The 66,640-nt window shown below is 40.5% G+C and overlaps 6 protein-coding genes across 6 annotated transcripts in view; all 6 read left to right on the forward strand.

The window, feature by feature from the left end:
• The first annotated feature begins 5,097 nt into the window (after nucleotides 1–5,097).
• LOC132887575 (extracellular calcium-sensing receptor-like) lies at nucleotides 5,098–8,417 on the forward strand. The gene is made up of 6 exons (XM_060923040.1): nucleotides 5,098–5,312; nucleotides 5,446–5,737; nucleotides 5,890–6,681; nucleotides 6,822–7,049; nucleotides 7,159–7,282; nucleotides 7,510–8,417. Exons 1-6 carry the CDS (start codon nucleotides 5,098–5,100, stop codon nucleotides 8,415–8,417), a joined length of 2,559 nt encoding a protein of 852 aa, XP_060779023.1.
• A 6,690-nt stretch (nucleotides 8,418–15,107) lies between these two features.
• On the forward strand, nucleotides 15,108–17,870 carry LOC132887576 (extracellular calcium-sensing receptor-like). Its single transcript, XM_060923041.1, has 5 exons — nucleotides 15,108–15,392; nucleotides 15,487–16,299; nucleotides 16,382–16,609; nucleotides 16,700–16,823; nucleotides 16,963–17,870. Exons 1-5 carry the CDS (start codon nucleotides 15,135–15,137, stop codon nucleotides 17,868–17,870), a joined length of 2,331 nt encoding a protein of 776 aa, XP_060779024.1. The 5' UTR covers nucleotides 15,108–15,134.
• Nucleotides 17,871–25,675: 7,805 nt separating this feature from the next.
• LOC132887577 (extracellular calcium-sensing receptor-like) lies at nucleotides 25,676–28,486 on the forward strand. The gene is made up of 5 exons (XM_060923042.1): nucleotides 25,676–25,960; nucleotides 26,089–26,901; nucleotides 26,978–27,205; nucleotides 27,288–27,411; nucleotides 27,582–28,486. Exons 1-5 carry the CDS (start codon nucleotides 25,703–25,705, stop codon nucleotides 28,484–28,486), a joined length of 2,328 nt encoding a protein of 775 aa, XP_060779025.1. The 5' UTR covers nucleotides 25,676–25,702.
• Nucleotides 28,487–41,232: 12,746 nt separating this feature from the next.
• Nucleotides 41,233–44,372, forward strand: LOC132887578 (extracellular calcium-sensing receptor-like). Its single transcript, XM_060923043.1, has 6 exons — nucleotides 41,233–41,372; nucleotides 41,574–41,865; nucleotides 42,005–42,821; nucleotides 42,899–43,122; nucleotides 43,214–43,337; nucleotides 43,465–44,372. The coding sequence occupies exons 2-6, from the start codon at nucleotides 41,608–41,610 to the stop codon at nucleotides 44,370–44,372; spliced, it is 2,331 nt and encodes a 776-aa protein (XP_060779026.1). The 5' UTR covers nucleotides 41,233–41,372; nucleotides 41,574–41,607.
• A 14,911-nt stretch (nucleotides 44,373–59,283) lies between these two features.
• Nucleotides 59,284–61,570, forward strand: LOC132888402 (extracellular calcium-sensing receptor-like). The gene is made up of 5 exons (XM_060924453.1): nucleotides 59,284–59,541; nucleotides 59,671–60,483; nucleotides 60,560–60,787; nucleotides 60,870–60,993; nucleotides 61,125–61,570. The coding sequence occupies exons 1-5, from the start codon at nucleotides 59,284–59,286 to the stop codon at nucleotides 61,568–61,570; spliced, it is 1,869 nt and encodes a 622-aa protein (XP_060780436.1).
• A 3,129-nt stretch (nucleotides 61,571–64,699) lies between these two features.
• Nucleotides 64,700–66,640, forward strand: part of LOC132888403 (extracellular calcium-sensing receptor-like) — a 2,606-nt gene continuing 665 nt past the window's right edge. Inside the window, exons 1-6 of the mRNA XM_060924454.1 lie at nucleotides 64,700–64,804; nucleotides 64,944–65,164; nucleotides 65,198–65,750; nucleotides 65,828–66,055; nucleotides 66,147–66,270; nucleotides 66,398–66,640. The exon at nucleotides 66,398–66,640 is cut by the window's right edge and continues 665 nt beyond it. Of these exons, the coding sequence (XP_060780437.1) occupies nucleotides 64,700–64,804; nucleotides 64,944–65,164; nucleotides 65,198–65,750; nucleotides 65,828–66,055; nucleotides 66,147–66,270; nucleotides 66,398–66,640 (1,474 nt within the window). The remainder of the gene's footprint in view (nucleotides 64,805–64,943; nucleotides 65,165–65,197; nucleotides 65,751–65,827; nucleotides 66,056–66,146; nucleotides 66,271–66,397) is intronic.

A 66,640-nucleotide genomic window follows, 5' to 3' on the forward strand; every position in this document is an offset into this window, starting at 1 on the left:
GACCTTCTTGCTGTGAGACGTCAGCGCTAACCACTACACTATCGTGCCGCCTCTTGTTGTAAGATATAGCCTAATAAATACTGATGTGCTGCCCCTTTAACCTTGCTCTGGTGTTAGCTTTCTGTTACTATCTCTTATGTTAACGGGTCGGTTTTGACCCGTGTCTTAAATCAGCCAGAAAATACCCTTAAAACAATTATTTATCATCCAATTTGTTTCTTACCTCTTGGTTACCTTGTTAGGCTCCCTTATCCATGAAAAGATTGGTTTTAATATTTTTGTTGTGGCCCCCTGGGCCTTTCTTTTAACAGCATACCCCTCGTTTTCAATATAAAAAAGTGGTCAAATGAACCTCAAGAGAATAATGTAAACAAATAAAAGGTTGTTCTGTTACCTGACTATTACTGAGGGGTATTAGATCACATCTCTTAAATGTTCAAAAAAAAAAGATTTTAATTTTAATATTATCAACTATAGTAACATCTATGGTGTTTCGGGTCAATTTCGACCCATATATATTTACTTCAAGAAAAGGGCAAAAAACAAGTCTTTTTTTTTTCAAAAAAAATTCCTGCCTGTTGATGCGTCCCAGAGACAATCAGTAGCCTCATTGCTGGATCTGTACACTCCAGCAAGGAGAAGAACACCAGTGTAGGCATCCAGGCATTCCTCATCAATGTCATTCCACATGTTGCCATGGAATTTTTTTCCTTCAAGGTTTGTCATAGCAATTATGACTTTTTTTTTGTGGCAATGGCATAAACAGATCAAAACATGACTTGATGTCACTTACTCTTGTCACAGCAAACCTTGTGATCCCAGGGGTCATTTTGATGACATTTGCAGTAGCTGTCATCAAATCAAATCAAATCAAGTTTATTTGTATAGCGCTTTTAACAATAAACATTGTCGCAAAGCAGCTTTACAGAATTTCTCATTCTCTCTCATTATCTCTAGCCGCTTTATCCTGTTCTACAGGGTCGCAGGCAAGCTGGAGCCTATCCCAGCTGACTACGGGCGAAAGGCGGGGTACACCCTGGACAAGTCGCCAGGCCATCACAGGGCTGACACATAGACACAGACAACCATTCACACTCACATTCACACCTACGGTCAATTTAGAGTCACCAGTTAACCTAACCTGCATGTCTTTGGACTGTGGGGGAAACCGGAGTACCCGGAGGAAACCCACGCGGACATGGGGAGAACATGCAAACTCCGCACAGAAAGGCCCTCGCCGGCCACGGGGCTCGAACCCGGACCTTCTTGCTGTGAGGTGACAGCGCTAACCACTACACCACCGTGCCGCCGCTTTACAGAATTTGAATGACTTAAAACATGAGCTAATTTTATCCCTAATCTATCCCCAATGAGCAAGCCTGTGGCGACGGTGGCAAGGAAAAACTCCCTCAGACAACATGAGGAAGAAACCTCGAGAGGAACCAGACTCAAAAGGGAACCCATCCTCATTTGGGCAACAACTGTCCTGCCATGTACATCAGGAGGTACTGAGCTCCAACAGATGTTGCCACTTTTGGATCTGAATGTTTCAGCAGGAGCAGCTTCAGCACCGGTGACCTCCTCATCAGACTGATCAGATGTGTCTGTGTCTTCCGGTTGATACGCCACATCATCTTCCTCCTCAGAGACCTGCTCATCTCCATCGCTATACTGCTCTGTGTCCTCTGCCTCATTATCAGCAAAGATATGATCCAGAGCTTGGCTTACATTCAGTCCTCTTCTCATTGTTGCATGCTGTAAATTGGAGATGTGTACTCTGCAAGTCACCAACTCTAAACTCAATTGGCCTTACATGCCTGGACATGTCTGTCTTTGTTTGTTCTGTCAAACAGGCAAAGAGAAAAGCCCCTGACTGAAGCTCAAGTGGTTGGAGGAAGAGCTGGCTGTAGGCTGTTGGCTGATTGTGTGTTTATGATTTCAGTTTTGGCATTTATTATTGCTTTATAATCTTATATTTTAACTGGGTCGAAATTGACCCTAACAACACAAAGGTCATGATTTTCACCAGAGCATTTTATAATTTAGTAAAATTATTTTTTTGGATTTTATTTTGTTTAAATAGAAGTTCCTGACAAAGTCAAAAAGTCTTGATGCAATAAACAAATTTATGTAGTACTTTTATGCATGCTAAACCTAAAAATGGGTCGGTGCCAACCCTAACACTAGAGGAAGGTGATTGTGGACTCTGCCGTGCTGTGTGTCTCTTTAGACTCGCTAATTAGTTCCTTTTCATGGACAGGGGGCTTGGAGTGAAGCTGTTGTTGTTGGTTTTTTACTCATTCATTTTCTCAGCTGAACCCTAGAATGCATATGTCTTTTCACTATTCTGCCCTTGTTAGCTATCTGCCAAGTTCACAACTAGTCTGGCTAATGCGACTTCAAAGTTCTACGAGCTATTGGTCTGGCCAAGATATTCAGCCCAACCGTTTCCCAGAGCCCGTGGTTGACCCGCCTCCCTGAAATGCCTCAGTTTGCTACTGGTCGAAGCCAGAAAAGGCTGTGACGAAGCTTAAACCAATCACATCACTCTTTCCTCTGACGTATGTGACGCGACGATAGGATTCTCGCTGAGCCCCATTGATTTGGCTACTAGCGGGGCTAACTGGTAGATTAAACTCTTACCGAAGCCAGTCGGGAGCAAGGTGAAAACGTCCTTCCTTTCAATAAATACCTCCAGGGCTGCTCTTTGCTCCGTTTTCAATGAGAACTTCCCATTGAATGCTTTCAATACAGCATGATTCTGTAAACAATCTATGGCTTCCGGTCGCAGTTCTACTACGTCACTGCCTTGAACATGCCTCTACCCAGGGCCGTTGGAGATGCTCAAAGTTGATTGGCTCCCGATTTTTCCAGAGCTTGGAAGAGCTGGAGATAGCTTGCCTGGCCAGACTAAGCTCGCAACAGGCCCTCGTGTTGCGTCACGCTTAGGATGGGCGGGCCCAGGCTAGTTCACAACAACTAACAAGGGTAGAATAACTGAAAATCAACTCTCATTTGTAGCTGTTTATTAGCCTACTGCTAAAGAAAATTTACCTTGCTAGATAATGAGAGAAGTTTTTAACATTAATGAGTCTGGTGTAGTGACGGTTGTATTCAAAAGTTACTTTTGTTGAAGCGGTAAGTCCTTGATTTTCTTGTTTTTAATACTGGTAAGTGATTAGAGGTAGAGAGAGGAAAGAAAGACTGAAAACACACCAAAAATAGCAGGTCTGATGGAGGTTAGTGGTTAAAAAAAAGGAAATTGTTTCTAGCTTTCAGTTGAGACTCTTTTGTCATTAATTAATATTCCATGACCCATTTAATGCAGCTTACAGATTTGTGCTAGCAAATGTTTTATTGAAAATGTTCTGTTACTATTATAAGCTGATGGATAGCATTTATATCAGTAGACCCATACTTAATAGAAATAACAATGAGATCTGCTATAGGCTCTGTGCTTTACTCAAAAAGTAATGGCAAAGAGACATTATGAGGTTAATTTTTATCCATAAGGAGAAGTATGCCCTTTGCACTCAGTCCCCGCATCCCCAATTCCCCAATGGCTCATCCCCCTAATCATAAATGTCCCTGCTTGGACTATTGAAGAGGCACTTACTAGTTCATATGGCATCACAAGTTATTCAAACTGATCAGATGCAGTGAAGAAATCTTCCAGTCATTCTCTCTCAGATCCTGGTAAGATTATAAACACTCTGTAATATAATAACAGTATTCTCTAAACCACAAAACATAACATATGTTTTGACTGGACATTGGAACTTAACTGATTTCCTCCATCCCTTTGTTAATTATATTGCATATTGGATTAAAAAAAATCTCTGAGTTTATACTGAACTGGCCTAAGTTTCCCAAAAGCATCGTAGCACAAAGATCATCATTAAATGGTAGAGTGAGCAGCAGAATGAACACACTCTCTCCCCTAGTTAAGATGCTCTTCGCATTAAGAGGCTTTTGGGAAACCTACCCCTGTTTTGTTGGCATGTTTGTTAGTGGAGCTTTTATTTATTTATTTTTTTTATTTTAATGACGTTTTTTATTAATATAGTGTTGTATGAGTAAAGGAGTTTTATTTTTCCTGCTTTAGCAAACACTATAAAAGAAAAAAAAACAACAACTTTTTCTGTGAACATTTGCCTTTCATGAAGTCAAATTAAAATATTTTCTTTGAAAGACTATGACAGTGTTGTGGTAAAAGCTTATACTCATCTTCAGAATAGACTGTAAAGTGGGATTTTTTTTTCCCTGACATACCATCATTAAAGATTATTCGAACAAAACTTCTGCAAAATTAAATATTGTGGTACAGGTCTTTGAGCAGGGCGGCACGGTGGTGTAGTGGTTAGCGCTGTCGCCTCACAGCAAGAAGGTCCTGGGTTCGAGCCCGGGGCCGGCGAGGGCCTTTCTGTGTGGAGTTTGCATGTTCTCCCCGTGTCCGCGTGGGTTTCCTCCGGGTGCTCCGGTTTCCCCCACAGTCCAAAGACATGCAGGTTAGGTTAACTGGTGACTCTAAATTGACCGTAGGTGTGAATGTGAGTGTGAATGGTTGTCTGTGTCTATGTGTCAGCCCTGTGATGACCTGGCGACTTGTCCAGGGTGTACCCCGCCTTTCGCCCGTAGTCAGCTGGGATAGGCTCCAGCTTGCCTGCGACCCTGTAGAAGGATAAAGCGGCTAGAGATAATGAGATGAGATGAATGAGGTCTTTGAGCAGTATTTTCATATCTTTGTTTTCAATATCACCCACCACTATGAAATGCTCACTGTTACAACAATAATCACACAAAAAGAAACTTGAAACCACCCCCCCCCCCCAAAAAAAAAAAGACCAGCCATTTGTCTCCAAAGGCAAAACAGGCTAAATCAGACACAAAGGCCTACTTCTTTCAGATTAAAGTAGCTCAGATTTAAAAGTCACGCCTTTTTTGAGCCGCCCATAAGTGGAGTTTTACTGGAGAGATTTTTTTTTTTTTTTTGCATATGTATAAATACCAGGAATCTTTACTCATCACCCAGTCAAAACATCAAGCCAGGCATATTTTCACTTAACCCTTATCACTATTCTTTATCCAAATAGGTTGATGGAGTCTGTCTTTACTCTCCTGCATGTAGTAATGGCCATAATTAATTTTTCCAGAGCAAATGGGACTGCTTGTAGCCTACAAGGAGAGCCTGCATACCCACAGATATGGAAGAATGGTGATATAATTGTTGGAGGGGCTTTCCCCTTCCATAGTAGTTGGGAGAACATTGACTTATCCTATGTGGTCCTACCACCTCCAATCAAGTGCAAGAGGTAAGCAGCATAGGAAAGAGACCTTTTAACTAAATAGTACACATTTAAATTGAATCATACTAAATAGTAATATATGTAACCACATACGGTAGCAGTCTAGTCTTTACATTGTTTATCTTACTTCCCTATCCAGCCTTGATTTGCGAGCACTACAGCTTTCCCAGACATTGATCTTTGCAGTAGAGGAGATAAACAACAGTTCTTCTTTACTGCCAGGTGTCTCTCTGGGATACAAGATCTATGATACATGTAGTTTTGCAGCACAAGGGATTAGAATGGCCATGGCACTTGTGAATGGAAATGAGAACTCAATTTCAAATGATCCCTGTACAAAGCCAGCCCAGGTCCAAGCCATAATAGGTGAAACATACTCATCAGTGTCTATGGCTATAGCAAACAGTATTGGGCCATTCAGTGTTCCTATAGTAAGTATTTGTGTAAGTGGTTATCAATGCAAATAATTGAAAAGTACAAAAGAAATATGCATCTTTCATTTTGACTAATTTTGTGTTAAGCTAGATGATGGTACACAATTTTTATTTTATTTTATTATTATTATTATTATTATTATTTTTAGATCAGTCACTATGCCACCTGTGAATGTCTCAGTGACAAAAAGAAATATCCATCATTTCTGCGAACTATTCCCAGTGATTATTACCAGAGCAGAGCACTGGCAGAGATGGTCAAGCACTTTGGCTGGACCTGGGTGGGAGCAATAAGAAGAGATGATGACTATGGTAACAATGGAATGATTGCATTCACTGAAATCGCAGGGCAGTTGGGCATCTGCTTGGAATATTCACTTCCATATTTTAGAACATACTCAAAAGAAAGAGTGTTGAGAATCATTGACCAGATCAAAATCTCTACTTCTCGTGTGATAGTTGGATTTCTTGACACCTGGGATTTGGAAGATCTGTTGCATGTATTTTTTGAATACAACATCACTGGATATCAATGGGTGGGAACAGAGGCCTGGATCTTTGACCCAGCGCTAGCCAATTTGGACAAGTACAATATATTGCAAGGGGCTATAGGACTAGCTATCCCCAAAGCCAAGGTGACAGGTCTGCAGGATTTCATTCTTGATGTAAAACCATTGAAATCTGTAGGCAGTGCCATTTTTCCTGAATTCTGGGAGGCACTTTTTGACTGTGGATATACAATGCAGAATGATTCAGAGGGCTTGCCAGTGTGCACAGGAGAAGAGAAGCTGTCTGAAGTGGAAAACACATTCACTGACATGTCCCTGATGCCCATTTTTAGTAATGTGTATAAAGGAGTTTATGCCATTGCCCATACTCTACACAACCTTCTTGGCTGCCAAACAACATGCTCTACAAAGGAACAGCCTGATCCTCTCACAGTGAGTCAATAAACATTATTTCTTACACTTTAAAGAGCATGACACATGACACGCTAATTCAAATATCTGTAGAAAGAAACATGTCTAAATAAAAAATAAATAAATAAACAAAAATAAGTAATACAGGTAAATTTTATCAGTTTCTAGAACACCTCAAAAAGATATATTTCAAAACCAAAGAAGGGGAAGAGGTTTATTTTGATAAAAATGGTGACCCTCCAGCAAAATATGAGATAATAAACTGGCAAACAAATAAAGAGAATCAATATGAATTTATCACTGTAGGACTGTATGACTCTACTTTACCTAATCATGATCAATTAGCAATAAACATGGCCTCTATAGTATGGGCACAAAATACCAGTCAGGTAAGTAAAAGGAAGAAAAATGTTTCCTTAACTATTTGTAGAGAGTCTTTATATGTCATTTGCACTTTCATTTTTTTTTCAGGAAAATTAATAATTTTCTAAATTGTAGGTACCTGTATCTGTATGCAGTGAGAACTGCCCTCCAGGTACAAGGAAGGCTGTACAGAAAGGAAAGCCTATCTGTTGCTTTGACTGCATACCATGTGCTGAAGGAGAGATCAGCAATATGACAGGTATAAAAATATCCAGAAAGGAAGCAACTGCAAAAAATATTGGAATTATTCATGTCATTAGAGATATGTATAATTCTCCAACTGGTATCTAAGAAGGTTCAATATACTTTTGCATTTTCACTCAATCCTGCTGATTGTTTTGACTGTACATCTAATCTGTGTGTGTGTGTGTGTGTGTGTGTGTTTCCTTTCTTTTCTTTTTTAATGTCTATTTCAATCTATGACAGATTCTATTGAATGTGAACAATGCGCTCAAGATTACTGGTCAAATTCACAGAGAGATGAATGTGTAAAGAAGGAAATTGAATATCTATCCTATGAAGAAACTATGGGGATTTTGTTAATGGCTGTTTCTATTATTGGTGCATTTCTAACAATGGTAATATCAGTAATATTCTTTAGACATAAACATACCCCAGTAGTCAAAGCCAACAACTCTGAGCTGAGCTTCCTGCTGCTCCTTTCTCTGACTCTGTGTTTCCTTTGTTCACTTACTTTCATTGGTCAGCCTTCTGAGTGGTCCTGTATGTTGCGCCACACAGCGTTTGGGATCACCTTCGTCCTCTGCATCTCCTGTGTACTGGGAAAAACCATAGTGGTGTTAATGGCCTTCAGGGCTACACTTCCAGGTAGTAATATAATGAAATGGTTTGGGCCTCCACAGCAAAGACTCAGTGTCCTTGTCTTCACTCTAATACAGGTCCTCATTTGTGTGCTTTGGTTAACCATATCCCCTCCTTTCCCTTTCAAAAATCTAAAGAGCTACAAAGAAAAAATTATTCTAGAATGTAATCTGGGTTCTACCATAGGTTTCTGGGCTGTGCTAGGTTATATAGGTTTTTTGGCTTTTTTATGTTTTATTTTGGCTTTTCTGGCTCGTAAGTTGCCTGATAACTTCAATGAAGCCAAATTCATCACATTCAGCATGCTCATCTTCTGTGCAGTATGGATCACTTTTATTCCTGCTTATGTCAGCTCTCCTGGAAAATTCACTGTAGCTGTTGAGATATTTGCCATTTTGGCCTCAAGCTTTGGCTTACTGTTTTGTATATTTATTCCAAAGTGTTACATAATCATACTGAAACCAGAAAAGAACACTAAAAAGCAACTTATGGGGAAAGCACCAGTGAAGTGAGCTAATAGCCTATGTATTAAATTATAATATTTAAATCATATGATCAGTGAAATATTAAACATTGCATGTTTGCAAAACTAGCAGTTTTGGCCATACACATTCATTTGCTCTTGGTAACTCTTTTCCAACATATTATAAAATTCTATTGATATGAAAGGAAAAATTGTAGAATGCAAATGACAGGCAATATGCTATCAAATCCTAATACAAATGTCAGGTTCTGCATATAAGCATAGGGAAGGACCTATCATTATAGTTAAAGGGCATCACTTGCTCAAAACACTTATTTAAATGTGCAATTAGCCATAAGGGCATCAAGTAATTATGCTTATTAAAAGTGATTAATTAATTCAATGTAAATGGGCATTACCTTAGCCATTTTTAAACTTCTTACACTATGCTCACAAGAACAGGAACTGTCATTCAATGATCTCTCATGACTGGCTGTCTTGCATTCTCACACTTAAACAATATCAACTTTAATTCCACCACAACATTCATAGCTTAGTTAAAAAAAAAAAAAGCTAAAATAATGGTTTCTGTTAGCTTCCTTGTAATTATAGTTTAGTGAAAAAAAAAGACCTTTAGATTGCTGCTGTTATAGTTGGATACTTATTTTGATATCATAGGAGGTGAAATCAAAAATTCCAAGACTGTTCCTGTTGTGAATGAAGGGAGCGTGGGATGGTCATGTGCATGCAGCAGGAGGGAGCAGTAACAGCAGTGGCTTTTCCACTACCAACGCGGCTGAGTTGGGCTGAGCCGTGCGCTGCTGAGTTGGGCTGAGTCAAGCTGAGTGGGGCTGTTGGGGTTGCATGAGTCAGTATGCCAAGTGACATCATGAATATCAGTGTCAAAATGGGGACCTGTATCCCATGCATTTTTGTGACAATGTGCACGTGTGCATTTGTGATTTTACGATGTACCAGAAAGCAAACATTAAATTCGGTGTCAAAATCAGGATATCAACAATGAAGACCCTGGAAATGACTCTGATATCTTCGTCAAGAGGGGCAGAACGTCATCCTCCAGTGACACCCTGCCCCTCTTGAAGCATAAATGGCACTCAAAACACCTGTCTTCATTGCCATAGGATTGCTGAAGCATTTCAAGGGTCTCCATTGCACATGTACATGCTTTCACAAAAACACATGTAACACAGGGCCCAGTGTTGACAGTGCAATGTCACAGCATACTGACTCACAAGAGTTACTGCTTGCTCCTCTTGCATATATATGGCCCATGACCTCACCATGCTCTGTTCATTTGCAACAGGAACAGTCCTAAAAACTTTTTATCTAATATATATATAAATATATATATATATATATATATATATATATATATATATATATATATATATATATATATATAAGCACATATGAGAGAGAGAGAGAGAGAGAGAGAGAGAGAGAAAGAGAGGAGAGAATATTCCATGGTAGTGCGAAGACATAAAATTTATCTTCGAGTGGGAAAACACTGGAAGTGATGTCATCAGAGTGAAAGATCGGGCAATACGTCACTCAGATCTGTGGTGCATTTCTGATGAAAAATATGAGTTTTTCAACACGAGAAGATAAACTTCATTTAGGTTAATTGGTGGCTCTAAATTGGCCGTAGGTGTGAATGTGAATTGTTGTTTGTCTTAATCCTGCTGTTAAATTGTGGTTTTAATCCTGTTGAAAGAGCCATCTCGGGCCAAGTTCAGTTCAAGTTCATACTTTTCTACCTCATTCAGTGTGCCACCAATTTTCACAACAGCCCCTGTACCACTAGCTACCACACACAAAGCTTCAATAATCCACCACTATATTTCACAGTACCTTATGAGGGGCTTTTCCTTGTATGTATGTATTCACACAAATGAATGAGAACTCCTTACACTAGCTAGAGATGTATATTGTTTAAATGTCTCAACTCTGTCCTTGATAAAGGATGTATGTTGTAATTGCTGTAATCCATTCTTAAAGCTCAATTCAATTAATGTCACAATTCAGGACTTTCCATAATTACCTGGTCCTGACGGGCATGGTGCATTCTGATATGTGCGTATATGTATAATATATACATATTATGATTTGTCTAAAAGGGTATTTTTCCTCTAGTAAGCATCTCATCTCATCTCATTATCTCTAGCTGCTTTATCCTGTTCTACAGGGTCGCAGGCAAGCTGGAGCCTATCCCAGCTGACTACAGGCGAAAGGCAGGGTACACCCTGGACAAGTCACCAGGTCATCACAGGGCTGACACATAGACACAGACAACCATTCACACTCACATTTCTAGTAAGCATATTATTATTATTATTATTATTATTATTATTATTATTATTATTACAACTACTACATTACATTACATGACATTTAGCAGACACTCTTATCCAGAGCGACATACAACAAGTGCAAAAGTCAGGTCCTAGAAGTGCTGAATTTCTAGACAAGAAAGTTCTAGTGCTAAGTGAACAAGTAACAGAATAACACCTTGTTGAATATTCTGCTGAAGTAACAACAATTAGCAAACAGCCAAGTAAGCCAAGCCAACCATACAAATGAGCTGACAAATTACAACTAAATAGAGCAAAATAAAACCCCAGTGGCCAACACTATGTCATCATGACCTGACTAGACTGTACACAGCCTGAGTTGGTCAAGACAGCTAAGACAGCTACATGATTACACAGTGGGCAGGGAAGGAGGGGAGAGGTGCAGCCTGAAAAGGTGGGTCTTCAGTCTACGCTTGAAGGTGATCAGGGACTTGGCAATTCTGACCTCAATGGGAAGGCCATTCATTCCACCAATGGGGAACCAGGACAGACAGCAATCTTGAGTAAGCTGGGTAGGAGCAGAGAGGAGGAGGGGCAAGGCAACCAACAGCAGCAAAGCATAGGGATCTGGCTGGCATGTAGGGTCGGATCAGTCCCTGGAGGTATGCTGGACCTGACCCCTTGAGTGCCTAGCAAGCTAGCACCAATGTCTATGAAATGGGAAAAAAATGTTCTTTAAATGTTATTATTATTATTATTATTATTATTAGTAGTAGTAGTAGTAAACATACATTACCAATAGTAAAGCATAGCACATCATAGGCCACTATTTCATATTGCCATAAAGGAGTTCATACTATTGCAATCAGATATACACTGGCCAGATAGATAGGGCCTACCCAACGGGTTTTGCTATATTACATGCTATATATTTGCATCATGATGAAAACACTGAATATACAGGTACTTTCTCACAATGTGTGTTGATCTACTGTTTCTGCACCAAATAAACTGTTTTATTACTGAGGAAATGTTTATTGCACAGATATAAAAACATTAAAAACAGATCCATTAGTAAGTTGGGAAACACTCCTTGTCTTTAGAGGCTGGTGATTACACATGGGCTAAACTGACAAAAGAGGCACTTTTTAAGTTTATTACAGGATATAAAGGGCCTTTGTGGTAAAGCTGTCCCTGGAGCTGCCATGCTTCTCTGTCAGGTAACCTGACTAAGCATTCTTCCTCATGCCAAAAGCCTGTCATCATGAGGAGCAAGCTGAAAATGAACATGAAATCATCTTTTGAGATATTCATGCTCAGCTTGCTCCTCATGACAGGCTTTTGGCATGAATAAGATGGTTAGTAAGGTTAACTCAAAGCTTGTCATGAGAAGCAAGCTGAACATGAATGTATCATCTTTTGAGATATTGCATCATAGTTTGAGGACAAGCGACAAAATATACCAAAGCATTTCAGTTATTAGCATTAACAGTTATTTTATGTGTTTATATTAGCATTATATAATGAATCACGGGCGGCACGGTGGTGTAGTGGTTAGCGCTGTCGCCTCACAGCAAGAAGGTCCTGGGTTCGAGCCCCGGGGCCGGCGAGGGCCTTTCTGTGTGGAGTTTGCATGTTCTCCCCGTGTCCGCGTGGGTTTCCTCCGGGTGCTCCGGTTTCCCCCACAGTCCAAAGACATGCAGGTTAGGTTAACTGGTGACTCTAAATTGACCGTAGGTGTGAATGTGAGTGTGAATGGTTGTCTGTGTCTATGTGTCAGCCCTGTGATGACCTGGCGACTTGTCCAGGGTGTACCCCGCCTTTCGCCCGTAGTCAGCTGGGATAGGCTCCAGCTTGCCTGCGACCCTGTAGAAGGATAAAGCGGCTAGAGATAATGAGATGAGATAATGAATCACAAGGGTGCTACAGGGCTATTTACTGTACTTTTATTATTTTCTATTTGATGGTCTAAAACACATTAAGAAGGCAAGGAATTCTACTTATTAACTTTTGAAAAGGTACATCTGTTAATTTAAAAGCATGCCAGGTGACTACCTCATGAAGCTAGTTAAGATAATGCAAATAGTCTGCAAAGTATCATCAAGGTAAACGATGGTGACTTTGAAGAATCTAAAATATTAAGTACATATTTAGCACTTTCTTGTTTCCCATATAATTCCATATATGTTTTCTATGTTAATTCATAGATTTGATGTCTACAGTACTTTTCTACAATGTAGAAAAATAGTTAAAATACAGAAAAATCTATGAATGAGTAGGGGTGTCTAAGCTTTTGAATGGTACTCTCTCTCATATATATATATACACACACACACACACACACACACACACACACACACACACACACACAGTGGTGCTTGAAAGTTTGTGAACCCTTTAGAATTTTCTATATTTCTGTATAAATGTGACCTAAAACATCATCAGATTTTCACACAAGTCCTAAAAGTAGATAAAGAGAACCCAGTTAAACAATTGAGACAAAAATATTATATGTAATATTGGATCATTTTCCTCAATAAATAAATGACCAAGTATAATGTTTTTGTCTCATTTGTTTAACTGGGCTCTCTTTATCTACTTTTAGGACTTGTGTGAAAATCTGTTGATGTGTTACCGGTAGGTCATATTTATACAGAAATATAGAAAATTCTAAAGGGTTCACAAACTTTCAAGCACCACTGTGTGTGTGTATATATATATATATATATATATATATATATATATATATATATATATATATATGCAACAAATAATCTAATCTAATCTAATCTAATCTAATCTAATCTAATCTAATCTAATCTAATCCAGAAACAACACCACAACATTTATTATGGTGTGACTCTGCTGGGTGCCTGATGGACAGCAGTGAACCAGCACTTTCACTTTATATCATTACTGTATAGTTACCCTCAAATCTCAAATTTGATATGTCAAACAGTTGTCTAGTTACATCTTTCACATCCACACACTTATAGAGCTTGGAGCATACAGCCGCAGGTTCCTGCACTTACATCCATCTACCACCCTTACATGACAGAAATTGTCAATTGTCCAGCAAGCTAGTGGACTAAAAAAAACTGTTTTAACTAGTTAACCCCGCCGACAGTAGTCGGAGGGGTTATTATTTTCACCTGCGTCAGTCTGTGTGTGTGTGTGTATCTGTCTGTCTGTCTGTCTGTCTGTCTGTCTGTGTGTCTGCAAGATATCTCAAGAACCAATGGATCGATTTGGACCAGATTTTGTACATGTGTTGCCAATCACCCAGGAAGGAAACCATTAAATTTTGGAGGTCAAAGGTCAAGATCATGGCAGAACTTCGAAATTTTCGCCCAATGTATTTTAATAGGGAAAAGGCGGGGTTTGCACTCGTTAGAGTGTCCCTGTCTAGTTTTATATGAAATTGTCATTAATATTTTCCATAAAATGTGTTAGAAAATAAACAATTTTTAAAAAGCAAATTAAAAATAACCACTGGATAAGAACCCATCAATCTGATGTAAATAAAGATACAAATTTCATTGTCTGGTGGTCAAGTCTTGAGATATGTTGCCTTGCACTTATAGTCGGGTTTTCTGTGGTGGTACATATTCATCGTTCAAACATATGTACAGATGTCATACAGTCAACGCCATCAAAAATCATGTCAGTGCATTTATCTTAAGTATGGGGCTCTGCTATAACACAATCATAGGCAATAGGAATATAAAAATTTTTGTGTACATAATATACTTTATTTGGAGGATTGCAATAGCAAGGCCCAATTGATATGAAAATGTACATGAGATAGTGCTTTGTTAAAGGGAAGTTATTTTCAGAATAATCATTTGTATGTACATTTGCACAATACTGTAATACAATGAAAATGTGGCCTTCTTAATAACACTGCAAATTAATGAGGCAATGCACTTGTAAAGCCTACACCCAAGGGTCTAATCAATTTGTGAGTGAAAGAGTTCTATTAAAGCCCAAACCCTGGCCATGGTGTTGAGAGAGGGATGAGAATGAGGTTCCTGCATACATGGCTTTTATTCACCCAGGTGAGAGCAGCTGATCCTCCTTGCAGATTACTAGGGCTGCACAATCCTCCTCAACTCAGTAAAGATGGGGATGTAATGATTGGTGGTATCTTTTCCTTTCACATAAAATGGGATGAGACAACACATGTCTTTACATCTGGGCCCCAGCAACCACAATGCATAAGGTGAGGGGTCAATAGGGGAATTTTAATTTGTTGAATTTGATAAGCAGTATTATAATGTGGTTCAAGATTTATTCAGATTAACAGAATCAGAACATTGCCATTCATTATTTTCATGACAACAGATGCAAACCTGCTACTGTATTACAGTTTATGGTGCTCACAAAAATTGTGTGTGGTTTTGGTTTCATGGTCCTGTAGTTTAAGCCTCCGTGAATTTCAAAATGCTCAAACAATGGTATTTGCCATTGAGGAAATCAACAATAGAACTGATATTCTTCCTGGAGTCAAATTGGGTTATAAAATCTATGATGCCTGTGGATCAAGAGAAATGACTACAAGAGCCTCATTGTCCTTGGTTAATGGCAATAGTAAAAAGACATCTGAAATGTCTTGCTCCAAACCTGATACAGTTCAAGCAATCATAGGACAAACGTCATCAAGCCCCTCAATTGCCCTTTCTACAACTGTGGGACCTTTGCGCATACCTGTGGTAAGACCTCTTCTTTTTTCATGTGTAAAAGCAATTAAAACAATGCTCTTAAGTACAAAGTAAATGACATGTTATTGAAATGTTTGTATTTCAGGTTAGTCACTTTGCAACATGTTCCTGCCTAAGTAACAAAAAGAAATACCCATCTTTCTTCAGAACTGTTTCTAGTGATTACTACCAGAGTAAAGCTTTGGCAAAATTGGTCAGACATTTTGGCTGGACATGGGTAGGGGCTGTCTGCAGTGATAATGACTATGGGAACAATGGCATAAATGAATTCATCATTGCAGCTAAAGAAGAAGGAATCTGTGTTGAGTATTCCAAGCCATTCTTTAGGACAGACCCCAGAGAAAAAATTCTAAAAATAGTTGATTTAATAAAGGCTTCGACCTCCAAAGTTATTATAGCATTTGTATCATATTCTGACATCGGGGTGCTTTTAAAGGAAATGGCCTCACAGAACTTGACTGGGTTTCAGTGGATTGGAAGTGAGTCCTGGATTTCTGATATGAACACAGCCAATGCTGAATGGCAGCATCTTCTGAAAGGATCCATGGGTTTTACTATCCCAAAAGCTCAAATAAATGGCCTACGGGAATTTTTGACCAATTTAAATCCAGCTTCTGGTGTAGATGCTTATACAGAGTTGTGGGAGACAATATTTGATTGCAAATTTCCCACACAAGGCAATGTTGAGATTAAAAAACTATGCAAGGGCAATGAAAGTCTCAGTGAGGTTCAAAACCATTATACAGATGTTTCAGAATTAAGACTGGCACATAATGTTTACAAGGCTGTATATGCTGTGGCTTATGCCCTGCATAACAGATATGACTGTTCAAGGATGGACAGTGGACAAGGGAGTCAAAGAAAATGTGCAAACATAACAGATAATAAACCCTGGGAGGTAAGAGTAACAATATAGCCTTGTGAAAACAAACAAACAAACAAGCAACATTTCACTGAAGAGTTTCCAATGCTTTATTTAGGTAATGAATGAGCTGAAGAAACTGCACTTCACCTCGTCAACTGGGGAGGATGTATATTTTGATGAAAATGGAGACCCAGCAGCCAGGTATGAACTACTGAATTGGCAACAAGGAAAAGATGGTAATATAGTGTTTGTTAAAGTGGGCTTCTATGATGCCTCTCTGCAAACAGACCTTCAGCTGTCATTTAATAACAACAGTATAGCCTGGGCCCACAACAAAGCACAGGTAAATGAAAATGTCTGAAAAACAGACATAATGTACAATAAATATATATTTTTAAAAAGAATAAATATGCAGAATAAAAATGTTTTTCAGGTGCCAGTCTCTGTGTGTAGTCTGAGTTGTCCCCCAGGCACCAGGAAGGCTGTGCAGAAAGGAAGGCCAATCTGCTGCTTTGACTGTATACCATGTGCAGAGGGAGAAATCAGTAATATAACAGGTATAATGACTACCAGTTTGCTTTAATAATGCACACCAATACCAGAAAGATTTAAAAGTTTTATTACTGAGGTTACGAAAGACAATATAATTGCAATTACATAAATGGCTAAATTGATTGCACATTTTTCTTTCCTTAGATTCTGTAACTTGCATTAAGTGCCCACCAGAACTGTGGTCAAATAAAAGGAAAGACACCTGTGTCTTAAAGCTGGTTGAATTCCTGTCATTTGAGGAAATAATGGGGATCATTCTTGTATCATTTTCTTTGTTAGGAGTAATTTTCACCATTTGCATTGCTGTAATTTTTTTTAAACACAAGGACACACCAATTGTTAGAGCAAATAATTCTGAACTGAGCTTCTTGCTGCTCTTCTCACTGACTCTTTGTTTCCTCTGTTCACTTACATTCATTGGTCAGCCCTCTGAATGGTCCTGTATGTTGCGCCACACAGCATTTGGGATCACCTTTGTTCTCTGCATCTCCTGTGTCCTGGGGAAAACAGTAGTGGTGTTAATGGCCTTCAGGGCAACACTTCCAGGAAGTAATGTCATGAAATGGTTTGGGCCTCCACAGCAGAGACTCAGTGTACTTGCCTTCACACTTGTACAGGTCATTATTTGTGTACTATGGTTAACAATATCCCCTCCTTTTCCTTACAAAAATATGAAATACTACAAGGAAAAGATCATATTAGAATGTCATGTCGGCTCAGCAATAGGTTTCTGGGCTGTGCTGGGTTATATAGGACTCCTGGCTCTTTTGTGTTTTATTTTGGCTTTTCTGGCCCGGAAGCTGCCTGACAATTTCAATGAAGCCAAATTTATCACATTCAGCATCCTCATATTCTGTGCAGTTTGGATCACCTTTATTCCTGCTTACGTCAGCTCTCCTGGAAAATTCACTGTCGCTGTAGAAATATTTGCTATTTTGGCCTCAAGCTTTGGTTTACTATTCTGCATATTTGTTCCAAAGTGTTATATAATCATATTGAAACCAGAAAAAAACACTAAAAAGCAAATGATGGGGAAAGCACCTACTCAGTGATGTACCTCTTTAGATATTATCCTGTTGTTTAAGCTAGAACACATTCTTTAATTTTTGTGAACAATTAGATATATTGTGGGTGGGAAAAGCTGTCTTAAAAGATATGACAGAACACAACAACAATAACAACAAATTGACCAAACAAAACACACACACACACACACACACACACACACACACACACACACACACACATGTCCACATGAGAGTGCACTTAGAAATTACAATTTTGGAACAATTTTATTTATTTGTTTGTAAACAGTTAGTAATTTGAGAATTTTGTGAGAAAACCTGTCTTAAAAGTGAAAGGACAACACATAACACATAATAACAACAATAACAACACACACACACACACACACACACACACACACACATGTCCACATTGTGTGTGTGTGTGTGTGTGTGTGTGTGTGTGTTGTTATTGTTGTTATTATGTGTTATGTGTTGCCCTTTCACTTTTAAGACAGGTTTTCTCACAAAATTCTCAAATTACTAACTGTTTACAAACAAATAAATAAAATTGTTCCAAAATTGTAATTTCTAAGTGCACTCTCATTGATTTATCATCAATAAAATTAGCTGTGCACATGCAGGTTAAGGGACTGGTTTTATGTCCTTTAACATTACTGTATGGAAAACTGGCTGAAGCAATGTTGTGTCTGTGACAAATTCAGCAACTGGGCCCTGTATAATTCCCTGTAATATAGTGCATTACACATGTATATACCCTATGAATTCATTATATTGTTTCACACATTTAGACCTTATTTCAGCTGTAGCCTGTAATATATGAGAGCAAAAGAAAATAAATAAATAAACAAATAAATTACTAAAGATTCAAGTTAATTCCAAGTTATTTTCTGTCTGCTATTTCACACAAAAGTGTCTTAAAAACATCAATAGGAACAATAAGCAGCAAACATTATGAACAAATTAACAGCATAGCCACAATGATTATAGCAGTCCCTGAGGAAGGGTATTGGAAGTGGATAATATCAAGCATTCCACTACAAAGGTGACAATGTCTTTTGTATTTCACAAAGAAATTGGAGAGAGAACAGAGGAGTATAGAAACATCAGCATATTCCTCAGACAAATTCAGGGAAAGAATTTAAATGCATATGGGAGGATATGTAATAGATTTGAGCAATGCAAGTAAGTAATTAATAGATAGATAGATAGATAGATAGATAGATAGATGGATAGATGGATAGATGGATAGATGGATGGGCAGGGCAGTGGTGTAGTGGTTAGCACTGTTACCTCACAGCAAGAAGGTTCTGGGTTCGAGCCCAGTGGCCGACAGGGGTCTTTCTGTGAGGAGTTTGCATGTTCTCCTCGTGTCTGTGTGGGTTTCCTCCGGGTGCTCCGGTTTCCCCTGCAGTCCAAAGACATGCAGGTTAGGCTAATTGGTAGCTCTAAATTGACCGTAGGTGTGAATGTGATTGTGAATTGGCGTTTGTCTCAATGTTTCAGCCTTGCGATGATTTGACAACTTGTCCAGGGTGTACCCCGCCTCTCGTCCATAGTCAGCTGGGAAAGGCTTCAGCTTGCCCACAACCCTGCACAAGATAAGTGGTTATGGATAATGGAGGGAAGACTCTTTTTGTGGGGAATCATTTTCTGTATATTCTCCTTGCATATAACACCCCTTCTTGCATGTAAAAAATAATTGTGGCAAACCCTCTACATGCAAGCATGTAACATTTCTACCTTCATTACATCTATTATGTTAAGGTCTGAAAATATAAAGATAATTGCTACATAATAGCAATTGACAATTTTTGTTAACAATGGTGATTCTCCAGCAAGAAACAAACTACTAAATTTGTGAAGAGCCATAAAAAGTGGTTATCATCTGCTACTAAAATGAAATATGCCCAAAAGACCAGAGGCATATTAAAAGGTCATGTAGGCAAAAGGATGACTACCCTTTTTTATTTTTATTTATTTATTTCGCAGAACTTAACTGAATTCCCAAGTGGATATTTTAAAACACTGGTGACTTATCATTTCACAAACCAGCACCACTAAAATGTGAAAACATGTCACATTACAGTTTATTATTGTTATTGCAGCAATAGTTTTCCCTCATGTGTGGCAGGTGCTAGTGTCTGTGTGCTCTGAGAGCCATCCCTCAGGTACCAGGAAGGCTGTTGTGAAAAGGAAACTGTCTGTTATTATGACTGCACACCAGGCCCACCAGGAGCAATTGCCAACAAAACAATAAATTTTCCTCCTGGCTGTTGTGGTATTTGGTACAACCAACTGGTAAATTATATCATGCAAATAAAATACATCAATATGTATTGATGTATATAATCGTTCCATTGAGAATTATTTAAATATGTTTTGAACTTTGACCCAATTCAGACTTCCATCTCAGGTGATCCAATCAAAAGTGGACTGCTGGATAGATAACTTTCCACACTAGGCACTGTCTCCGCTGTGTCTTGACATGAATAATGTTGCCAAATTGTTGGCATAGACACATAACCAACATTTACTCTCCTAGACTGACTTAATTTTTGTACTAAATTGTTATTTTATCACCAGGCTTATATTGTAATATCTGACGAACGTACTAAACCGACTGACACTGCATGCTTTCTCAACAGGACAGCAGAATTCTCACAGCAGTGTACATAAGCAGTGTAAATGCTTATAATACAACCACTGAGTCCACATTTTAGTTTAACTGAAACTCATTACTTGAAGGAAACTCATTTATTCAATAAAACTGAAATAAATAAATCATTATATATATATATATATATATATATATATATATATATATATATATATATATATATATATACACACACACACAACCCCGATTCCAAAAAAGTTGGGACAAAGCACAAATTGTAAATAAAAATGGAATGCAATGATGTGGAAGTTTCAAAATTCCATATTTTATTCAGAATAGAACATAGATGACATATCAAATGTTTAAACTAAGAAAATGTATCATTTAAGGAGAAAAATGAGGTGATTTTAAATTTCATGACAACAACACATGTCAAAAAAGTTGGGACAAGGCCATGTTTACCACTGTGAGACATCCCCTTTTCTCTTTACAACAGTCTGTAAACGTCTGGGGACTGAGGAGACAAGTTGCTCAAGTTTAGGGAGAGGAATGTTAACTCATTCTTGTCTAATGTAGGATTCTAGTTGCTCAACTGTCTTAGGTCTTTTTTGTCGTATCTTCCGTTTTATGATGCACCAAATGTTTTCTATGGGTGAAAGATCTGGACTGCAGGCTGGCCAGTTCAGTACTCAGACCCTTCTTCTATGCAGTCATGATGCTGTAATTGATGCAGTACTGTATGTGGTTTGGCATTGTCATGTTGGAAAATGCAAGGTCTTCCCTGAAAGAGATGTCATCTGGATGGGAGCATATGTTGCTCTAGAACCTGAATATACCTTTCAACATTGATGGTGTCTTTCCAGATGTGTAACCTGCCCATGCCACACGCACTAATGCAACCCCATACCATCAGAGATGCAGGCTTCTGAACTGAGCACTGATAACAACTTGGGTCATCCTTCTCCTCTTTAGTCCGAATGACACGACGGATTTCCATAAAGAACTTCAAATTTTGATTCGTCTGACCACAGAACAGTTTTCCACTTTGCCACAGTCCATTTTAAATGAGCCTTGGCCCAGAGAAGACGTCTGCGCTTCTGGATCATATTTAGATACGGCTTCTTCTTTGAACTATAGAGTTTTAGCTGGCAACGGCGGATGGCATGGTGAATTGTGTTCACAGATAATGTTCTCTGGAAATATTCCTGAACCCATTTTGTGATTTCCAATACAGAAGCATGCCTGTATGTGATGCAGTGCCGTCTAAGGGCCCGAAGATCACGGGCACCCAGTATGGTTTTCCGGCCTTGACCCTTACGCACAGAGATTCTTCCAGATTCTCTGAATCTTTTGATGATATTCACTGTAGATGATGATATGTTCAAACTCTTTGCAATTTTACACTGTCAAACTCCTTTCTGATATTGCTCCAATATTTGTTGGCGCAAAATTAGGGGGATTGGTGATCCTCTTCCCATCTTTACTTCTGAGAGCCACTACCATTCCAAGATGCTCTTTTTATACCCAGTCATGTTAATGACCTATTGCCAATTGACATAATGAGTTGCAATTTGGTCCCCCAGCTGTTCCTCTTTTGTACCTTTAACTGTTCCAGCCTCTTATTGCCTCTGTCCCAACTTTTTTGAGATGTGTTGCTGTCATGCAATTTCAAATGAGCCAATATTTGGCATGAAATTTCAAAATGTCTCACTTTTGACATTTGATACGTTGTCTGTGTTCTATTGTGAATACAATATCAGTTTTTGAGATTTGTAAATTATTGCATTCCATTTTTATTCACAATTTGTACTTTGTCCCAACTTTTTTGGAATCGGGGTTATATTTATTTATTTATTCACTAGTTTCTCAGGCTGGAAAAACAAAATCATAGGTAAAGATGTGTGCAATTTTATGTGCAAAAACTTTATCCAAGAAAAAGGAAAGGAGATACAGAACAATATAGAGATGAGGGGGAGGATTTGGTCAATTCAATAATTGTGATTCTGCAATATTCATGTGAAACTGAATATGATTACTAAGCAAACACCATACAGAAAGCAAAGTCTCAGTTTGACTTTAACTGATGGTGATATTGCAAATCTATTTATGTAATCTGAATATTACATCCATCCATCATCTGTATCCGCTTATCCTGTACAGGGTCACAGGCAAGCTGACTATGAATGATCCCAGCTGACTATGGGCGAGAGGCAGGGTACATCTTGGACAAGTCACCAGGTCATCACAGGGCTAACACATAGAGACAAACAACCATTCACACCCACATTCACACCTGCGGTCAATTTAGAGCCACCAATTAGCCTAACCTGCATGTCTTTGGACTGTTGGGGAAACCAGAGCACCCAGAGGAAACCCACACAAATACAGGGAGAACATACAAACTCCGCACAGAAAGGCCCCCATCAGCCACTGGGCTCAAACCTAGGACCTTCTTGCTGTGAGGTGACAGTGCTAACCACTACACCACAGTGCTGCCCTTAATATTACAATTAATATAAATTTATCTTAATGATACAATTAATCTTAATATGCCTGCCATATGACAACCTTGTGGAATGCATGTATTGGACATTTACACTATCAATGTATTCTTATTAACAGGCCCTAAGTGAATAATGTAGCCATGTTAAGGCTATTAAATAAATAAATAAATAAATAAATAACCCACTGAGATATTTTATTATGATTTATATTTTACAGTCATGATTGTTTCTATTCGTGTTTTGCTTCTACATGTTCTGTAGATTTGATGGGAGGGGCTTGTGTGAATTACAGCTGGAATTAAAGTTTGAGTCTATTGAAAAATCAGAGGGAATTATAGCTATGTGGATGAACTTTACAATTCAGAGTAATAGGACACTATGTATATGGACACTGGTAGGGACACCATCATCATCCACTCACCGGCCACTTTAATAGGAACTTGGTCTTGATTCTAAGATTTCCTGTTGTTGGCTGGCAGGAGTGGAACCCAATGTGGTCTTCTGCTGTTGCAGAATATGTTTTTTTTTTCCTGCTTACCATGGTTGTAAAGAGTGATTAGATGAGTTAATATATCCTTCCTGGCAGCTCAAACCAATCTTGACATTTTCCTCTGATCTCTCTTATCAACATGGTGTTTCCACCCACAACTGTCGTTCACTTATTTTTTTTTTTCACCATTCTGTTTAAACTGTGGAGACTGTTGTGTTTTAGTAGCAGATGATGACCACTTTTTATGGCCCTTTGCTTTGTGGCATGGTGCATTCTTATGCTGTAAATAGCGTTTAGAGGTTAGGTTAAATTAGGGTAAATTGTGGCCATGAAAGGATGCATATTGTAAGCAACAATACTCAAATAAGTTGTAACAATCAGGCAATGACTGATGTGTATTAATGGGCCCAAAATATCCCAAGAAAACATACCTCATACCACTACAAATTTTCCGCCAGCCTGGACTATTGACACAAGGCGGGTTGGATCCATGAATTCATGCTGTTGGCACCAAAATCTATGTGTCTCAGCAGAAATTGAGCTTCATCATACTAGGCTATGTTTTTTCGAGTATTCATCTGTCTAGTTTTGGTGAGCTTGTGCCCACTGCGGCCTAGGCTGATTGTTCTTGGCTGACAGAAGTGGAACTCAACATGGTCTTCTGCTGTTGTAGCCCTTCTGTCTCAAAGTTGAATGTGTTGTACGTTCAGAGATGCTTTTCTACTCACCAAAATTGTGCAGAGTGTTTATAGCAGAGCTCCTGTGCAGGCCAAAGGCCTGCGCAAGTGGAGCCCCATAAGCATAGAGTGTGGATACATAAAAAAACAAACAAACAAACAAACAAACAAACAAACAAACAAACAAACAAACAAAAACATCGAGTTGTTTTCTGACGGTGTCAGTCCTGTGTGTGCCTGCCACCATATCTGTGTTAGTAATTACCAGTCATACACACCGCCTAGTAGTGGTTAGCGCTTTCACCTCACAGCAAGAAGGTCCTGGGTTCGAGCCCCGGGGCCGGCGAGGGCCTTTCTGTGTGGAGTTTGCATGTTCTCCCCGTGTCCGCGTGGGTTTCCTCCGGGTGCTCCGGTTTCCCCCACAGTCCAAAGACATGCAGGTTAGGTTAACTGGTGACTCTAAATTGACCGTAGGTGTGAATGTGAGTGTGAATGGTTGTCTGTGTCTATGTGTCAGCCCTGTGATGACCTGGCGACTTGTCCAGGGTGTACCCCGCCTTTCGCCCGTAGTCAGCTGGGATAGGCTCCAGCTTGCCTGCGACCCTGTAGAAGGATAAAGCGGCTAGAGATAATGAGATGAGATGAGATGAAACACCACCTAGTGGCCAGTGTTAGTAATTACCAGCCATACACACCGCCTAGTGGCCCGCCTAGTGGCCAGTGTTAGTAATTACCAGCCATACACACCACCTAGTGGCCAGTGTTAGTAATTACCAGTCATACACATCGCCTACTCTAAATTGACCATAGGTGTGAATGTGAGTGTGAATGGTTGTCTGTGTCTATGTGTCAGCCCTGTGATGACCTGGCGACTTGTCCAGGGTGTACCCCACCTTTTGCCCATAGTCAGCTGGGATAGGCTCCAGCTTGCCTGCGACCCTGTAGAACAGGATAAAGCGGCTACAGATAATGAGATGAGAAGAGTTTAAGGCAAAAAAAAGGGCCTTATAGTAAACATTGTACAATTATGAGGTAATGCACTTGTTAAGCCCACACTCAAGGGTTTGTCAACTTGGGAGCCAATGAGTTATATAAAAGCCCAAACACTGGTGATGGTATCGGTTGGGATGAGAATGAGGTTGCTGCACACATGGCTTTTATTCACTCAGGTGAGAGCAAGTGATCCTTCCTGCAGCTTACTAGGCCAAGCCAATCCTCCTCAACTTAGCAAAGATGGATATATAATGATTGGTGGTATCTTTTCCTTCCACACCAAAGTGGAACAGAGAACACACTTCTTTACATCTAGGCCCTGGCAACCAAAATGCATAAGGTGAGGGTTTATTAGGGGAATAGGAATTGGTTCAAGAGTTATCCATTTTAAGAAACCAGAAACATTTTCTTATTTATATTATTTGATTTTAAAATAAAATATAATTGTATAATATTTTAGGATATTGACAAAACTGTTCATGTGTTAGTGCTTATGGTGCTCACTGAAATGTTATCAACTTTTATTTTATTGGTTCTGTAGTTTAAGCCTCCGTGAATTTCAGAATGCACAAACAATGGTATTTGCCATTGAGGAAATCAACAACAGAACTGATGTTCTTCCTGGGGTCAAACTGGGTTATAAAATCTATGATTCATGTGGATCTCATGCAATGGCCACAAGAGCCTCATTATCCTTGGTTAATGGAAATGGAGAAATTACATCTGGAATGTCTTGTTCCAAGTCCAATACAGTTCAAGCAATCATAGGACAAACATCATCTAGCTCCACTATTGCCATTTCTGCAACTGTGGGACCTTTAAACATACCTGTGGTAAGACCTCTTCTTTTGTGTGTACTGCTTAAAAAGAAAAAAAAATCTAAATGTTGAATGAGTTTTTAGTGGTGAATTATAAATATGAGCACAGCAAATTACATGTTGTTGAAATCTTTGTATTTCAGATTAGTCACTTTGCAACATGTGCATGCTTAAGTGACAGGAAGAAATACCCATCTTTCTTCAGAACAGTTCCCAGTGATTACTACCAGAGCAGAGCTTTGGCTCAGTTAGTCAGGCATTTTGGCTGGACATGGGTAGGGGCCGTATGCAGTGATAGTGACTATGGGATCAATGGCATAAATGAATTCATCATTGCAGCCAAAGAAGAGGGAATCTGTATTGAATATTCTAAGGCATTCTACAGGACAGACCCCAGAGAAAAAATTCTGAAAGTAGTTGAGATTATCAAGGCTTCAACCTCCAAAGTTATTGTCGCTTTTGTCTCATATTCTGACCTTGGGTTTCTTCTAAAGGAAATGGCCTTACAGAACTTGACTGGGTTTCAGTGGATTGGAAGTGAGTCCTGGATTTCTGATATAAACCCAGCAATTGTTCAATGGCAGCATCTTCTGATAGGATCCATGGGTTTTGCTATCCCGAAAGCTCAAATAAATGGCCTAGGGGGATTTGTAAAAAAACTTAATCCAGGTTCTGATGTAGATATTTACAAAGAGTTGTGGGAGACAATATTTGATTGTAAATTTCCCACACAAGACAATGTACAATTGAAACAACTGTGCAAGGGCAATGAAAGTCTCAGTCAAGTTCAAAACCATTATACAGATGTTTCTGAATTACGAATTGCAAATAATGTTTACAAGGCTGTTTATGCTGTAGCTTATGCCCTACATGAGATATATAACTGTTCAAAGTTGGAGAGTGGACAACAAAGTCCTGCTGTGTGTACAAACATAACAGGGAATAAACAATGGCAGGTAAGTGTAACAATATAGTCTGATGAAAAACATGAACTTATATTTCTTAGTGGTCATTGTCAAATGCTTTAATTAGGTTGTGAATGAGTTGAAGAAACTCCACTTCACCTCTACAACTGGAGAGGATGTATACTTTGATGAAAATGGAGACCCAGCAGCAAGGTATGAACTGCTGAACTGGCAACAAGACAAAGATGGTAAAATGGTCTTTGTTAAAGTGGGCTTCTATGATGGCTCTTTGCAAACACACCTTCAGCTGTCATTTAACAACATCAGTATAACCTGGGCCCACAACAAAGCACAGGCAAATGAAAATATCAGACTAAATTGACATAATGTGTAATAAATATTTTAGAAGAAATATACAGAATAAAAATGTTTTTCAGGTGCCAGTCTCTGTGTGTAGTCCGAGTTGTCCCCCAGGCACCAGGAAGGCTGTGCAGAAAGGAAGGCCAATCTGCTGCTTTGACTGTATATCATGTGCAGAGGGAGAAATCAGTAATATAACAGGTATAATGAATATTTGTTGCCTTCAATCATTATTTATTAGGCTAATAAATACAATAGAATTCCAAGCACCTAAATTGCTATTATTATTATTATTATTATTATTATTATTATTATTATTATTATTATTATTATTGTTGTTGCTTTTGTTGTTTTTCTTTTTTTCTTTTTAGATTCTATAACTTGCATCAGGTGCCCTCCTGAACTGTGGTCTAATGACAAGAAAGATACCTGTGTCTTAAAACTGGTGGAATTCCTGTCATTTGAGGAAATAATGGGGATCATTCTTGTATCATTTTCTTTGTTAGGAGTATCTTTCACCATCTGCATTGCTGTAATTTTCTTTAAACACAAGGACACACCAATTGTTCGGGCAAATAATTCTGAACTGAGCTTCTTGCTGCTGTTCTCTCTGACTCTCTGTTTCCTCTGTTCACTTACATTCATTGGTCAGCCATCTAAGTGGTCCTGTATGCTGCGCCACACAGCATTTGGGATCACCTTTGTTCTCTGCATTTCCTGTGTTCTGGGGAAAACAGTAGTGGTGTTAATGGCCTTCAGGGCGACACTTCCAGGTAGTAATATCATGAAATGGTTTGGGCCTCAACAGCAGAGACTCAGTGTACTCGCTTTCACTCTTGTACAGGTTATAATTTGTGTACTATGGTTAACAATATCCCCTCCTTTTCCTTACAAAAATATGAAATACTATAAGGAAAAGATCATATTAGAATGTAATGTAGGCTCAGCTATAGGGTTCTGGGCCGTGCTGGGTTATATAGGACTCCTGGCTGTTTTGTGTTTTATTTTGGCTTTTCTGGCCCGGAAGCTGCCTGACAATTTCAATGAAGCCAAATTCATCACATTCAGCATCCTCATATTCTGTGCAGTTTGGATCACCTTTATTCCTGCTTATGTCAGCTCTCCGGGAAAATTTACTGTTGCTGTAGAGATATTTGCCATTTTAGCTTCAAGCTTTGGTTTACTATTCTGCATATTTGTTCCAAAGTGTTACATTATCTTACTGAAACCAGAGAAGAACACTAAAAAGCAGATGATGGGTAAAGCAATTAACTGATTTAACTGTCTAATATTCATTATTAATGTGCTCTGTGTAAATTATGTAGGCTATGTAAAGTGCATGTTCTATCTATTAACATAATAATATTGCTTAGCCAATGTGTATTTTCACACATCGTTTGAAATAGCTTTCCCTGTTAAAAAAAAAAAAAAAAAAAAAAAAAAAAAAATATATATATATATATATATATATATATATATATATATATATATATATATATATATTGTGGCAGCATCCTTAGATACAACCTACGGAATTTATTTGAATCTGTCCCAATTTCAATGTAATCTAATACAATACTCAATCATATATGCAGCCTGTGAAATTATTATATATCTATAAGGTAAATTTGAAATGCCCCCAAATTGAATTTTAACCAGTAAGAGCAGAACAAATAAAACATTAGTTCACAGTTTTCTGTTTGTCTGTTTATGCATAACTTTCTTTTGAACAATTCTCAATTTTTAGCACTGTTTCAGCTGCTCAAGCACATTAGGAGACAAACATCAAATAAATAGCATTGTTACATTTATTATGGCAGTGCATAAGGATGGGTACTTTAAGGCCTCTTCCATCAGACATCACAAGCAGAAATGGTTGGTGCTGTCATTGGTGATAATGGCCTTTGTGTCTCACAGAGCTACAAGCATCAGTTAATTGGCCCTTGGTGCCTCTTGAGCATGCATGTCACCCTTGTGATATTTTATGGTACCAGTTATCAAAATCTAAAGATTAAATACATACTAGCATTTAAAAATGTTATTTTAATGGCAGTGGTGATCACCCTGCAATTTGCCAACTGATAAATCTGTGAAGGCCCATAAAGATAGTCATCATCTGCGATGATGCAAACTACCCTAAAGAGAAGCTTCTTAACAAAGTAATTTGGACTTGAGGCAAAATGTATTTTCAATTTTGGATCTGAGCTGAGGTCCCAAGTGGATGTTTAATACACAGGTGACTTATCATTTCACAAACGAACATCACAAACATGTGAAAACATGTCACATTACACTTTATTATTGTTACTGCAGAAATAATTTTCCCTCATGTGTAGCAGGTGCTAGTGTCTGTGTGCTATGAGATCCATCCCTCAGGTACCAGGAAGGCTGCTCTGAAAAGAAGACAGTCTGCTATTCTGACTGCACATCAGGCCCACCAGGGGAAATTTCCAACAAAACAAGAAATGTTTTCCAACTTGCCCCTTTGGCACATTCAATCAACCAAAAAAGATTATATGGCAAATAATAAACGTACATGTGATCTTCCTATTGAGACCTAATTAAATATGTTTTGGAGTCTTATTTCCCCACTGGATTCCCCATAAGCAGTTATGGGAAATGCAGATGTTTTTTCTTTGTCCTCTGGCCTCCTTTACCTTTAATGATTGGCCATGCTGAGCTGTCTAATATGTTACACAGTGTTCAGGGTCAACTTTGGCACCATTCTGTTCACCATCTCAGGTGAGCCAATCACAAGTGGACAGATGAATAGTCATCCACAATTGGCACTGTATTGAGTGTCTTCACATTTCATGAATAATGCTGACACAGACATGTCTTCTCTCAAACACCATCTGATTGACTAATGAATACTTTGGCCTAAAGAGACATACAGGGAAAATAAAAGCCTGCACACCCCTGTAAAAATTCCAGGTTTGTGTACCGTATGGAAACAAGACAAATCATGTCAGATCATTTTCTACCGTCAGTGTGATATAGCAATCAATAAAATATAATTTAAAAATAAATCAATAAACATTTCAAATCAGAAAAAAAGGAAAATCAAACAGTCCCATACACAAAACGACAAGAAGAACCTTATGAGGGATGCTGCTAAGAGACCTATGGCAACATTAAAGGAGCTGCAAGAATATTTTAAGTACTGATCTCTCCCTGAATGTGACCAAAATCTCTTGTATTATTTACATATCTGAGCTATGGGCTATGGTGGCTAGATGGAAGTCCTTCCTCAGGAATAAAAGAAAAAAAAATACATAAACCTTCCTCAATCACCCCAATCCATGAGGCAAAATGTATTTTGGTCTGATGAGACCAAGGTGGAGCATTTTTTTAAAGAAATAAATCCAGTGGTGCTTGAAAGTTTGTGAACCCTTTAGAATTCTCCATATATCTGCATTAATATGACCTAAAACATCATCAGATTTTCACACAAGTCCTAAAAGTAGATAAAGAGAACCCAGTTAAACAAATGAGACAAAAAATATTATACTTGGTCATTTATTTATTGAGGAAAATGATCCAATATTACATATCTGTGAGTGGTAAAAGTATGTGAACCTCTAGGATTAGCAGTTAATTTGAAGGTGAAATTCGAGTCAGGTGTTTTCAATCAATGGGATGACAATCAGGTTTGAGTGGGCACCCTGTTTTATTTATAGAACAGGGATCTATCAAAGTCTGATCTTCACAACACATGTTTGTGGAAGTGTATTATGGCACTGTGGCAGCGGGGGTGTGGTCAATCGTCAATCTGTGAATGGAGGGCGGAGTCAGGGAAGGTAAGTGGCAGAATCACTGCACCTGATGTAAGTTAACCTGTGTTTGTGTGTCTTCCCCTTGCACACACAACACCTTCACCAGTTGTGCTCTTCCCAATGCCTCGTCTTGCACCAGGCTATATCTGCATTAATATGACCTAAAACATCATCAGATTTTCACACAAGTCCTAAAAGTAGATAAAGAGAACCCAGTTAAACAAATGAGACAAAAGTATTATACTTGGTCAGTTATTTATTGAGGAAAATGATCCAATATTACATATCTGTGAGTGGCAAAAGTATGTGAACCTTTGCTTTCAGTATCTGGTGTGACCCCCTTGTGCAGAAATAACTGCAACTAAACGTTTCGGGTAACTGTTGTTCTCCTGATGGTGGACTCATGAACATTAGCCAATGTGAGAGAGGCCTTCAGTTGCTTAGAAGCTACCCTGGGGTCCTTTGTGACCTCGCCGGCTATTACACGCCTTGCTCTTGGAGTGATCTTTGTTGGTCGACCACTCCTGGGGAGGGTAACAATGGTCTTGAATTTCCTCCATTTGTACACAATCTGTCTGACTGTGGATTGGTGGAGTCCAAACTCTTTAGAGATGATTTTGCAACCTTTTCCAGCCTGATGAGCATCAACAACGCTTTTTCTGAGGTCCTCAGAAATTTCCTTTGTTCATGCCATGATACACTTCCACAAACGTGTTGTGAAGATCAGACTTTGAGAGATCCCTGTTCTAGAAATAAAACAGGGTGACCACTCACACCTGATTGTCATCCCATTGATTGAAAACACCTGACTCAAATTTCACCTTCAAATTAACTGCTATTCCTAGAGGTTCACATACTTTTTCCACTCACAGATATGTAATATTGGATCATTTCCCTCAATAAATAAATGACCAAGGATAATATTTTTGTCTCATTTCTTTAACTGGGTTCTCTTTATCTACTTTTAGGACTTGTGTGAAAATATGATGATGTTGTTTTAGGTCATATTTAGGTAGAAATATAGAAAATTCTAAAGGGTTCACAAACTTTCAAGCACCAGTGTGTGTGTGTGTGTGTGTGTGTGTGTGTGTGTGTGTGTGTGTGAGATTATATATGGGTAAAATTACTTGTAAACATGACATTAGCTTCCACTGTTATGCTGATAACACACAGTTGTATGTTTCAGTAAAGCCAGATGAGAGACACCAGCTTAATAAAATTGAGAAATATTTAAAGGACATAAGATACTGTATGCTTGTACTAGGAACACATGCAGCTAGAATTAAGCTTTCTGATTAGATAGTGACTCTGGATTGCCTTTCTGTTTAATCATGTGCAGCAGTAAAAGACTTCATGTTGAAATATTTTGAAATATTGAATACTCATGTTGAAATAATTTATGTTCTTAAGTATTTGTTATCTACAACTCTCAAAAAATTAAAAGACCACTGCAAAATGATCAGTTTCTCTGGTTTTACTATGTATAGGTATGTGTTTGAGGAACATGAACATTTTTGTTTTATTCCATAAACTGACATTTCCCCCAAATTCCACATAAAATATTGTCAGATAGAGCATTTAATTGCAGAAAATTACAACTTATCAATATAACAAAAAAGATGAAGTGTTTTCACACTTTGAATAATGCATAGAAATCGAGATCATATTCAATTTTAAACAACATATTGCTCATGCTTGAACTTAAGATGAGTTCAGAAAGCAATATTTGGTGGAGCAACCTTGATATTTAGTCACAGCTTTCATGCATCTTGGCATGCTCTCCACCAGTCTTTCACATTGCTCTTGAGTGACTTTATGCCACTCCTGGTGCAAAAATTAAATCAGCTCAGCTTTGTTTGATGGCTTGTGACCATCTCTCTTCCTCTTGATCACATTCCAGAGTTTGTCAATGGGGTTCAGGTCTGGAGATTGGGCTGGCCATGACAGGGTCTTGATCTGGTTGTCCTCCATCCACAACTTGGCTGTGTGGCATGGAGCATTGTTCTGCTGGAAAACATAATCCTTGGAGTTAAAGGAATAATCCAGAGTGATATGCTTTCTAGGTCTATTTTCGCATTATTGGGAAACTAATAATGGCCATTGCCATTGTTGCCAATGAGAGACCAAACCAATGCCATCGGTGCACTGTTAAATGCCGGCATGGCCGATGTTCTGGTTGAAATCGCAAAAAACAAACTGTCTCAAAACACATCCGATTGACGTGATTGTGGTAGCAACTCAACGTATGCACTCCCAATAATGCGAAAATAGACCTAGAAAGCATATCACTCCAGATTATTCCTTTAAGGAACATTTTCAGAGCAGAAGGAATCAAGTTTTCTTCCAGGATAACCTTGTGCATGGCTTGATTCTTGTATCCTTCACAAACAAAAATCTGCCCCATTCCAGCCTTGCTGAAACATCCCCTGATCATCACAGATCTTCCAAATTTCAGGTATGAGATACTGTGGCTTGTAGGCCTCTCCAGGTTGCCATCTAGCCATTAGATAACCATGTGATGAGAAAAGCTGAAAATTGGACTCATCAGAGAAGATGACTGTAGCGAGAATAGCGTGTGGGTGGAGCACAGAGGACAGCAGGACAGAGATCAGGGTTCTCAGAAGGCTTTATTGCCGAACTTTTCAGTCTAACAATATTTAAACCAAGCAGGCAGAGACACACACACACACACACACACTGTCAGCTCTGCCGGGGAAGAAGCTCCCTTCCGCTCTCCCTTTCCCTCCTTAAGTAGGGCGGTTTACTGGGGAGAACACACACAAAACACAGGTTAATTACACTCAGGTGAAGCGATTCTGCCACTTACCTTCCCCAACTCCGCCCTCCTGTCACAGACCGGCGCTTGACCACGTCCCAGCTGCCACATACCCCCACTGCCCGACTCAGGCCGGGTGCCCGTCCAGCCCGCAGCCGACTCCCCCCCCCTTGACGGGAGAGGAAGTCCGCCACGACCATCTGCGCCCCCGGCCTGTGGACCACCTTGAAGTTGAAAGGTTGGAGCGCCAGATACCAACGGGTGATCTGCGCATTGGCATCCTTCATGCGGTGGAGCCACTGGAGGGGCGCGTGGTCCGAACAGAGGGTGAAAGAGCGCCCCAGCAGGTAGTAACGGAGGGCGAGGACCGCCCACTTGATGGCCAGGCACTCTTTCTCGATAGTGCTGTAGCGCCCCTCACGCACTGACAGCTTCCGGCTGATGTATAACACTGGGCGGTCCTCTCCCCCCACCTGCTGGGACAAAACGGCCCCCAGCCCTCTGTCCGACGCATCCGTCTGTAACAAAAAAGGGAGAGAGAAGTCAGGGGAGTGCAAAAGTGGCCCCCCACACAGTGCAGCCTTTACCTCAGAGAAAGCCCGCTGGCACTGCTCTGTCCACTGGACCGGATCTGGCGCCCCCTTTTTAGTGAGGTCAGTCAGCGGGCTGGTGACGTCCGAATAATTAGGTATAAACCTACGATAATAGCCAGCCAGCCCCAGGAACTGTCTCACCCCCTTTTTGGTCTTGGGTCTCGGGCAGGCCGCAATCGCTGCTGTCTTATTAATTTGGGGACGCACCTGCCCGTTACCCAAGTGGAAGCCCAGATACCGTACTTCCACCCGCCCAATCGCACACTTCTTCGGGTTGGCAGTGAGCCCCACCCACCTCAGTGACCTAAGGACGGCCCTCAGGTGTTGCAGGTGCCGCTGCCAGTCATTATTATAAATAATGATGTTGTCTAGGTAAGTGGACGTGTAGGTGGCGTGGCGCCGGTGGACCCGGTCCATCAGCCGCTGAAACGTAGCGGGTGCCCCAAACAGCCCAAATGGAAGTGTGATGAACTGGTGTAAGCCGAACGGTGTGGAAAAGGCCGTTTTCTCCCAGGATAATGGAGTCAAGGGGATCTGCCAATATCTCTTCGTCAAATCCAGTGTCGAGTAAAAGCGAGCCGTGCCTAGTCGATCGAGCAGCTCATCAATACGAGGCATTGGGTACGCATCGAATTTAGACACCGCGTTGACTTTTCTATAGTCCACACAGAACCGGACCGAGCCGTCGGCCTTAGGAACTAAGACCACCGGGCTGCTCCAGTCACTGTGGGACTCCTCAACGATGCCCATTTCGAGCATGGCCTGAAGTTCTTCCCGAACTACCTTTTTTTTGTGTTCGGGTAATCTATAAGGACGGCTGCGCACTACCACCCCGGGGGCGTCTCTATGTGGTGTTCTATGAGGTTAGTGCGACCGGGCAGGGGCGAGAATACATCCGAAAACTCGGCCTGCAACTGGGCGACCTCCGTGAGTTGGGTCGGGGAGAGGTGGTCTCCACAGGGGACCGGAGAGGTACGAGATGCCAATGTCCCTTTTTGGACCTCCGGCCCCAGCTCCGCCTTCTCCGGAACTACCGACACCAACGCCACGGGGACCTCCTCTTTCCAGAGTTTTAACAGATTGAGGTGGTAGATCTGTAGCACCCCCTCCCTGTCCGTTCGCCTAACCTCATAGTCGACGTCCCCGACTCGCCGTGTGACCTCAAAGGGTCCTTGCCACTTGGCGATTAATTTGGAGCTCGATGTGGGCAACAGGACGAGTACCTTATCTCCCGGAGTGAACTCTCTAAGGTGCGTGCCCTTGTTGTACAGGCGGGTTTGCCGTTCCTGGGCCTGGCGCAAATTCTCCTGAGTTAGGTGGGTGAGCATGTGGAGTTTTGCGCGCAGATCCATAATGTACTGAATTTCGTTTTTGCTCTGTGAAGGTCCCTCCTCCCAATTTTCCCGCAGTACATCTAAGATGCCGCACGGCTTATGCCCATATAATAATTCAAATGGGGAGAACCCCGTGGAGGCTTGGGGGACCTCTCACACTGCAAACAGCAAGGGTTCGAGCCACTTATCCCAGTTACGTGCGTCCTCACTTACGAATTTTTTGATAATATTCTTGAGGGTGCGATTGAACCGTTCAACTAAACCATCCATCTGTGGGTGATAAACGCTGGTGCAGATCGGCTTAATACCCAGTAGCCCATACAGTTTGCTCAGTGTTCGTGACATAAATGAGGTGCCCTGGTCAGTCAGAATCTCTTTCGGGATTCCAACCCGGGAGATGATGTGGAAGAGGGCCTCTGCAATACTGCGTGCTGAGATATTGCGAAGAGGCACCGCTTCCGGGTATCGCGTTGCATAGTCCACCAGAACCAATATAAAGTGGTACCCACGTGTTGACCGGTCTAATGGCCCAACGAGATCCATCCCAATTCTTTCGAATGGGGTCTCGATTAATGGTAGGGGGCGCAAGGGCGCTTTTGGAATGGCCGCTGGATTTACTAACTGGCATTCGCGGCACGCCGTACACCACTTACGGACGTCGCCGCGAATCCCCGGCCAATAGAATCGGGCCATTATCCGGGCGAGTGTCTTATCCTGCCCGAGGTGTCCAGCCATGGGATTAAAGTGAGCCGCCTGGAATACCAATTCCCGGCGGCTCTTTGGAATTAACAACTGGGTGACCTGCTCTTTCATCTGAGTGTCCTGCGTCACTCGGTATAACCTATCTTTCAAAATAGAAAAATAGGGGAAGGGCGGGGTAGCGTTCGGCTGGAGCGTTTGACCATCGATTACTCTCACTTGGTCAAACGCGTGTCGCAGAGTCTCGTCTCGCGATTGTTCCAGTGGGAAATCCGCGAGGGATTCCCCAATAGAAAGAGGAGGGGCCGGGGGCTCCTCAGTCTGTCGCGGAGATGACGTAGATGGCTCTGCGACCGCCGCTCCAGCCAAAGCGACACTGGGACCCTCCCCTATCAACCGGCAGGACCCACTCTTTACTAGGCGTGCCATCAAACCCCGAAATCCCGGCCAATCAGTCCCCAAGATCAAAGAGTGGGTAAGGCGAGGATTAACCGCCGCCTTCACTATTGATTTTTCCCCTCTGAAATATATGTGGACCGACACCAACGGGTAGCTGTGAATATCCCCGTGCACACAACACCTTCACCCCTTGTGCTCCCCCCAATGCCTCGTCTTGCACCAGGCTTTGGCGGATTGAGGTCTGATTGCAGCCTGAATCCACCAACACCTGATATGTAGCCCCTTGTACACTTACCGGTATGTGATACGCTCCGGCCTGATCGAGGGCAGCCTCTGGTGTGTCGGGGATCCGCACCACCGCCCCCACCTCCATCGCTGCACACTGTTGCTGCAGGTGGCCCGGTTCCCTGCAGCGCCAGCAAACCGGCCCAGGCCTTCCCTCTGCAGCTGTGTTCTGTGGCTCACTCACCTGAGGGGGGGGGAGAGACAGACACAGAAGGGAGAAACGGGAGGGCACCACGGGTGCGGCGGGCCGGCTGGGGTGGAGCCGGCCCCCGCCTCCGTGGTGGGGGAATGGGGCGAGGACGGGACACGGGAGGAGGGGGGAGAGAAAGAGAGAGAGGAGAGGAGAGAGAAGACGATGTCGGTGGTTGTCCTGCCGCCGGACCAGCCGCCAGATGATCCTCTGCCAGTCCCATGGCCTGATCCAGCGACGCCGGGCGGTGGCACTGGACCCACTCTGCGGTTCCGGCTGGTAAGCGGGCGATGAACTGTTCCAGCGCCACCTGGTCGATAATTCCCTCGGCGTCGCGATCTTCGGCCCTCAGCCACCGCCAGCAGGCGTCCCGGAGCTGCTGGCTGAACGCGAACGGACTGCCAACTTCCTCCATTCACAGCGCGCGGAAGCGCTGGCGCTGCTGCTCCGGCGTGCGCCCCACGCGCTGGAGGACAGCCCGGCGAAGGTCGGCGTAGGCCAGCCGGCGATCGGCGGGGAGCTGTAGTGCGGCCAGCTGCGTCTCTCCCGTCAGGAGGGGGAGGAGGCGCGCCGCGCGCTGCTCCATCGGCCACCCCGAGGCTTCAGCGACCTGCTCGAACAACGTGATGAAAGCCTCGGGGTCGTCCTGCGGGCCCATCTTAGTTAAGGTGAGGGGAGATGGGCCCGCGGCCGGGGCGCTGGTGGACACCGCCGACGCGAGAAGACGCCGGAACGCCTCTCGATCTTCCTGTTGAGCCAGCACCAGGGCTTCGATGCGGCGCTCCTGCTCCTTCCGGAGCGTGACGAATGCCTGGTGCTGGCTCTGCTGAGCCATGGCGAGGGCGTGGACCAAGTCCGCGAATGGGGAGGATTCCATGGGGCTGCAGGACTGATGCTCCACCTTTTCCCAGGTTTTGGCACCACTGTAGCGAGAATAACGTGTGGGTGGAGCACAGAGGATGGCAGGACAGAGATCAGGGTTCTCAGAAGGCTTTATTGCCGAACTTTTCAGTCTAACAATATTTAAACCAAGCAGGCAGAGACACACACACACTGTCGGCTCTGCCGGGGAAGAAGCTCCCTTCCGCTCTCCCTTTCCCTCCTTAAGTAGGGTGGTTTACTGGGGAGAACACACACAAAACACAGGTTAATTACACTCAGGTGAAGCGATTCTGCCACTTACCTTCCCCAACTCCGCCCTCCTGTCACAGACCGGCGCTTGACCACGCCCCCGCTGCCACAATGACCCTACTCCAGTCCTCTATGGTCCAATCCTTATGGTCTTTACTAATACTCAGACTGCTTCTTCTTTGCTTCTCATTGATGAAGGATTTTTTTTCTAGCTTTGTACAAGTATGACTTCAACCCTGCCTGGTGGAGCCTGTTTTGAACCATAACTGCCATGCACTTAACTCCAGCTGCCATTTTCCATTCTTTTTGTAGGTCACTTGATGTCATCTTATGGTTGCTGAGTGACATTCTAAGGAAATGATGATCATCCTGGTCAGTGGAAAGTAGCTTTTGCCCTCTGCCACTGTGTAACTTTATTGTCCCCAATGTCTGCTGCTTGATCTTGTTCTTATGAACTGCCATTTTGAAATTTTGATGATGGAAACAACCTGATGTCACTGTACCCCTCTGCCAGTAAAGCCAGAATTGCACCCTTCTTTTTCTCACTCAAAACTTTTCTTTTTATCTCTTTTGGCATGATGAATAGATATTTTTGTCTTACAATTACATTTAAGGCACTACTACTACTGCTTCTATTGCAAGAGAATAGTGATGAACACAGCAGTGTTTTTTATACTTTTCATTGTGAAATGAGATTTGGTTCAGGTGAGCACCTAATCAGGACCTCATTAAGTAAAATGAGGTGTGCTTGTGTTGGAATTCCAGCAAAGACACTGGACTGAAATTGGCTGCCATTCATAAAGATGCTTATTTAAGAAAAAAATGAAGTGGGCTCTTAATGTTTTTACTTACACGTGTGTGTGTGTGTGTCTTGCAAAATTAGTCATGCCCCTTGGTGTGTTTGTCCTGTTTTGTCACATTGGAAGCTGGAATTAAAATGGATATTTGGGTGGTTAGCACCATTTGATTTACACAACATGCCTCCAACTTTAAAGGTGAAAATTGTTGTTTTATTGTGACACAATCAATAATTAAGTTGAAAAAAAAAACAGAACAGAAATCTGGAATGTGCATAGGGATCCCCCCCCCCCAAAAAAAAAAAAAAAAACTTTGTAGAGCCACCTTTTGCTGCAATTACAGCAGCAAGTCTCTTGGGGTATGTCTCTATTATCTTAACACATGTAGCCACTGGGATTTTTGCCCATTCCTTAAGGCAACACTTCTCCAACTCTTTCAATTCAGATGGATTGCGTTGGTGTACAGCAATCTTCAAGTTATGCCACAGATTCTCAATTAGGCCATTCCAAGACATTTAAATGTTTCCCTTTAAACCACTCCAGCATAGCTTTATCAGTATGTTTAGGGTCATTGTCCTGCTGGAATGTGAACCTTTGTCCCAGTCTCAAACCTCTGGCTGACTCAAACAGGTTTTCCTCCAGAATTGCCTAGTAATTAGTGCCATCCATCTTTCCTTCAGTCCTGACCAGCTGTCCTGTCTCTGCAGATGTAAACTATCCCCACAGCATGATGTTGCCACCACCATGATTCACTGTAGGGATGGTGTTCTCAGGGTATTGGGTTTGTGCCACACATGGCATTTCCTATGATGGTCAAAAAGATCAATTTTAGTCCCATTTGACCAGAGAATTTTCTTCCATGTTTTGGGGGAGTCTGCCATATGCTGTTGGGCAAACTCCAAATGTGTTTTCTTAAGCAATGGCTTTTTTTTCTGGCCACTCTTCCATACAGCCCTGCTCTGTGGAGTGCACGGCTTGAGTGGTCCTATGGACAGATACTCCCATCTCTGCTGTGGATCTTTGCAGCTCCTTCAGTGTTATCTTTGGTGTCTTTGATGCATCTCTGATTAATGCCCTCCTTGCCCAGTCTGTGAATTTTTATGGGCAGCCTACAGGTTTGTAGTGGTGCCATATTCTTTCTATTTTGCTATAATGAATTAATGGTCCTCCCTGGGATATTCAAAGTTTGGGATATGTTTTATCACCCAATCCTGATCTATACTTCTTCACAAGTTTGTCTCTGACATGTTTGGAGTGCTCCTTGGCTTTCATGTTGCTTGCTTAGTAGTGTTGCAGAATCAGGATCCTTCCAGAATTGGTTGATTTATACAGACATCATGTGACAGATCATGTGACACTTTGCACACAGGTGGATCTTAATCAATTAATTATGTGACCTCTGAAGTGAATTGGCTTGACCAGCTCTTACAGTATTTAGAGGTTTCATACAAAAGGGGGAGAATACCTATGCACACTCCAGATTTCTGTTTTTCATCTTAATTATTGTTTGTGTCACAGTAAAACAACAATTTTCACCTTTTGAGCTGTAGGCATGTTGTGTAAATCAAATGGTGCAAACCCTCCAAAAATGTGTTTTAATTCCATCTTTTAATGCAACAAAACAGGACAAACACCGGGGGGGGGTGAATATTTTTTTTTCAAGCCACTGTAATTAATTCAAGATTAAGACATAACAAAATATATAATCTTTTTTTAATTTTTTTTAGTGCATATGTATAATTAGGTCTATAACATGATACAGACATGTTTCTCAAGAAAATGACCATTAGGCATAAGGCAAGTTATTACCGTATTTCTTATGTTTTGTATTGCAATGAAAAACATGTTTCTTCTTGTAAGTAGTGCAAAATAATGAGGTAATGCACTTCTTATGGCTACACACAAGGGACAGGTTAATTTTGTGAGTCAAAGGATTCTATAAAAGCCTAAACTGTGGTCATGGCATTTAGAGTGGGATGAGAATGAGGTTTCTGCATACATGGCTATTATTCACTCAGGTGAGAGCAACTGATCCACACTGCAGCTTGTTAGGCCTGCTCAATTCTCCTCAACTCAGCAAAGATGGTGATGTACTGATTGGTGGTGTCTTTTCCTTGCATGTAAAATGGGACCAGACCACACATGTTTTTACATCTGGGCCCTGGCAACCAAAATGCAGAAGGTGAGGGGTCATTTGGGGAATTTGAATTTGATTGAATTTGGGGAGTGGACTTATAACATTGGTTTAAGATCTTGTCAATTTAATAAGATCAGGAATATTTTCTTAAATTGTTTGAATTACAACATTTACAAACCTGTTACTGTATTGGTGATTGTGGAGTTCACTAAAAAGACATGGGGTTTTGTTTCTGTTGTCCTGTAGTCTAAGCCTTCGTGAATTTCAAAATGCACAAACAATGCTATTTGCCATTGAAGAAATCAACAACAGAACTGATATACTTCCTGGAGTCAAACTGGGTTATAAAATCTATGATGCCTGTGAATCAATTGAAATAACTACAAGAGCCTCGTTATCCTTAGTTAATGGAAATGGGAAAAATACATCTGTAATGTCTTGCTCCATACCTGATACAGTTCAAGCAATCATAGGACAAACATCATCCAGCCCCACTATTGCCATTGCTGCTACTGTGGGACCTTTGAAAATACCTGTGGTAAGACTACATCATTTTTGTGTAAAAATATTTTAATATGAGTAAAAACATTCATACTTTTCATGGTGAACTATGAACATACCTGATATTTAAAGATAAGTACAAAGTTAACTAGGTTATTGAAATCTGTGTATTACAGGTCAGTCACTTGGCAACATGTGCCTGCCTAAGTGACAGGAAGAAATACCCATCTTTCTTCAGAACTGTTCCCAGTGATTACTACCAGAGCAGAGCTTTGGCTAAGTTGGTCAGGCATTTTGGCTGGACATGGGTAGGGGCTGTATGTAGTGATAATGACTATGGGAACAATGGCATAAATGAATTCATCGTTGCAGCCAAAGAAGTGGGAATCTGTGTTGAGTATTCCATACCATTCTTTCGGACGGACCCCAGAGAAAAAATTCTGAAAGTAGTTGAGATTATCAAGGCTTCAACCTCCAAAGCTATTGTAACTTTTGTCTCATATTCTGACCTTGGGGTTCTTCTGAAGGAAATGGCTTTACAGAACTTGACTGGGTTTCAGTGGATTGGAAGTGAGTCCTGGATTTCTGATATAAACCCAGCCATTGTGCAATGGCAGCATCTTCTGATAGGATCCATGGGTTTTGCTATCCCGAAAGCTCAAATCAATGGCCTTGGGGAATTTCTGACTAAATTAAATCCAGTTTCTGATGCAGCTATTTACAAAGAGTTATGGGAGACAATATTTGAATGTAAGCTTCCTACACAAGAAAATGTTGAGATGAAACAATTGTGCAAAGGCAATGAAAGTCTCAGTCAAGTTCAAAATATTTATACAGATGTTTCAGAATTACGAATCGCAAATAATGTTTACAAGGCTGTTTATGCTGTGGCTTATGCCCTACATAAGATATATAGCTGTTCAAAGACAGCGAGTGGACATGAAGGTTCTTTAGAATGTGCAAACATCACAGATAACAAACCATGGCAGGTAAGTATAACAAGATAGCCTGGTGAAAAAAAAAATGCTTATATTTGTCACTGAAGAGTTTACAATGCTTGATTTAGGTAGTCAGTGAGTTGAAGAAACTCCATTTCACCTCTACAACTGGAGAGGATGTATACTTTGATGAAAATGGAGACCCAGCAGCAAGATATGAACTGCTAAATTGGCAACAAGGTAAAGATGGTCAAATTGTGTTTGTTAAAGTGGGCTTCTACGATGGCTCTTTGCAAACACACCTTCAGCTGTCATTTAACAACATCAGTATAACCTGGGCCCAAAACAAAGCAGAGGTAAATGAGAATATTGATGTGAAGGGATGACATGTACAATAAAGGTATTAGAAAATGATCAATAATTATGTACAATAAAAATGTTTTTCAGGTGCCAGTCTCTGTATGTAGTCCAAGTTGTCCCCTGGGCACCCGGAAGGCTGTGCAGAAAGGAAGGCCAATCTGCTGTTTTGACTGTATACCTTGTGCAGATGGAGAAATCAGTAATATAACAGGTATAATGGGTAGTGGATAATTTCAGTAATGCACAAAAGACACAGAAATATTTCAAAGTTTCATTAAGTGAATAAATACAATAGAACTGCAATGACCTGAATTCATATTTGTTTTCTCTTCCTTTAGATTCTATAACGTGCATCACGTGCCCACCTGAACTGTGGTCTAATGACAAAAAAGACAGATGTGTCTTAAAGCTGGTTGAATTCTTGTCATTTCAGGAAATAATGGGAATCATTCTTGTATTGTTCTCTTTATTAGGAGTATCTTTCACCATCTGCATTGCTGTAATTTTCTTTATACACAAGGAAACACCAATTGTTAGAGCAAATAATTCTGAACTGAGTTTCTTGCTGCTATTCTCACTCACTCTGTGTTTCCTCTGTTCACTTACATTCATTGGTCAGCCTTCTACATGGTCCTGTATGTTGCGCCACACAGCATTTGGGACCACATTTGTCCTCTGCATTTCCTGTGTTCTGGGGAAAACAGTAGTGGTGTTAATGGCCTTCAGGGCTACACTTCCTGGGAGTAATGTAATGAAATGGTTTGGGCCTCTACAGCAGAGACTCAGTGTACTTGTCTTCACTCTTGTACAGGTCATTATTTGTGTACTGTGGTTAACAATATCCCCTCCCTTTCCATACAAAAATATGAAATACTACAAGGAAAAGATCATATTAGAATGTAATGTAGGCTCAGCTATAGGGTTCTGGGCCGTGCTGGGTTATATAGGGCTCCTGGCTGTTTTGTGTTTTATTTTGGCTTTTCTGGCCCGGAAACTGCCTGACAATTTCAATGAAGCCAAATTCATCACATTCAGCATCCTCATATTCTGTGCAGTTTGGATCACCTTTATTCCTGCTTATGTCAGCTCTCCTGGAAAATTCACTGTAGCTGTAGAGATATTTGCCATTTTAACATCAAGTTTTGGGTTACTGATCTGCATATTTGTTCCAAAGTGTTATATAATCATATTGAAACCAGATAAGAATACAAAGAAGCAAATGATGGGGAAGGCACCTACTAAGTGATTTAGCTGTCAGGATATTTGTGATCAATATGCTTTGTTTAAATTTTGTATCATATTTTAAAGGAATATCCTAGCTTCAGCCAAAACATTTAAAATTCATTAGCATAAAGAAATACAGTTGAGATCAGAAATTTACAAACACTGATCATGGACATGAATTTCATGGTAATATTGGACTTTCATTGATTTCTTTGCACTGGTCTTTTTCTGGTGAAGAATGATTGTACAACATTAAAAAAATAATAATAATTTGGTGCATGTTTTCATTCATCTTGGGTTTTCTGAACTCAACACAGGGTCAAAATTATACATTCAGGGTAAAAAAAATATCCATAAAGCACACCTAATATTTGGTTCAATGTCCTTTAGCCAATTTCACCTTTTCCAGATGCTTCTGATAGCCATCAACATGCTTCTGGCAGAATTCTGGTGGGTATTTGATGAACTTTCTATGCAGAATTAGTCAATTTCAATTACATTTGTTGATTTCCTGGCACAGACTCAACTCTGAAGCACAGTCTACATCTTTTTGATAGGGTTGACGTCAGGAATTTGCAAAGGCCAGTCCATAAGCTTAATATTTGCCTGCTTTATCCATTTCACAAACAGATTTTATGTGTTTGGGTCACTGTCCAGTTGGAACAACCAATTGTGTCCAAGTTTCAATTGTCCAGCTGATGGTTTGAGGTTATGCAGAAGAATTCTTAGGTAGTCCTCCTTCATCATTCAATCTACTTTGTTTAACGATACTTGACACTGTTCTTGGGGTTGAATGCTTTACCTTTACTCCTCCAAAACATACCTCTGGTCACTGTGGCCAAACAACTCTATCTTTATCTTATCTGGCCATAAAACTTTCCTCCGGAAGTATTATTATTATTATTATTATTTGTCTATGTGGTCAGCTGCAAACTATAGTTGAGCTTGAACGTGTCAATTTTGGAGAAGCACCTTCTGTCTTCCACAGTAGTCTCTCAGACCATGGCAATGTAAAACTTACTTGATTGGAGACAGTGGCAATGATGTTCCAGCACTTCCAGTTCATGGCAGACCTGTGTCTTGGTGGCTCCTGATCAACCAAAGCAATGTCCTCTCAATTGAGAGGGACAGTTTACATCTTCTTCCAGACCTTGGCAAAGTGGCTACACCTCCCAATAATTTGTACTTGTCAAGAAAGCCTTTTTTATGTTGGCACAGAGAAGCTACCAGCTGTAGTCAGTCGTGATCACTAAGAGGAAGGTAAGAGGCCTTGGTTTTAATAAAAGACATTTTGGAATTTTCAGCACCACCTAATTAATAACCAAAGTGGGTGTATGCATATTTTTGACTCTTTATGTATAATTTTAGCCTGTGTTGATTTCAGAAAACCTAAAATAAATTACAACTTATTAAAAAATGAAAAGATGTATGTTTTATAACTCCAATCATTTTCCCCCAGAAAATGAACAGTTAAAAGAAGCCATTGAAACCTTAATATCGCTTTGATATGCATGTCCATGATGAGTGTATGTAAACTTTTGACCACAACTGTACCAATTCAAGAACTGTAACAAATAAACTGTTATCTTTTGTCTGAATTTTGTGGTACCATGCACAAAATCATATTATCTAACCAACCATATTAACTAACCAATCATCATTGGTTAGTGTAAGAAGTATGATTACATAACCTGTTTTTCACATATATTTTGGAATTTCATTTCCCACAAAATTTTCTCTTTCTTTAAAATGTGTTTATCCCCAGCTTAAGCCATAAACAGATACTGCCATAAACAGAGTTATACAACATACATCTTTACATTTTATACCATAATCTGAGATTAAATAGGAGATTAAAAAGGTGTCAAACCACACAATACATATGTATTTCTGTATATTACATTCTGTATGTAAATGCACTGTCAAAGGCCAGTCATCAGTAAAAGTAGCTGTACCCATCCAGGATAGCTGACCAATTTTATAACTGTGTGATTTTAATATTAATTCATGGAAACTGGGCCATATCCAAAATTACAGAAATCTTGCACACTACATATGCATATGCCCTATGAAAATATTATATTGATTACTAATGTTAAATTAGAAATACCCAAAATCAGATTTTTAAAATATTTTTTTTTTCCAGATGAAGCATTTAGTAAATCAGAAAATAAGACAAATAAAATATTAATTTTCTGTTTTTTGTTTGTCTGTGTACACAGCTCTTCAGAAAAATTCCCCATGTAAACTAAAGCACTGGTTTACCTCGTGAAGCACTTTGGCTAGTTGTGAGTAGGAACTACTGTATAAGTAATAAAAATTATGAATAAATAAACAGTATTGCCACCTTTATTATGACAGTGCATAAGAATGGGTACTGGAAGGCCTTTGCTATCACAAGCAATAACATAATGTTGCTTTTATCTCACACAGAAGAGCTACAGCCTCCGCAGTGGGTGAGAGGACTACAGTAGATTGGATATAAAAACATGACAACAGAAATCATGCAATGATGCACTTTGGAAAATAAATGGTCCAGGGGTTCAGTAAATATGCCAAAAATGCAGAGTACCTGGAAGGGACAAGGAGAAAAAAACATGGAGAAAAAAAAGATATACTTTTGCAAGCTCTCACAAAAACTTTGCAAGACATCACAAATCTTTTGTGAGATATCGCAAAATGTTTTCATGTAGGTCAGTGTATTTCTGGGTCATTTGGGTTACATGGAAACCACTGTCTTTCTACTGTACATACATTATGTCTCTCATTTGTAGAAGTCACTGTGCATTGTGGTTACACCCACTGATTGGACACATTAACATTAGCATTCATCTTGACTGCTATGAGAAAACACACACACACACGGCTAGATGACTGGGTCTGAGCATCTACAAAATGGCACATCTTGTGGGATGCTCCCAGTATGCAGTGATTAGTACCAACCAAAAGTGGTCCAAGGAAGGACAACCAGTGAACCAGTGGCAGAGTCGTGGGTGGCCAAGGCTCACTGATTCGTATGGGGCATGAAGGCTAGCCTATATGGTCCAATCCCTTAGAAGAGCTACTGTAGTACAAAATGCTGAAAAAGATAATGCTGACACCTTTCTGGACCAGTGGGTTTCCTAGTTGACATTCATGGCATGCCACACACCACCTGTGAACATCGCCACAAGTGCCCGACTAATAGAAGTGAGCCATGAGATGGTTTAATGTTTTATCCATCCCCAATTGTCCAGCCATGGGATTATGGTAAGCCACATGGAACAGGAGTTCCTTGTGGCTCTTCAGAACCAACAACTGGGTCATCTGTTCTTGGGTCTAAGAGTCCAGCATCACTTGGTTTCATCTATCTTTAATAACTGAAAAGTACAGATGGACAAACGCAATGCGGGGCTGGAGGGTTTGGCCACTGATTACTGTTATTGGTCAAAAGCATGTTTTAGAGCAGGGGTGTCAAACCTGATCCATAAAGGGCCGTGTGGCTGCAGGTTTTCATTCCAGCCATGCAGCAGCACCCTGATTTGGCTTATTCAATCAACTGACACACCCACCCTTTAATCAAGGGTGGGTGTGGCTGCAAGTATTTGACTGTGTGAAGACAGTTCAGTTGATTGAATGAGCCAAGTCAGGTGTGCTGCTGCATGGCTGGAATGAAAACCTGCAGCCACAAGGCCCTTTATGGATCAGGTTTGACACCCCTGTTTTAGAGTCTCATTGCGTGACTCTTCTGCTTGGAAATCCCTGAGGGAGGGTGGAGGGGTGGAGCCTTCCCCACCCCCATGTCCCCCTTTACACAGAGTTGTTGTAGATGGACCTGGAACTGCCTCCCCAGTTCACTTTTCACAGTTCACAGTTATTGTTAACTATGGTTAACCATATCCCCTCCTTTTCCTTACAAAAATATGAAATACTATAAGGAAAAGATCATATTAGAATGTAATGTCGGCTCAGCAATAGGTTTCTGGGCTGTGCTGGGTTATATAGGACTCCTGGCTCTTTTGTGTTTTATTTTGGCTTTTCTGGCCCGGAAGCTGCCTGACAATTTCAATGAAGCCAAATTTATCACATTCAGCATCCTCATATTCTGTGCAGTTTGGATCACCTTTATTCCTGCTTACGTCAGCTCTCCTGGAAAATTCACTGTCGCTGTAGAGATATTTGCTATTTTGGCCTCAAGCTTTGGTTTACTATTCTGCATATTTGTTCCAAAGTGTTATATAATCATATTGAAACCAGAAAAAAGCACTAAAAAGCAAATGATGGGGAAAGCACCTACTCAGTGATGTAACTCTTTAGATATTATCCTGTTGTTTAAGCTAGAACACATTCTTTAATTTTTGTGAACAATTAGATATATTGTGGGAAAAGCTGTCTTAAAAGATATGACAGAACACAACAACAATAACAACAAATTGACCAAACAAAACAAAACACACACACACACACACACACACACACACACACACACACACACGTCCACATTCTGTGTGTGTGTGTGTGTGTGTGTGTGTGTGTGTGTTGGTATTGTTGTTATTATGTGTTATGTGTTGCCCTTTCACTTTTAAGACAGGTTTTCTCACAAAATTCTCAAATTACTAATTGTTTACAAACAAATAAATAAAATTGTTCCAAAATTGTAATTTCTAAGTGCACTCTCATTGATTTATCATCAATAAAATTAGCTGTGCACATGCAGGTTAAGGGACTGGTTTTATGTCCTTTAACATTACTGTATGGAAAACTGGCTGAAGCAATGTTGTGTCTGTGACAAATTCAGCAACTGGGCCCTGTATAATTCCCATATAGTGCATTACACACGTGTATATACCCTATGAATTCATTATATTGTTTCACACATTTAGACCTTATTTCAGCTGTAGCCTGCAATATATGAGAGCAAAAGAAAATAAATAAATAAACAAATAAATTACTAAAAATTCAAGTTAATTCCAAGTTATTTTCTGTCTGCTATTTCACACAAAAGTGTCTTAAAAACATCAATAGGAACAATAAGCAGCAAACATTATGAACAAATTAACAGCATAGCCACAATGATTATAGCAGTCCCTGAGGAAGGGTATTGGAAGTGGATAATATCAAGCATTCCACTACAAAGGTGACAATGTCTTTTGTATTTCACAAAAAAATTGGAGAGAGAACAGAGGAGTATAGAAACATCAGCATATTCCTCAGACAAATTCAGGAAAAGAATTTAAATGCATATGGGAGGAAATGTAATGGATTTGAGCAATGCAAGTAAGTAATTAATAGATAGATAGATAGATAGATAGATAGATAGATAGATGGGCAGGGCAGTGGTGTAGTGGTTAGCACTGTCACCTCACAGCAAGAAGGTTCTGGGTTCGAGCCCAGTGGCCGACAGGGGTCTTTCTGTGAGGATTTTGCATGTTCTCCTCGTGTCTGTGTGGGTTTCCTCTGGGTGCTCCGGTTTCCCCTGCAGTCCAAAGACATGCAGGTTAGGCTAATTGGTAGCTCTAAATTGACCGTAGGTGTGAATGTGATTGTGAATTGGCGTTTGTCTCAATGTTTCAGCCTTGCGATGATTTGACAAGTTGTGCAGGGTGTACCCCACGTCTCGTCCATAGTCAGCTGGGAAAGGCTTCAGCTTGCCCACAACCCTGCACGAGATAAGTGGTTATGGATAATGGAGGGAAGACTCTTTTTGTGGGGAATCATTTTCTGTATATTCTCCTTGCATATAACACCCCTTCTTGCATGTAAAAAATAGTTGTGGTAAACCCTCTACATGCAAGCATGTAACATTTCTACCTTCATTACATCTATTATGTTAAGGTCTGAAAATATAAAGATAATTGCTACATAATAGCAATTGATAATTTTTGTTAACAATTGTGATTCTCCAGCAAGAAACAAACTACTAAATTTGTGAAGAGCCATAAAAAGTGGTCATCATCTGCTACTAAAATGAAATATGCCCAAAAGACCAGAGGCATATTAAAAGGTCATGTAGGCAAAAGGATGACAATCTTTTTTTATTTTTATTTATTTATTTATTTCACAGAACTTAACTGAATTCCCAAGTGGATATTTTAAAACACTGGTGACTTATCATTTCACAAACCAGCACCACTAACATGTGAAAACATGTCACATTACAGTTTATTATTGTTATTGCAGCAATAGTTTTCCCTCATGTGTGGCAGGTGCTAGTGTCTGTGTGCTCTGAGAGCCATCCCTCAGGTACCAGGAAGGCTGTTGTGAAAAGAAAACTGTCTGTTATTATGACTGCACACCAGGCCCACCAGGAGCAATTGCCAACAAAACAATAAATTTTCCTCCTGGCTGTTGTGGTATTTGGTACAACCAACTGGTAAATGATATCATGCAAATAAAATACATCAATATGTATTGATGTATATAATCTTTCCATTGAGAATTATTTAAATATGTTTTGAACTTTGACCCAATTCAGACTTCCATCTCAGGTGATCCAATCAAAAGTGGACTGCTGGATAGATAACTTTCCACACTAGGCACTGTCTCCGCTGTGTCTTGACATGAATAATGTTGCCAAATTGTTGGCATAGACACATAACCAACATTTCCTCTCCTAGACTGACTTAATTTTTGTACTAAATTGTTAATTTTATCACCAGGCTTATATTGTAATATCTGACGAACGTACTAAACCGACTGACACTGCATGCTATCTCAACATGACAGCAGAATTCTCACCGGGGGTGAGAAGGAGATTTTTATATATATATATATATATATAAAAATCTCCTTCTCACCCCCGGCGGGGGGGTGGTATCCATGTCATCCTCAAGCTCGGGTCCTCTACCAGAGGCCTGGGAGTTTGAGGGTTCTGCGCAGTATCTTCGATGTTCCTAGGACTGCGCTCTTCTGGACTGAGGCTTCAGATGTTGTTCCTGGGATTTGCTGGAGCCACTCTCCCAGTTTGGGGGTTACTGCCCCAAGTGCCCCCACTACCACGGGGACCACGCAACCCTTGACCTTCCACATCCGTTCCAGCTGCTCTTTCAACCCTTGATACTTCTCAAGTTTCTCATGTTCCTTCTTCCTGATGTTGGCATCAGCTGGGATCACCACATCTATCACCACCACCCTCTTCTGCTCTTTGTCCACCACCACTATGTCCGGTTGGTTAGCCAGGATCTGTTTGTCAGTCTGGAAGCTGAAGTCCCACAGAATCTTGGCCCTGTTGTTCTCAGCCACCTTCTGTGGTATGGCCCATTGGGACTTGGGTATTTCTATTCCATACTGGTTGCAGATGTTCCTGTATACTATCCCAGCCACTTGGTTGTGCCTCTCCATGTACGCTGATCCAGCTAGCATCTTACACCCTGCTACTATGTGCTGGACTGTTTCAGGGGCTTCTTTGCACAGTCTGCATCTTGGGTCTGATCTACTCTGGTAGATCCTGGCCTCTATGGCTCTTGTGCTTATGGCCTGTTCTTGTGCTGCCATGATTAGTGCCTCTGTGCTGTCTGTCAGTCCTGCATTATCCAGCCACTGGTAGGATTTCTTGATATCAGCCACTTCCTCTATCTGACGGTGGTACATGCCATGTAGGGGTTTGTCCCTCCAGGTTGTCTGTTCCTCCTCCTCCTCTGCACTCTCATCAGGGTTCTGCTGCCTGAGACATTCACTTAGCAGTTCATCCTTTGGGGCCATCTTTCTGATGTATTCTCGGATTTTCGATGTTTCATCCTGGACCGTGGTCTTGACGCTCACTAGCCCTCGGCCTCCCTCTTTCCGCTTAGTGTATAGTCTCAGGGTGCTGGACTTGGGGTGGAACCCTCCATGCATGGTGAGGAGCTTTCTAGTCTTGATATCTGTGGCTTCTATCTCCTCCTTTGGCCACTTTATGATACCAGCGGGGTATCTGATGACTGGTAGTGCATATATGTTGATGGCTCGGACCTTGTTCTTACCATTCAGCTGACTTTTCAGGACCTGCCTTACTCTCTGGAGGTATTTGGCTGTGGTTGACTTCCTTGTGGCCTCTTCATGGTTTCCATTAGCCTGTGGGATGCCAAAGTACTTGTAGCTGTCTTGGATATCACCTATGTTGCCCTCTGGTAGGTCAATCCCTTCAGTCCGGATCATCTTGCCTCTCTTTGAGACCATCCGGCCACACTTGTCCAATCCGAATGACATCCCTATGTCATCGCTGTAGATCCGGGTGGTGTGGATCAGCGAGTCTATTTCTCGCTCGTTCCTGGCATACAGCTTGATGTCATCCATGTAGAGCAGGTGGCTGATTGTTGCCCCACTACGGAATCGGTACCCGTAGCCGCTCTTCATGATGATCTGACTGAGGGGGTTCAGGCCTATGCAGAACAGCAGTGGTGATAGCGCATCTCCTTGGTATATGCCGCACTTGATGTTGACTTGGGCAATGGGTTTTGAGTTGGCCTCTAGGGTTGTCTTCCACATTTCCATTGAGTTCTGTATGAAGGTCCTTAGGTTCCTGTTGATCTTATACAGTTCCAGACATTCCAGTATCCATGTGTGTGGCATTGAGTCGTAGGCTTTCTTGTAGTCAATCCAGGCAGTGCACAGGTTGGTCTGTCTCTTCTTACAGTCTCGGGCGACTGTTCTATCGACCAGTAGCTGGTGCTTGGCTCCTCTGGTGTTACTGCCAATTCCTTTCTGTGCCTCGCTCATGTATTGAGCCACATGCTTACTCATTTTTGCCGCAATGATGCCTGACAGGGCCTTCCATGTTGTGCAGAGACAGGTAATTGGCTGGTAGTTGGATGGGATGGGTCCCTTCTGGGGGTCCTTCATGATTAGGACTGTCCTGCCTTGGGTTAGCCATTCTGGGTGGGTTCCATCCCTCAGCAGCTGGTTCATCTGTGCTGCTAGGCGTTCATGGAGTGCAGTTAGCTTCTTCAGCCAGTACGTATGGATCATATCGGGGCCTGGTGCTGTCCAGCTCTTCATCTTTGACACTCTTTCTTGGACGTCTGCCATTGAGATGGTTACTGGTTCTTGTTCTGGGAGGTTGCTGTGGTCAGCTCTTAGGTCCACTAACCATTGGGCATCGGTGTTGTGTGATGCCTTTCTTTCCCATATGTCTTTCCAGTATTTTTCCACCTCAGCTCTTGGTGGGTCTGACCGGTTGTTGTTCCCCTGCCATTGAGAGTACACCTTGGCTGGTTCAGTGGAGAACAGCTTGTTTATTCTCCTGGCCTCTCCTTCCTTGGTGTATCTCTTCAACCGGGTGGCCAGAAACTGTTTGGCAATTTCGAGTGCCTCTGGTATGGAGAGTGAGTTGTACTTCCTGGGCGCCCCTTTATTCACCATGTTCCCTTTCTGTAGATCAGCAAGCTGGCTAACTTCTCTCCATGCCTTGGCCTCTAATTAGCCTCTAACACTAAGCTAATAGCTGTTTCTTTGTTAGCCTTGATTGTGGGTTTCGAAGTATCCAATGGTCCCACATTCGCTGCATGTATCCCCTCTCTCTGGGATTGCTTATATAGTAGCATTCCAGCAAATCCGTATTTTCTGTCCTCGTCCATTGATGTCTTGTTCCAGTAGCCCATTTCTCATCAGTTTGCCCTGGTTCCCTAGCAACTGACGCAGACCTTGTTGACCCGGGTGACGTCTGAGCCGGTATGACTCTATCAGTTATGTTTTCACTCATTCCTGAGGTAGGCTGATATATCATGAGGGTTTTTTGCCTAAGGACCCTTACTGGATGATGTTTTGCCCCGACCGGGATTCGAACCCCGATCTCCTGCGTCATAGTCAGTGAGCGTTACCACTGTACTATCCAGCTGATATATATACATACAACCCCAATTCCAAAAAAGTTGGGACAAAGTACAAATTGTAAATAAAAATGGAATGCAATGATGTGGAAGTTTCAAAATTCCATATTTTATTCAGAATAGAACATAGATGACATATCAAATGTTTAAACTAAGAAAATGTATCATTTAAGGAGAAAAATTAGGTGATTTTAAATTTCATGACAACAACACATCTCAAAAAAGTTGGGACAAGGCCATGTTTACCACTGTGAGACATCCCCTTTTCTCTTTACAACAGTCTGTAAACGTCTGGGGACTGAGGAGACAAGTTGCTCAAGTTTAGGGATAGGAATGTTAACCCATTCTTGTCTAATGTAGGATTCTAGTTGCTCAACTGTCTTAGGTCTTTTTTGTCGTATCTTCTGTTTTATGATGTGCCAAATGTTTTCTATGGGTGAAAGATCTGGACTGCAGGCTGGCCAGTTCAGTACTCGGACCCTTCTTCTACGCAGCCATGATGCTGTAATTGATGCAGTACTGTATGTGGTTTGGCATTGTCATGTTGGAAAATGCAAGGTCTTCCCTGAAAGAGATGTCGTCAGGATGGGAGCATATGTTACTCTAGAACCTGGATATACCTTTCAGCATTGATGGTGTCTTTCCAGATGTGTAACCTGCCCATGCCACACGCACGAATGCAACCCCATACCATCAGAGATGCAGGCTTCTGAACTGAGCGCTGATAACAACTTGGGTCGTCCTTCTCCTCTTTAGTCCGAATGACACGACATCCCTGATTTCCATAAAGAAGTTCAAATTTTGATTCGTCTGACCACAGAACAGTTTTTCACTTTGCCACAGTCCATTTTAAATGAGCCTTGGCCCAGAGAAGACGTCTGCGCTTCTGGATCATATTTAGATACCGCTTCTTCTTTGAACTATAGAGTTTTAGCTGGCAACGGCGGATGGCACGGTGAATTGTGTTCACAGATAATGTTCTCTGGAAATATTCCTGAGCCCATTTTGTGATTTCCAATATAGAAGCATGCCTGTATGTGATGCAGTGCCGTCTAAGGGCCCGAAGATCATGGGCACCCAGTATGGTTTTCCGGCCTTGACCCTTACGCACAGAGATTGTTCCAGATTCTCTGAATCTTTTGATGATATTCACTGTAGATGATGATATGTTCAAACTCTTTGCAATTTAACACTGTCAAACTCCTTTCTGATATTGCTCCACTATTTGTTGGTGCAGAATTAGGGGGATTGGTGATCCTCTTCCCATCTTTACTTCTGAGAGCCACTACCATTCCAAGATGCTCTTTTTATACCCAGTCATGTTAATGACCTATTGCCAATTGACCTAATGAGTTGCAATTTGGTCCCCCAGCTGTTCCTTTTTTGTACCTTTAACTTTTCCAGCCTCTTATTGCCCCTGTCCCAACTTTTTTGAGATGTGTTGCTGTCATGAAATTTCAAATGAGCCAATATTTGGCATGAAATTTCAAAATGTCTCACTTTTGACATTTGATATGTTGTCTTTGTTCTATTGTGAATACAATATCAGTTTTTGAGATTTGTAAATTATTGCATTCCATTTTTATTTACAATTTGTACTTTGTCCCAACTTTTTTGGAATCGGGGTTATATTTATTTATTTATTCACTAGTTTCTCAGGCTGGAAAAACAAAATCATAGGTAAAGATGTGTGCAATTTTATGTGCAAAAACTTTATCCAATAAAAAGGAAAGGAGATACAGAACAATATAGAGATGAGGGGGAGGATTTGGTCAATTCAAAAATTGTGATTCTGCAATATTCATGTGAAACTGAATATGATTACTAAGCAAACACCATACAGAAAGCAAAGTCTCAGTTTGACTTTAACTGATGCTGATATTGCAAATCTATTTATGTAATCTTAATATTACATCCATCCATCATCTGTATCCGCTTATCCTGTACAGGGTCACAGGCAAGCTGACTATGAATGATCCCAGCTGACTATGGGCGAGAGGCAGGGTACATCTTGGACAAGTCACCAGGTCATCACAGGGCTAACACATAGAGACAAACAACCATTCACACCCACACCTGCGGTCAATTTAGAGCCACCAATTAGCCTAACCTGCATGTCTTTGGACTGTTGGGGAAACCAGAGCACCCAGAGGAAACCCACACAAATACAGGGAGAACATACAAACTCCGCACAGAAAGGCCCCCATCAGCCACTGGGCTCAAACCTAGGACCTTCTTGCTGTGAGGTGACAGTGCTAACCACTACACCACAGTGCCGCCCTTAATATTACAATTAATATAAATTTATCTTAATGATACAATTAATATTAATATGCCTGCCATATGACAACCTTGTGGAATGCATGTATTGGACATTTACACTATCAATGTATTCTTATTAACAGGCCCTAAGTGAATAATGTAGCCATGTTAAGGCTATTAAATAAATAAATAAATAAATAAATAACCCACTGAGATATTTTATTATGATTTATATTTTACAGTCATGATTGTTTCTATTTGTGTTTTGCTTCTAAATGTTCTGTAGATTTGATGGGAGGGGCTTGTGTGAATTACAGCTGGAATTAAAGTTTGAGTCGATTGAAAAATCAGAGGGAATTATAGCTATGTGGATGAACTTTACAATTCAGAGTAATAGGACACTATGTATATGGACACTGGTAGGGACACCATCATCATCCACTCACCGGCCACTTTAATAGGAACTTGGTCTTGATTCTAAGATTTCCTGTTGTTGGCTGACAGGAGTGGAACCCAATGTGGTCTTCTGCTGTTGCAGAATATGTTTTTTTTTTTTTTTCCCTGCTTACCATGGTTGTAAAGAGTGATTAGATGAGTTAATATATCCTTCCTGGCAGGTCAAACCAATCTTGACATTTTCCTCTGATCTCTCTTATCAACATGGTGTTTCCACCCACAACTGTCGTTCACTTATTTTTTTTTCACCATTCTGTTTAAACTGTGGAGACTGTTGTGTTTTAGTAGCAGATGATGACCACTTTTTATGGCCCTTTGCTTTGTGGCATGGTGCATTCTTATGCTGTAAATAGCGTTTAGATGTTAGGTTAAATTAGGGTAAATTGTGGCCATGAAAGGATGCACATTGTAAGCAACAATACTCAAATAAGTTGTAGCAATCAGGCAATGACTGATGTGTATTAATGGGCCCAAAATATCCCAAGAAAACATACCTCATACCACTACAAAATTTCCGCCAGCCTGGACTATTGACACAAGGCGGGTTGGATCCATGAATTCATGCTGTTGGCACCAAAATCTATGTGTCTCAGCAGAAATTGAGCTTCATCATACTAGGCTATGTTTTTTCGAGTATTCATCTGTCTAGTTTTGGTGAGCTTGTGCCCACTGCAGCCTAGGCTGATTGTTCTTGGCTGACAGAAGTGGAACTCAATATGGTCTTCTGCTGTTGTAGCCCTTCTGTCTTAAAGTTGAATGTGTTGTACGTTCTGAGATGCTTTTCTACTCACCAAAATTGTGCAGAGTGTTTATAGCAGAGCTCCTGTGCAGGCCAAAGGCCTGCGCAAGTGGAACCCCATAAGCATAGAGTGTGGATACATAAAAAAACAAACAAAAAAAAAAACATTGAGTTGTTTTCTGACGGTTTAGGTCCTGTGTGTGCCTGCCACCATATCTGTGTTAGTAATTACCAGTCATACACACCGCCTAGTGAGCAGTGTTAGTAATTACCAGTCCTAAACACCGCCTAATGGTCAGTGTTAGTAATTACCAGTCATACACACCACCTACTCTAAATTGACCATAGGTGTGAATGTGAGTGTGAATGGTTGTCTGTGTCTATGTGTCAGCCCTGTGATGACCTGGCGACTTGTCCAGGGTGTACCCCACCTTTTGCCCGTAGTCAGCTGGGATAGGCTCCAGCTTGCCTGCGACCCTGTAGAACAGGATAAAGCGGCTAGAGATAAAGAGATGAGAAGAGTTTAAGGCAAAAAAAGGGCCTTATAGTAAACATTGTACAATTATGAGGTAATGCACTTGTTAAGCCCACACTCAAGGGTTTGTCAACTTGGGAGCCAATGAGTTATATAAAAGCCCAAGCACTGGTGATGGTATCGGTTGGGATGAGAATGAGGTTGCTGCACACATGGCTTTTATTCACTCAGGTGAGAGCAAGTGATCCTTCCTGCAGCTTACTAGGCCAAGCCAATCCTCCTCAACTTAGCAAAGATGGATATATAATGATTGGTGGTATCTTTTCCTTCCACACCAAAGTGGAACAGAGAACACACTTCTTTACATCTAGGCCCTGGCAACCAAAATGCATAAGGTGAGGGTGTTGCTGGGATTCAAACCTGGTTCATTGGTGTGATAATCCAGCAAACCCCCACTAGACCACCAGGGGGATGACTCAAATGCAGAGGCGTGAGGCAGAAGTAGAAAAAGTATCAAAAGGTTTATTTATACTATATACACTATATACAGGGCAAAACAAAAAAACAAACAAACAAAAAAAAAAAAACAGTATAATCCAACACTGGGAAGACAAAGGGAAAAATAAAATATCAAAAGTTCAAAGTCCAAAAAGGAAAAGGCAAAAATGCAAAAGCTCAGAAGATCCAAAAACACAGTCACTACTAAATCTAAAAGAAAAGCAAAGTGCAAAACAAAGAACACAGTACAGAGGAAACTGGAGATAAACATAACAGCACAAAGACTCCGTGACCAGAGGAATGAACTCAGGGGGTATAAATACACAAACTAAATTGAACACAGGTGAAAATAATCAGGAGTAAACAGGCAATTAACACAGACACAAAACACAGGAACAGTGGTGGCCTCTAGAGGCCAAAACAAACATGACACGAAAAGGAAATAACAGCGGCCTCTAGAGGCCAAAACAGTCCCAGTCCTAACAGAGGGTTTATTAGGGGAATAGGAATTGGTTCAAGAGTTATCCATTTTAAGAAACCAGAAACATTTTCTTATTTATATTATTTGATTTTAGAATAAAATATAATTGTATAATATTTTAGGATATTGACAAAACTGTTCATGTGTTAGTGCTTATGGTGCTCACTGAAATGTTATCAACTTTTATTTTATCGGTTCTGTAGTTTAAGCCTCCGTGAATTTCAGAATGCACAAACAATGGTATTTGCCATTGAGGAAATCAACAACAGAACTGATGTTCTTCCTGGGGTCAAACTGGGTTATAAAATCTATGATTCATGTGGATCTCATGCAATGGCCACAAGAGCCTCATTATCCTTGGCTAATGGAAATGGAGAAATTACATCTGGAATGTCTTGTTCCAAGTCCAATACAGTTCAAGCAATCATAAGACAAACATCATCTAGCTCCACTATTGCCATTTCTGCAACTGTGGGACCTTTAAACATACCTGTGGTAAGACCTCTTCTTTTGTGTGTACTACTTAAAAAGAAAAAAACAATCTAAATGTTGAATGAGTTTTTAGTGGTGAATTATAAATATGAGCACAGCAAATTACATGTTGTTGAAATCTTTGTATTTCAGATTAGTCACTTTGCAACATGTGCATGCTTAAGTGACAGGAAGAAATACCCATCTTTCTTCAGAACAGTTCCAGGTGATTACTACCAGAGCAGAGCTTTGGCTCAGTTAGTCAGGCATTTTGGCTGGACATGGGTAGGGGCCGTATGCAGTGATAGTGACTATGGGAACAATGGCATAAATGAATTCATCATTGCAGCCAAAGAAGAGGGAATCTGTGTTGAATATTCTAAGGCATTCTACAGGACAGACCCCAGAGAAAAAATTCTGAAAGTAGTTGAGATTATCAAGGCTTCAACCTCCAAAGTTATTGTCGCTTTTGTCTCATATTCTGACCTTGGGTTTCTTCTAAAGGAAATGGCCTTACAGAACTTGACTGGGTTTCAGTGGATTGGAAGTGAGTCCTGGATTTCTGATATAAACCCAGCAATTGTTCAATGGCAGCATCTTCTGATAGGATCCATGGGTTTTGCTATCCCGAAAGCTCAAATAAATGGCCTAGGGGGATTTGTAAAAAAACTTAATCCAGGTTTTGATGTAGCTATTTACAAAGAGTTGTGGGAGACAATATTTGATTGTAAATTTCCCACACAAGACAATGTACAATTGAAACAACTGTGCAAGGGCAATGAAAGTCTCAGTCAAGTTCAAAACCATTATACAGATGTTTCTGAATTACGAATTGCAAATAATGTTTACAAGGCTGTTTATGCTGTAGCTTATGCCCTACATGAGATATATAACTGTTCAACGTTGGAGAGTGGACAACAAAGTCCTGCTGTGTGTACAAACATAACAGGGAATAAACAATGGCAGGTAAGTGTAACAATATAGTCTGATGAAAAACATGAACTTATTTTTCTTAGTGGTCATTGTCAAATGCTTTAATTAGGTTGTAAATGAGTTGAAGAAACTCCACTTCACCTCTACAACTGGAGAGGATGTATACTTTGATGAAAATGGAGACCCAGCAGCAAGGTATGAACTGCTGAACTGGCAACAAGACAAAGATGGTAAAATGGTCTTTGTTAAAGTGGGCTTCTATGATGGCTCTTTGCAAACACACCTTCAGCTGTCATTTAACAACATCAGTATAACCTGGGCCCACAACAAAGCACAGGCAAATGAAAATATCAGACTAAATTGACATAATGTGTAATAAATATTTTAGAAGAAATATACAGAATAAAAATGTTTTTCAGGTGCCAGTCTCTGTGTGTAGTCCGAGTTGTCCCCCAGGCATCAGGAAGGCTGTGCAGAAAGGAAGGCCAATCTGCTGCTTTGACTGTATATCATGTGCAGAGGGAGAAATCAGTAATATAACAGGTATAATGAATATTTGTTGCCTTCAATCATTATTTATTAGGCTAATAAATACAATAGAATTCCAAGCACCTAAATTGCTATTATTATTATTATTGCTTTTGTTGTTTTTCTTTTTTTCTTTTTCTTTTTAGATTCTATAACTTGCATCAGGTGCCCTCCTGAACTGTGGTCTAATGAAAAGAAAGATACCTGTGTCTTAAAACTGGTGGAATTCCTGTCATTTGAGGACATAATGGGGATCATTCTTGTATCATTTTCTTTGTTAGGAGTATCTTTCACCATCTGCATTGCTGTAATTTTCTTTAAACACAAGGACACACCAATTGTTCGGGCAAATAATTCTGAACTGAGCTTCTTGCTGCTGTTCTCTCTGACTCTCTGTTTCCTCTGTTCACTTACATTCATTGGTCAGCCATCTAAGTGGTCCTGTATGCTGCGCCACACAGCATTTGGGATCACCTTTGTTCTCTGCATTTCCTGTGTTCTGGGGAAAACAGTAGTGGTGTTAATGGCCTTCAGGGCGACACTTCCAGGTAGTAATATCATGAAATGGTTTGGGCCTCAACAGTGCACTTAACTCCAGCTGCCATTTTCCATTCTTTACATAGGTCACTTGATGTCATCTTATGGTTGCTGAGTGACATTCTAAGGAAATGATGATCATCCTGGCCAATGGAAAGTAGCTTTTGCCCTCTGCCACTAACTTTATTGTCCCCAATGTCTGCTGCTTGATCTTGTTCTTATGAACTGCCATTTTGAAATTTTGATGATGGAAGCAACCTGATGCTCACTGTACCCTTCTGCCAGTAAAGCCAGAATCGCACCCTTCTTTTTCTCACTCAAAACTTTTCTTTTTCTCTAATTTGGCATGATGAATAGATATTTTTGTCTTACAATTAAATTTAAGGCATTACTACTACTGCTTCTATTGCAAGAGAATAGTGATGAACACAGCAGTGTTTTTTATACTTTTCATTGTTAAATGAGATTTGGTTCAGGCGAGCACCTAATCAGGACCCCATTAAGTAAAATGAGGTGTACTTGTGTTGGAATTCCAGCAAAGACCCTGGACTGAAATTGGCTGCCATTCATAAAGATGCTTATTTAAGAAAAAATTGAAGTGGGCTCTTAATGTTTTTACACACACACACACACACACACACACACACACACACACACACACACACGTGTGTGTGTGTGTGTGTGTGTGTGTGTGTGTGTGTCTTGCAAAAGTATTCATGCCCCTTAGTGTGTTTGTCCTATTTTGTCACATTGGAAGCTGGAATTAAAATGGATCTTTGGGTGGTTAGCATCATTTGATTTACACAACATGCCTCCAACTTTAAAGGTGAAAATTGTTGTTTTATTGTGACACAAACAATAATTAAGTTGAAAAAAAAAACAGAACAGAAATCTGGAGTGTGCATAGGTATTCACCCCCAAAAAAAATAATTTGTAGAGCCACCTTTTGCTGCAATTACAGCAGCAAGTCTCTTGGGGTATGTCTCTATTATCTTAACACCTGTAGCCACTGGGATTTTTGCCCATTCCTTAAGGCAACACTTCTCCAACTCTTTCAATTCAGATGGATTGCGTTGGTGTACAGCAATCTTCAAGTTATGCCACAGATTCTCAATTAGGCCATTCCAAGACATTTAAATGTTTCCCTTTAAACCACTCCAGCATAGCTTTATCAGTATGTTTAGGGTCATTGTCCTGCTGGAATGTGAACCTTTGTCCCAGTCTCAAACCTCTGGCTGACTCAAACAGGTTTTCCTCCAGAATTGCCTAGTAATTAGTGCCATCCATCTTTCCTTCAGTCCTGACCAGCTGTCCTGTCTCTGCAGATGTAAATTATCCCCACAGCATGATGTTGCCACCACCATGATTCACTGTAGGAATGGTGTTCTCAGGGTATTGGGTTTGTGCCACACATGGCATTTCCTATGATGGTCAAAAAGATCAATTTTAGTCCCATTTGACCAGAGAATTTTCTTCCATGTTTTTGGGGAGTCTGCCATATGCTGTTGGGCAAACTCCAAATGTGTTTTCTTAAGCAATGGCTTTTTTTTCTGGCCACTCTTCCATACAGCCCTGCTCTGTGGAGTGCACGGCTTGAGTGGTCCTATGGACAGATACTCCCATCTCTGCTGTGGATCTTTGCAGCTCCTTCAGTGTTATCTTTGGTGTCTTTGATGCATCTCTGATTAATGCCTTCCTTGCCCAGTCTGTGAATTTTTATGGGCAGCCTATAGGTTTGTAGTGGTGCCATATTCTTTCTATTTTGCTATAATGAATTAATGGTCCTCCCTGGGATATTCAAAGTTTGGGATATGTTTTATCACCCAATCCTGATCTATACTTCTTCACAAGTTTGTCTCTGACATGTTTGGAGTGCTCCTTGGCTTTCATGTTGCTTGCTTAGTAGTGTTGCAGAGTCAGGATCCTTCCAGAATTGGTTGATTTATACAGACATCATGTGACAGATCATGTGACACTTTGCACACAGGTGGATCTTAATCAACTAATTATGTGACCTCTGAAGTGAATTGGCTTGACCAGCTCTTACAGTATTTAGAGGTTTCATACAAAAGGGGGAGAATACCTATGCACACTCCAGATTTCTGTTTTTCATCTTAATTATTGTTTGTGTCACAGTAAAACAACAATTTTCACCTTTTGAGCTGTAGGCATGTTGTGTAAATCAAATGGTGCAAACCCTCCAAAAATGCATTTTAATTCCATCTTTTAATGCAACAAAACAGGACAAACACCGGGGGGGGGGGGGGTGAATATTTTTTTTCAAGCCACTGTAATTAATTCAAGATTAAGACATAACAAAATATATAATCTTTTTTTAATTTTTTTAGTGCATATGCATAATTAGGTCTATAACATGATACAGACATGTTTCTCAAGAAAATGACCATTAGGCATAAGGCAAGTTATTATTACCGTATTTCTTATATTTTGTATTGCAATGAAAAACATGTTTCTTCTTGTAAGTAGTGCAAAATAATGAGGTAATGCACTTCTTATGGCTACACACAAGGGACAGGTTAATTTTGTGAGTCAAAGGATTCTATAAAAGCCTAAACTGTGGTCATGGCATTTAGAGTGGGATGAGAATGAGGTTTCTGCATACATGGCTATTATTCACTCAGGTGAGAGCAACTGATCCACACTGCAGCTTGTTAGGCCTGCTCAATTCTCCTCAACTCAGCAAAGATGGTGATGTACTGATTGGTGGTGTCTTTTCCTTGCATGTAAAATGGGACCAGACCACACATGTTTTTACATCTGGGCCCTGGCAACCAAAATGCAGAAGGTGAGGGGTCATTTGGGGAATTTGAATTTGGGGAGTGGACTTATAACATTGGTTTAAGATCTTGTCAATTTAATAAGATCAGGAATATTTTCTTAAATTGTTTGAATTATAACATTTACAAACCTGTTACTTTATTGGTGATTGTGGAGTTCACTAAAAAGACATGTGGTTTTGTTTCTGTTGTCCTGTAGTCTAAGCCTTCGTGAATTTCAAAATGCACAAACAATGCTATTTGCCATTGAAGAAATCAACAACAGAACTGATATACTTCCTGGAGTCAAACTGGGTTATAAAATCTATGATGCCTGTGAATCAATTGAAATAACTACAAGAGCCTCGTTATCCTTAGTTAATGGAAATGGGAAAAATACATCTGTAATGTCTTGCTCCATACCTGATACAGTTCAAGCAATCATAGGACAAGCATCATCCAGCCCCACTATTGCCATTGCTGCTACTGTGGGACCTTTGAAAATACCTGTGGTAAGACTACATCATTTTTGTGTAAAAATATTTTAATATGAGTAAAAACATTCATACTTTTCATGGTGAACTATGAACATACCTGATATTTAAAGATAAGTACAAAGTTAACTAGGTTATTGAAATCTGTGTATTACAGGTCAGTCACTTGGCAACATGTGCCTGCCTAAGTGACAGGAAGAAATACCCATCTTTCTTCAGAACTGTTCCCAGTGATTACTACCAGAGCAGAGCTTTGGCTAAGTTGGTCAGGCATTTTGGCTGGACATGGGTAGGGGCTGTATGTAGTGATAATGACTATGGGAACAATGGCATAAATGAATTCATCGTTGCAGCCAAAGAAGTGGGAATCTGTGTTGAGTATTCCATACCATTCTTTCGGACGGACCCCAGAGAAAAAATTCTGAAATTAGTTGAGATTATCAAGGCTTCAACCTCCAAAGCTATTGTAACTTTTGTCTCATATTCTGACCTTGGGGTTCTTCTAAAGGAAATGGCTTTACAGAACTTGACTGGGTTTCAGTGGATTGGAAGTGAGTCCTGGATTTCTAACCCAGCCATTGTGCAATGGCAGCATCTTCTGATAGGATCCATGGGTTTTGCTATCCCAAAAGCTCAAATCAATGGCCTTGGGGAATTTCTGACTAAATTAAATCCAGTTTCTGATGCAGCTATTTACAAAGAGTTATGGGAGACAATATTTGAATGTAAGCTTCCTACACAGGAAAATGTTGAGATTAAACAATTGTGCAAAGGCAATGAAAGTCTCAGTCAAGTTCAAAATATGTATACAGATGTTTCAGAATTACGAATCGCAAATAATGTTTACAAGGCTGTTTATGCTGTGGCTTATGCCCTACATAAGATATATAGCTGTTCAAAGACAGAGAGTGGACATGAAGGTTCTTTAGAATGTGCAAACATCACAGATAACAAACCATGGCAGGTAAGTATAACAGGATAGCCTGGTGAAAAAAAAAATGCTTATATTTGTCACTGAAGAGTTTACAATGCTTGATTTAGGTAGTCAGTGAGTTGAAGAAACTCCATTTCACCTCTACAACTGGAGAGGATGTATACTTTGATGAAAATGGAGACCCAGCAGCAAGATATGAACTGCTAAATTGGCAACAAGGTAAAGATGGTCAAATTGTGTTTGTTAAAGTGGGCTTCTACGATGGCTCTTTGCAAACACACCTTCAGCTGTCATTTAACAACATCAGTATAACCTGGGCCCAAAACAAAGCAGAGGTAAATGAGAATATTGATGTGAAGGGATGACATGTACAATAAAGGTATTAGAAAAAGATCAATAATTATGTACAATAAAAATGTTTTTCAGGTGCCAGTCTCTGTATGTAGTCCAAGTTGTCCCCTGGGCACCCGGAAGGCTGTGCAGAAAGGAAGGCCAATCTGCTGTTTTGACTGTATACCTTGTGCAGATGGAGAAATCAGTAATATAACAGGTATAATGGGTAGTGGATAATTTCAGTAATGCACAAAAGACACAGAAATATTTCAAAGTTTCATTAAGTGAATAAATACAATACAACTGCAGTGACCTGAATTCATATTTGTTTTCTCTTCCTTTAGATTCTATAACGTGCATCACGTGCCCACCTGAACTGTGGTCTAATGACAAAAAAGACAGATGTGTCTTAAAGCTGATTGAATTCTTGTCATTTCAGGAAATAATGGGAATCATTCTTGTATTGTTCTCTTTATTAGGAGTATCTTTCACCATCTGCATTGCTGTAATTTTCTTTATACACAAGGAAACACCAATTGTTAGAGCAAATAATTCTGAACTGAGTTTCTTGCTGCTATTCTCACTCA

The sequence above is a fragment of the Neoarius graeffei genome, chromosome 6, assembly GCF_027579695.1.
Source record: "Neoarius graeffei isolate fNeoGra1 chromosome 6, fNeoGra1.pri, whole genome shotgun sequence".
Taxonomy (NCBI): domain Eukaryota; kingdom Metazoa; phylum Chordata; class Actinopteri; order Siluriformes; family Ariidae; genus Neoarius; species Neoarius graeffei.

What these genes read in the sequence shown, in the direction of transcription:
- LOC132887575 (XM_060923040.1), top strand. Translation starts at nt 5,098, where the DNA reads ATGGAGTCTGTCTTTACTCTCCTGCATGTAGTAATGGCCATAATTAAT. An exon ending in AACAGCCTGATCCTCTCACA is followed by an intron (nt 6,682 to 6,821) that starts GTGAGTCAATAA and finishes AAATTTTATCAG; the next exon opens with TTTCTAGAACACCTCAAAAA. An exon ending in AGAGATCAGCAATATGACAG is followed by an intron (nt 7,283 to 7,509) that starts GTATAAAAATAT and finishes AATCTATGACAG; the next exon opens with ATTCTATTGAATGTGAACAA.
- LOC132887576 (XM_060923041.1), top strand. Translation starts at nt 15,135, where the DNA reads ATGGTATTTGCCATTGAGGAAATCAACAATAGAACTGATATTCTTCCT. An exon ending in GGGCCCACAACAAAGCACAG is followed by an intron (nt 16,610 to 16,699) that starts GTAAATGAAAAT and finishes AATGTTTTTCAG; the next exon opens with GTGCCAGTCTCTGTGTGTAG. An exon ending in AGAAATCAGTAATATAACAG is followed by an intron (nt 16,824 to 16,962) that starts GTATAATGACTA and finishes TTCTTTCCTTAG; the next exon opens with ATTCTGTAACTTGCATTAAG.
- LOC132887577 (XM_060923042.1), top strand. Translation starts at nt 25,703, where the DNA reads ATGGTATTTGCCATTGAGGAAATCAACAACAGAACTGATGTTCTTCCT. An exon ending in CAGGGAATAAACAATGGCAG is followed by an intron (nt 26,902 to 26,977) that starts GTAAGTGTAACA and finishes TGCTTTAATTAG; the next exon opens with GTTGTGAATGAGTTGAAGAA. An exon ending in GGGCCCACAACAAAGCACAG is followed by an intron (nt 27,206 to 27,287) that starts GCAAATGAAAAT and finishes AATGTTTTTCAG; the next exon opens with GTGCCAGTCTCTGTGTGTAG.
- LOC132887578 (XM_060923043.1), top strand. Translation starts at nt 41,608, where the DNA reads ATGCTATTTGCCATTGAAGAAATCAACAACAGAACTGATATACTTCCT. An exon ending in TAACAAACCATGGCAGGTAA is followed by an intron (nt 42,822 to 42,898) that starts GTATAACAAGAT and finishes TGATTTAGGTAG; the next exon opens with TCAGTGAGTTGAAGAAACTC. An exon ending in AGAAATCAGTAATATAACAG is followed by an intron (nt 43,338 to 43,464) that starts GTATAATGGGTA and finishes CTCTTCCTTTAG; the next exon opens with ATTCTATAACGTGCATCACG.
- LOC132888402 (XM_060924453.1), top strand. Translation starts at nt 59,284, where the DNA reads ATGGTATTTGCCATTGAGGAAATCAACAACAGAACTGATGTTCTTCCT. An exon ending in CAGGGAATAAACAATGGCAG is followed by an intron (nt 60,484 to 60,559) that starts GTAAGTGTAACA and finishes TGCTTTAATTAG; the next exon opens with GTTGTAAATGAGTTGAAGAA. An exon ending in AGAAATCAGTAATATAACAG is followed by an intron (nt 60,994 to 61,124) that starts GTATAATGAATA and finishes TTTTCTTTTTAG; the next exon opens with ATTCTATAACTTGCATCAGG.